The following is a 56,350-nucleotide window of genomic DNA, read 5'->3' on the forward strand; positions in this document are numbered from 1 at the left end:
TTAATTTTTTTTTAAATAATTGAATTCTTGCGAAGATTTTTATTCAAGTTTATAAAAATAATTGAATTCTTGAAAAAAACTGTGTTAAATTTTTTTAAATAATTGAATTTTTGAGACGAATTTTATTCAAGTTTATAAAAATAATTGAATTTCGGTGAAGAATTTTATTATTTATAAAAATAATTGAATTCTTGAAAAGAACTGTGTTAAATTTTTTTAAATAATTGAATTCTTGAGACGAATTTTATTCAGGTTTATGAAATTACATGAATTCTTGAAAAGAACTGTTTTAATTTTTTTTTAAATAATTGAATTCTTGCGAAGATTTTTATTCAAGTTTATAAAAATAATTGAATTCTTGAAAAAAAGTGTGTTAAAGTTTTTTAAATAATTGAATTTTTGAGACGAATTTTATTCAAGTTTATAAAAATAATTGAATTTCGGCGAAGAATTTTATTATTTATAAAAATAATTAAATTCTTGAAAAGAACTGTGTTAAATTTTATTAAATAATTGAATTTTTGAGACGAATTTTATTCAACTTTATAAAAATAATTGAATTTCGGTGAAGAATTTTATTATTTATAAAAATAATTGAATTCTTGAAAAGAACTGTGTTAAATTTTTTTAAATAATTGAATTCTTGAGACGAATTTTATTCAAGTTTATAAAAATAATTGAATTCTTGCGAAGATTTTTATTCAAGTTTATAAAAATAATTGAATTCTTGAAAAAAACTGTGTTAAATTTTTTTAAATAATTGAATTTTTGAGACGAATTTTATTCAAGTTTATAAAAATAATTGAATTTCGGTGAAGAATTTTATTATTTATAAAAATAATTGAATTCTTGAAAAGAACTGTGTTAAATTTTTTTAAATAATTGAATTCTTGAGACGAATTTTATTCAGGTTTATGAAATTACATGAATTCTTGAAAAGAACTGTTTTAATTTTTTTTTAAATAATTGAATTCTTGCGAAGATTTTTATTCAAGTTTATAAAAATAATTGAATTCTTGAAAAAAAGTGTGTTAAAGTTTTTTAAATAATTGAATTTTTGAGACGAATTTTATTCAAGTTTATAAAAATAATTGAATTTCGGCGAAGAATTTTATTATTTATAAAAATAATTAAATTCTTGAAAAGAACTGTGTTAAATTTTATTAAATAATTGAATTTTTGAGACGAATTTTATTCAAGTTTATAAAAATAATTGAATTTCGGTGAAGAATTTTATTATTTATAAAAATAATTGAATTCTTGAAAAGAACTGTGTTAAATTTTTTTAAATAATTGAATTCTTGAGACGAATTTTATTCAAGTTTATAAAAATAATTGAATTCTTGCGAAGATTTTTATTCAAGTTTATAAAAATAATTGAATTCTTGAAAAAAACTGTGTTAAATTTTTTTAAATAATTGAATTTTTGAGACGAATTTTATTCAAGTTTATAAAAATAATTGAATTTCGGTGAAGAATTTTATTATTTATAAAAATAATTGAATTCTTGAAAAGAACTGTGTTAAATTTTTTTAAATAATTGAATTCTTGAGACGAATTTTATTCAGGTTTATGAAATTACATGAATTCTTGAAAAGAACTGTTTTAATTTTTTTTTAAATAATTGAATTCTTGCGAAGATTTTTATTCAAGTTTATAAAAATAATTGAATTCTTGAAAAAAAGTGTGTTAAAGTTTTTTAAATAATTGAATTTTTGAGACGAATTTTATTCAAGTTTATAAAAATAATTGAATTTCGGCGAAGAATTTTATTATTTATAAAAATAATTAAATTCTTGAAAAGAACTGTGTTAAATTTTATTAAATAATTGAATTTTTGAGACGAATTTTATTCAAGTTTATAAAAATAATTGAATTTCGGTGAAGAATTTTATTATTTATAAAAATAATTGAATTCTTGAAAAGAACTGTGTTAAATTTTTTTAAATAATTGAATTCTTGAGACGAATTTTATTCAAGTTTATAAAAATAATTGAATTTCGGTGAAGAATTTTATTATTTATAAAAATAATTGAATTCTTGAAAAGAACTGTGTTAAATTTTTTTAAATAATTGAATTCTTGAGACGAATTTTATTCAAGTTTATAAAAATAATTGAATTTCGGTGAAGAATTTTATTATTTATAAAAATAATTGAATTCTTGAAAAGAACTGTGTTAAATTTTTTTAAATAATTGAATTCTTGAGACGAATTTTATTCAAGTTTATTAAAATAATTGAATTTCGGTGAAGAATTTTATTATTTATGAAAATAATTAAATTCTTGAAAAGAACTTTGTTAAATTTTTTTAAATAATTGAATTTTTGCGACGAATTTAATAAAAATCTTTTAAAATAATTGAATTCCTTTAGAAATTTTATTACTTATGAAAATAATTAAATTATTTCGAAGAAATTTATTAAAAATTTTGTAAATTATTGAATTCCTGTGAAATTTTAACAAGAATTTTATTAAAATTTTTAAAAATATCTGAATTTAGAAGATGGAATTTTATTATTTATAAAGATAATTGAAATTTTGTCGAGAATTTTTTAAAAATATTTGAACATAATTGAATTTCTGCGAAGAATTTTTATAACTTTTGAAAATAATTGAATTTTTGGAATCATTTGTAATTTTTCCAAAATTTAATTTTTTTTATAGTATTTTTAACTGAAATTCTTCTATAAATCTAGTATTTATTAAAATTGTAAAAATTATTCATTAAATAATTTATAAGTCATAATTTTATGATAGTTTTTGAAAAATTAAGTTACTTAAAAAGAAATGATTGTCAGAAATGGAAATAATTGAAGGTTTTGTATTAGAATTCGTAGTAATTTCAAAGTTTAGGAAGCAAACAAAAAAAAACATCAAAATTCAGATTTCTCATGAATTTTCAAAATTCAATTTTTTCCAGTACTTTTACTAAAAATCCCTGACTTTTCCCTGATTTCTCTGACTTCCCTGACTTGTAGCAACCGTGATAATTGTTAATTAATTTTTTTCCGCGCATAATTTCAGAGACATTTGTTTCAAAGTCATATTCTCCAACCGTTTTTTTTTTTTTTTTGTATATATACGGGAAGTGCCTCTCGCAGCTGTCAAAGGGGGATTTAAAACCTCGAGAAGGAGAAAGCAAGATAGCTGTGTTGAAATTCCTTTCATGGAAGAAAGATAGATGTAAAAGGAATGACGTCATATTATTTCCCCGCTCGCCGAGAGTTCCCCACACCCTAAAACTCTCAATCGAGGTAGTATAGCCTTCCAAGTAAAGGAATCTTGGGTGAGGCTCGGGGCTCGGGGCCCGTTGATCTTTTCAAGAAGGCCTTTCAGTTACCGATACACCGTTTGTCGATGCGTTTGGTTGTCGTCAACTTATTATTGCTTACGTGTCCGTCTTTCCAATATGTCGTGGACAGTGAATCCAAATATAATTTAATAAAAAAATGCTTCAATTTAAAAAATACAAATTAGATTAAAAAAAAAGAAAACATTTTTGAAAAATTATTTCAGTGACAGGATTTTGTCCCGAATTTTTCCGCTACAGAATGATTGGTAATTTTGAATATCGTTCTGCGAGTTGTTCTTATCATTATTCTGACCTCGATCGACCTTCTTCAAGAGATGAACTCTTGCAGAGAAAAATTTCCCCAAAAATCTCTTTCAATGGTGATTGATAAATAATAAAAGTTCAGTAAAATATTCGAACTTTGAGAATTAATTTTTGTTTTGGAGAACGGAGAGATAACGGTTTTTTAAGTGAACCGAAAGAAGAGCAGATGTACGCTACTGGGTTATACTTAATGGGCGCAACAAGTGGTCGAAGATTCAAACGATTGGTTGCACATGGAGAGCGAAGACACTGATAATTTTTTTCTCACGCGATCAACCAACAAAATGTGTTTGGCTTTCACCGATGACATCCGAGTTTCCTTGTCCTCTTAACCTATGCAAGATTTCTTTCTTTTTTTTTTTTTTTGAAACAACTGTATATAGAAAACTGATCTGAAAAATGTCTTATCAACTGATCAGATGATTCATTATCAGATAAGGGAGATAAATATACTGCGGAAGGAAAAAGTCGAATACAATTAAAGATAAAGAGAGAAGAATTGTTGACAAAAAAAGAATATGTGTTTCCAGTGGCACTAGCAATTGAATAATTGATCAAGTGACAATGATGAAATTCAAGTCGCTGTTTCGGAGAGGACATCATAGCCATCAGTCTCAGCAGCAAAAACAGCCCCATCGTCACCAACGTAACAACCATAATCAACAATTGCAACAGCAACAAGTGGCGCCGCCGACCCAAGCCTCGTCGAGCGGTTCGCCGCACGAGGATATGTCGAAAAGATCACCGGAGGGTGCAGCCACAAGTGTAACGTGGCTGTCATCGTCGTCGGTGGGTCGTGATTTAGTGCCAACATCTTTAAGTGTCACCGGAAAGAATAACACATCGCGTAATCAGCATCAGAATCAAATGAAGGGAGCGCCCTTGGCAAAGGGCTCCTATGAAAGGATGCAGGAGCTTGAACGTGAAAACAACGGTCTCCGTAAGGAACGTTCTTCGCATTTTGATGGCAATTTACGAAATCCCTCCACTTGTGATCCAAAGAGACTCGATGAGCATCACGCGGAACTTGCGCTACTCAAGGTAAAATAATTATGAAAGTTTGCCGTTATTCCTTGGAAGTAGTTCTTTCCGCTCCATGATGCACGCGATTTAATGACCGCAATATATATGTATATGTACACACATACATTCGAATCGAGTGTTTACATCTTGACTATCAAAATAAAATTAAAATTCCTTCCCGAGTTCCTAAAAATCAATTTTTTGGTTCAATTAAATCAGGGCTCGAACCAGTGAAAGTATTTAAAAATATACGGACTTTACGGACCATTTACGGACCAACTGACAAAAATAAAATCAGGCCGAATCAGATATCAATTCAATTATTATTTTTAAGAATTTTTATCTAAAATTCATCTTTATATCGATTATTTTTAATAATTTTCGAAAAAGTTCTTTGACAATTTTCAAATTCATTTCTTTACAATATTCAATTTCACGAAATTTCAATTATTCGTTAAATTCTTTAATTAAATAAATATTAGAAAATAGAAACTAAAAATAATATTAAAAAAACTCAGTTAAACTTTTTCAAAAAAATTAATTACAAAATTCAATTATTTTGTAAAATTCACGCTATATTGCTTTTAATATTCAATTATTATCCAAAATTTTAACTGAAATTCATTTTTATCAAAAGAAAATCAATTTTTATTAGAAAATTCTACTAGAATTCAATTACATATTTAAATACAAATTTAAATGTAAAAATGCAAATAAATAATTTATTGAATAATTTAACGTTTCTTAAAATTCGATTCCCATAAAAAATCGTTATCAACAAATTTTCAGAATAATTGAATTCTATCAACGAATTTTAATAAAATTTTTAAGAATAATCACATTTTTCGACAAAATTCGATTAAAATTATTGTATTAAAAATAATTGAAATTCTCCATTGAATTTTATTATTTATGAAAATAACTGAATTCTTGCGAAGAATTTTATTAAAATTTTTTTTTTTTTGTTTTTTCGCAAAATAATAAAAATCTTTTAGCAGAAATTTAAACATTTTAAAAAGTTTTGATAAAACTTTTTTTGGTAGAAATTCAATTATTTTTAAGTCAATTTTAAAAAAATGTCTCAATAAAATTCAATTATTTTAAAAATTTGAATGAAATTCTTCGAAAGAATTCGATTATTATAATCTAATATTTTAACTGAAATTTATTTTTAAATCAATGTTTACGAGAAAATTCTATCAGAATTCAATTATTTAAATACAAAAATAAATAATTTATTGAATAATTGAATGTTTCTTGGAATTCAATTCCTATTGAAAATTTTATCAACAAATTTTTAAATAATTTAATTCTTTGGATGAATTTTAATAAAATTTTTAAGAATTTTTTTGAGGAATTCGATTAAAATTCTATTGAAAATAATTGAATTCCTAAAAAGAATTTTATTATTTAGGAAAATAATTGAATCTCGGTAAAAATTTTATTAAATATGAAAATAGTTGAATGATTGCGAAGAAATTTATAAAAAAAATTTGTTATTAACGAAAATTCTTGTGAAATTTTTATAATTTTTTGAAAATAATTAAAAGTTTTTGTAGAATATTATTAAATTTTTTTTTTAATAATTAAATTCTTTTGGTAATTTTTATGAAAATAGTTTATTACTTTTGAAAATAATTGAAATTTTGCAATTATTAAAAATAATTAAATTCTAATAAATAAATTGTAGCAAAGGTTATTAAAATAATTAAATTTCTTTGATAAATTTTAATAAAAATTTTTAAGAATAATTACATTTTTCGAGGAATTCGATTAAAATTATTAAAAATAATTGAAATTCTGCAATTATTAGCTTTATTATTTATCAAAATAATTAAATTCCTAATAAGAATTTTATTATTTGCCAAAAAAAATTAAATACCTGTAAAAATTTTATTATTTATGAAAATAATTGAATATTGCGAAGAAATTTAAAAAATTTGTAACTAATGAAATTCCTGTAAAATTTTTTTATTTTTTGAAAATAATTAAAGGTTTGTGTAGAATTTTATTAGATATTTGTTTTAAATAATTGAATTCTTTTGGAAAAATTTATAAAAATAGTAGATATCGAAAATCATTGAATTGAGGAAAAATTTTGAAAATAATTGAAATTTCTCCAAGAATTTTATTAAAATTTTTGAAAATAATTGATATAATTCGGAGAAGAATTTAATTATTTCTAAAGATAATTGAAATTTTGACGAGAATTTTTAAAAATTTTTGAACAAAATAGAAGAAACCATATTTTTAATATTCTCTTTAAATATTGTATTAATTTTTTTCCTATAAAAATAAGAAACAACTATTTTTCATCGCATATTGATATCATTACGCAAATAAATCCTTGGATTCCTCGCGGCATATTATTATTACGTAAATATTGAAATTGGTATTCAATTCAATTCTAATAATTTAACACCTGAGGCGTAATATGATTTTTTCCATTTTTTTTTTTTTTTTGCAAAGAAACTTATTTCAAAATAGACTGAAAGATGACGAATTACTGTAAGAATAAACAATGGAAATTTGTTTGCTGTTACATAAGCAGAAAAAAGCAAAACAATGATAATTATTGAATAATTTGTAAATTTGTCATCTGTAATTTGTAAATAATATTCTTTATTTTATTAAATTTCAACTCACTTGATGATGATGAATTTTTAACCTCCTGTTTGACAACAAAGTAAAAAGGCGGCAAACGTTTTATTTTGATTTTGTCCAATTTCGTCATTAATTGATAAAACATGTTTAAAAAACTTTGTAAAATTATCAACATTTGTATCTAAATTACAATAATATAAATTGCAGTAATAATAAATGTTGAGCTAAATGTTAAATTTCACACATCAGCAATCATAACGACAACCACGACAACCGTTTCGTTTCCAAATATATATACTGAATTTTAGAGGTTATGTTGGGTACATAATTCGTTTTTTTCGTCGACTGCAGTTGGAAAAATTGCTCTCTGAGAAACTTTTTTTTAGTTTTATAAACTTTATAAAGACCTGTGTGTTAAATTTAGATTAAATGTTGACTGAACGTGTAAATGTAGAGTTAAATAATTAGAACAATTAAAAGGAAAGATGTTAAAAAATAATTTGGATCCATTAACGGTAATGTATATTTACACACATATCGTGTAGGTTAGGTTCTTGCTAAATTTAATTTTTTTTAAAAAGTATCTTTTCTTTACTGTTTGTGAATTTTTTAACAGTGTAAATTGAATCGAAAAGTAATATTATAGTTGGGAATTAGAAAATTTTCATTGCCTTGTTTATAATAGGTCTTAGTATGGATTTTCCAAAGCTTATTAAGTTTACGTTCACGTTATATAATTATATCGTGTTGTACCCTTGAATTTCACATTTTTTCTCCGCAGTCTGCAAAAATTTGCAAGCTGATCATTCAGAGCGCTTCGAATAGCAGAAAATATTGCAAAATTCTTTGGAATTTGATGGTATTTAAGAACGATCTTTCATTAAATATATTTTTGTTTCATAGATAAAAAAAAATGTGATGTTACTTTTTCTTTTTTATTATAGTTATTTGAGTAATAATAATAAATAGTAATTAATAATATAGTGGTAATTAGAATTAGAAATTCGCATTTTAGAGTTGAAAACATTGAGAAGTATTAATTGTATTCTTAATGTTGTGTATATAGGATCAACATAATTCGGAACTAGAGCGCTTAGCCAGAGAAAACGAAGTTCTTCGAGCTCGACTCAGAGACGTTTCTCACTCTCCGTTATCCGATTCGGAGAAACAGCAGTTGTTGGACGCAACTAGACCTCACAATTCAGCCCCTGCCTCCATTGTTATTCATCAAGACGAGAATTGTGCACCTACAAATGTACCTCGAGAAAAGAAGGAAAACACTGGACCCGAGTGGGATAAACGGTCGTCGGTGTCAGAAGTGTCCGTTACCTGTCTACAGGACAGGATTCTACAAATGGAGGAGACCCATTACTCCACTAATGAGGAATTGCAAGCAACTATCCAAGAACTTAGTGATTTACAAGTAAATGTCCAAAATTTTGTTCAAATTGACAGTGTTTTGATTGTTTCGTTAAATTCGCAGTGTTTTACTCTGATTTAAATATTTTTTCTAGGCACAATTGTCTGAACTTCAAGCAGACAATGATAGGTTAAATGAAGAAAAAGGTGTACTACTCGAATCTCTCTGTAGACAAACAGAGAAACTGGAAGACTCTCGTTCCAAAGTTGACACATTACAAGGACTTCTTCTCCGTGAAGAGCAACCGCAAAAGTCCTGGAAGGGATACAACACAGAAAGAGAGCAAAAACTTGTTGATCTTCTCAAGGTATAATTCATTCCAAACTTTGGATTTAATTTCAAAATTCCAATTTCTAAATTTAAATCTTAAATTTAAAACTCGTATAATTTCGAAAATTAGCGTCATACTTAACCAGGGGTACCACCTGTAAACCAGGAAATGTCAGGGAATTTTATAAACTTTGAAAAAACCTGAAAAAGTCTGAATTTTGATCGGAATCCTAGAAAATTATTGTTTTCTGAAGATATTGTGCTTCTAGCTTGAAATCTAATTTTCCTTAAATATTTTTTAATTAAATCAATTTTATAAGAATTGCGTTTACAATTTTCTTAAATAGATAAACTTCAAAAGGTTCTTACGGACATTTTAATGTAGAATATTAAATAATTTCAAAAATTTTTTAGTCAGGGAAAATCAAAAATTAGTCAGGGAAAAGTCAGGGAATTTTGAAAATAAAATTTTGCGGCCACCCTGTTTCAATTTGAAATTTTGTAAAATTTCAATAATAAATGAATTAATTAAATAATAAAAATTTCACAGGAATACTATTATTTACAAATTCTTTATGGTATCCGGACAAGAAGTCCAAAACAAAAAGTCCAAACCAAAAAAATTCAAAGTAAATGAAATCCAAAAAAGTAAAAAATAAATAGTTTCATTCAAAAAGTCAGAAAATTGTTTTCCTGTCAATAAATAGTTTCACTTTGGACTAATTTTTTGGATTTTTTGTCCTGGTCAAATATTCCAAAGAAATTAAAAATCCAATGAAAAAAATTGAGATATAAAAATTTAAATGGTTGTCTTGAATGAAATTGTCCTTTTTTTGAGTTGCTCATTTCGATGACTGAATGAAAAGTAGATAATAACTTAACATTTTAAATTTCTGAAAATAATTAAATTAATCGAGCAATTAAATTGAAATTATATTAAAAAAATAATAGAATTTTTGTAAAGAATTTTATCAAAATTGTTGAAAATAATTGTATACTTATTTCTTGGAATAATTATTTTAAAAATTGTAGGTACAGAATAATTGAAATTTTTTTATTTACGAAAATAATTTAATTTTTGTGAAGATTTTCTTTATTTATGAAAATAATTGAATATTTGTGAAGAATTTTATTATTTATGTTTATAATTGAATTTTTATGAAGAATTTTAATATTTATGTAAATAATTAAAAACCTGCGATTTTAACATTAACATTTTAAATTCTGATTTTATAGCGTGAAAAGTAAAAACGTGGCTTTTTCACATGTTTCATTATTTATTTTGAATTTTTTTACTTTGGATATTTTTATTTTGGATTTTTTGTACTTTTGACTATTTTTCTTGCATTTTTCGGATTGGATTTTTGGTCCTGTCTTTATTAATTTCTTCGCAATAATTCAATTATTTTCATAAAAAATCAAATTTTTTACAGGGATTCAATTTTTTTAGTAAATGATAAAATTCTTTTTATGAATTCAATTATTTTCACAAATAATCAAACTCATCGCAGAATTTAAATTATTTTTAATACAATTTTATTGGAATTTCTCGAAAAATGTAAAATTTTTATTAAAATTCATCAAAGAAATTCAATTATTTTAAAAAGTCTTCCTATAATTTATTTATTAGAATTTAAGTATTATTGTGAAAACATTTTTAATTAAATTTCTCGAAAGAATTAAAATATTTTCAAAAATTTTAAAGAAATTCTTTTTAACAATTCAATTTTTTTCAAAATAATTTTAATAAAAATCTTCGTAGAAATTGAATTTATTTCAATATGACATATTGAAAAATTAGTCTCAAGAATTCAATTATTTTTAAAAGTAATAAAATTCTTTGCAGAAATTCAATTATGGTCAAAAGTTTAGAAAAATTCTCTTCAAAATTTCAATTATCTTTATAAATAATAAAAATTCTCTTCAAAATTTCAATTATCTTTATAAATAATAAAAATTTTCTCCAAAATTCAATTATTTTCAAAAATTTTTAATAAAATTCTTTGCAAAATTTCAATTATTTTCAAAAACTTTTCTCAGTTGAATCAAGTTTTTTTTACAGAGATTCAATTATTTTTAATACAATTTTAATCTAATTTCTCGAAAAATGAAATTATTCTTAAAAATTTTATTGAAATTCGTCAAAAGAATTTTAATTACCAATTTAAAAATATTTCTTTTTGTACACTAGCTCCTCCGACGGCCGCAAGCGGCCGTCTACGGTGCTAGTTTTTATATGTCCATTGTCCAAGTCCATTATTTCATTAATAATAATATTCAAATTTTTTCAGTTAATAATTTGCTTATTTATATTTGAAATGTTGACGTTTTTTTTGACAATGCAAAATAAGATTTATTATTAGTATTTTCTCTTAAAAAAAATAAAATTTATATATTCGCGCTCTTTTTAAATAAAATACGACTGCAGCGCCACCTTCACATGTACAAACAATTTTAAAAACACCCTTCTATTAAGATTTTACATTCTCATTGCCCATTCTTTACTTCGATACTTTTCGATACATTCGACCTTTCCACTCCATGTCTTTTTTAAGAAAGGACATGTCTTTTTTAAGAAAGGATATGGCCACATTTCAGTAAAGTCAGGGAAATGTCAGGAAAAAATTTTTTGGCAGGAAAATTAAGAAAATTGAGACTTTTTTATATTTTTATATAAAAAAAAATTTTGTCAGGGAAAGTAATTTTTATGTCAGTAAATTGTCAGGAAAATGTCAGGGAAATTGATAAACTGAAACTAGTGACCACCCTGATAATTGATTTAAATATGAATTTCAGTTAATATTTTAGATAATTGAATGTTAAACTCTAAATTTGAATTTGTAAAAATGTTTTCTTATTTGAATTAGTGACTGACTTTTTGCTTTTGAATTAGCAGATTTTACTAATAATTAGTCGTTTCTACTAATTTAATAGTAAAATTTACTAATTCAAAAGCAAAATGTCAGTCACTAATTCCAATTAGTAAACATTTCTACTAATTCAAATTTAGAGAAAAAGTATTATAGCTTGAATTTTTAGAAATACCTAGTTGAATTTAAAAAAGGCTTCAAATTATAATCTTTGAATGTTTGAATTTTTATTTTTTTTTTATTTTTTTTATTTCAAATTTAGAAAAAAAAGTATTACAGCTTGCATTTTTAGAAATACCTAGTTGAATTTTAAAAAGGCTTCAAATTATAATCTTTGAATGTTTGAATTTTTCATACTTTTTACTAAAAATTGTGTAGATTTTATTTGTTTGAAAAAGTTTAATTGAATTTGTTTTAAGTTATTTTAAGTTTTTATTTTCTAATATATTTATTTGATTGAAGAATTTCCGAAAAGTCGATGAAATTTCGTAAAAATTGAATTGTAAACAAAAGGATTTGAAAATTTTCAAAGAAATTTTTCAATAATTATTAAAAATAATTAATTTAAAGAAGAATTTTAGTTAAAAATGTTCTGGAAAATAATAATTGAATTGAAGTGATGAAAGTAATTTTGAATAATTTACAGTAACAAAATTCTTATAATATAAAATAATGATTTTATCATTCGGTCATGTTTTATAATAATTTTTTACAAGTTGTTTAATTTCAAAAAAGTTTTAATTAAAAAGTTTTTGAAAATGTTAATTCTTATGGAAAAATTATAATGACTAAATATTTATTTAAAAAAGATAAATATAACAATGTAGAATACAGTATTATATGAAATTTCCATGTATTCGTAAAAATTTATCAGGATTATTTAATTTTGTAAAATATAATGTTTTTTTTGTAAAATATAAATGTATTTTAAAAACCTGAAAAAATTCCGTTTTTTAACCTGTAAAAGTCAGGGAATTTGAAATAACCAAAAACGTGGCAACCCTGTTAACAGAAATTAATAAATAAATACTTAATTTATACAGTCTGTACTCCTACAGTCTAATTGAAATTTCTTTCAGAGTGCTCAAGAAGAACGAGAAAGTCTTCTGGAAAAGCAAGAGGAATTAAATTCGGAATTGAAAAATTTACGAGCGACCGTCGAGACAATAACTTTGGAAGCTGAGAGTTTGACGAAACGTGTTCAATTTCTCGAATCTGCTATCGAGGCTGTAAACGTGGAAAAAAAGGTTTTGGATCTTGAACTAACAGAATCTAAACAAGAGGGCGTGAACAAAGGAATAGAGATTAATAGGTTAGCGACACTTTTGGAGAATGCGAGAGCAAAAATCGAGGAACTCGAACAATCAAGACAATTGGAAAACAAAAGCGAAGCTGACGAATTATTGGACGCTGCTCGAAAAGAAAAAGACACTCTAGAAACACAGGCGGCAGCTCTTCAGGAACAATTAGCCCGATCATATTGCGAACACGATCGACTGAAAGATCAATTTTCACAGCTTCAAGAGGAGTTCAAGGTCTTTTTTCTCTCTTCTTCCCCTTTTTTTCTTTCTTTCCTCTCTTTTTTTCCTTCTTTCGTTTTGTTTAATAAATAAATAATTGTCAAATTTTTCCTTCTTCAGGTGGCGCGTAATAATTCGAAATCAGTTGTCGAGGACTTGGAATACCGATTGAATCAAGTAAAAGACGAGCGATTATCTGTTAACGCTGAATTGCAATTGGTGAGAGATTCTCTCGCCGAGCTTCAAGCACAATGTCAACGACATTTAGAAGATAAACGTGAATTGAAAGCGGCTTTAAGTGAATTACAGCGACGTGAACGTGACGCACAGAATCGTCAATTTGAATTGGAACGTGCATTAGCAGAAGAGAGAAAATTACGACAGGAGGAAAACACCGAGTGGGAACAATTTCAAACTGACCTCCTGATGACAGTTCGAGTCGCGAACGATTTTAAAACCGAAGCCCAAACCGAATTGGAACGCGTTGTCATGGAGAATAAAGCCCAAAGGGATAAATTGCGAGCCTTGGAGGCGCAATTGGATAAACTCAACGATTCTGGTGAGAGTTCCCTTTCTCATCAAAATTAGAATTTCTCTTAATTAAAATTAATTTCTCTTACTAAACATCTATTTCTATTAATGAAAATTAATTTCTCTTATTGGAAATTAATTTCTCTTATTGAATATTAATTTCTCTTGGTTAAAATTATTTTCTCTTGGTTAAAATCATTTTCTCTTACTTAAAATTAATTTTAACGAGTTATTTATTTGAATTATAATTAATAGCAAATCAGAAGAATACCGTCGCTCCGAATTCGAGGTTTCAAACAACACCGACCGAAACGCAACAGTGCGTTTTAACGAATGTACAACAGGAGATTGCAAGAAGTCGAAAGGCGAATATATCACGACAAGACTCGAGACTCTCGGTGAAATGTCTAATAGAAAGTATAGAAAACGCAACCAAACAGGCGAAAGCTGGTAAAAATTCATTTTCATTTCACTTGCTATTTATTTCGAGCATCAACAAAGCAATTGTCGAATTTACAATGTAATTTACAGGACCAGGAAGTAGGAGTAGCTCTACCTCATCTCTTAATTCAATAGGAACCAATGATGTGATATCTTTGAAGGCTCCTCTTCGTGATCAACAACAAATGTCCAATCTTATTTGTCCAACGAATTCTACTAATAATAATAACAAGAATCAATCTCCAAATGGAAAAAAGTCATACACAGGTAAAGATCATCTTTAATTTCACTTTTAGATTAAAACAGGGTCCGAATTAGGACCGTAAATCCCGTAAAAGACTGTAAATTTGTTTCAAGTCCGTAAAAGTCAGTTTTTTTTAAAAAAAGGTCCGTAATTTGATAGAAAAAGGACGAATGTTCGTAAATTGTACGATATAATTTGGAGAATTTCAGAGAAATTACAAATTATTTCAGAAATTCAATTATTTTCATAAATAATAAAATTCTTCGCATAAATTCAATTATGTTCAAAATTTTTTTAAATTTCTCGTCAAAATTTCAATCATTTTCAAAAATTTTAATAAAATTCTCTGTCAAAATTTCAATTATTTTTATATATTTTTCTCAATTCAATGATTTTTAATATCTACTATTTAAATACAATATTTTACAAAAGAATTCAATTATTTAAAAAAAATATTAATGAAATTCTACGCAAACATTTAATTATTTTCATAAAATAATCAAAATTTCACAGGAATTCAATTATTTACAAACTTTTTGAAAATTTCTAAATAGTTCAATTATTTTCATAAATAATAAAACTCATTGCTGAATTAAAATTATTTTTAATATAATTTTAATTAAATTCCTCGAAAAGTGTAATTATTCTAAAGACTTTTATTAAAATTTGTCAAAAGAATTCAATTATTCAAAAAATTATTTTTTTTATGTAAATAATTGAATTCTAGTAGAATTTAATTAAGATATAATTAAATATTAAAAGCATTATAGCTTGAGTTTTTAGAAATAATTGAATTTTGAAAAGGTTTCATATTAAAATCTTTGAAAACTGTAATTTTTTATACTTTTAACTAACAATTCTGTAGGAGAATTAATTTCTTTGAAAAAGTTTATTTCAATTTTACTTGAAATTATTTTTTTGGTGTTTTTTATTTTCTAATAGGTATAGGTATATTTAATTGAAAAATTTCCGAATTATTGAAATTTTGGAAAATTGCATTGTAAAGAAATTAATTTGAAAATTCTCAAAGAATTTTTTCAAAAATGATTAAAAATAATGGATTTATAGAAGAATTTTAGTTAAAAACACGCAAAAAAATTTAATTTTTGGAGAAATTACAAATTATTATTGCGAAAATTCAATTATTTTCAAGAGTAATAAAATTTTTCGCAGAAATTTAATTATGAACAAAAATTATTAAATATGTTTTTAGGAATTCAATTATTTTTATAAATAATATTAACACAATTTTAAACAAATTTCTCGAAAATGTAATTATTAGGAAAAATTTTATTAAAATTCGTCAAATGAATTCAATTATTTAAAAATTTGTTGATAAAATTCTTTATGAGAATTCAATTATTCAACAAATTGTTTATTTTTAATTTAATTAATTGAATTCTAGTAGAATTTTCTAATAAAAATTGATTTAAAAACTAATTTCACTGAAAATTTTAGATTATAATTGAATATTAAAAGCATTATAGCTTGAGTTTTTAGAAATAATTGAATTTTGAAAAGGTTTCATGTTAAAATCTTTGAAAACTTTAATTTTTCATACTTTTAACTAACAATTCTGTAAAAGAATGAATTTCATTGAAAAAGTTTATTTCAATTTTACTTGAAATTATTTTTTTGGAGTTTTTATTTTTTAACAAGTATATTATATTTAATTGAAAAATTTCCGAATAATTGAAATTTGGTAAATTTTAATTATAAACAAATGAATTTGAAAATTATCAATAAACTTTTTCAAATATTATTGAAAATAATGTATTTATAAAAGAATTTTAGTTAAAAACACGAAAAAAAAATTTAAATTTGGAGAAATCACAAATTATTGCAGAAATTCAATTATTTTCAAGATTAATAAAATTCTTCGCAGAAATTTAATTATGTTAAAAAATAATAAAATTCTTTTGAGGAATTCAAATATTTTCATAAACAATGAAATTCATCGAAGAATTTCAATAATTTTTAACACAATTTTAAACAAATTTCTCGAAAAGTGTAATTATTCTTAAAAATTTTATTAAAATTCGTCAAAAGAATTCAATTATTTAAAAATTTGTTGATAAAATTCTTTATGAGAGTTCAATTTTAAGAAACATTCAATTATTCAATAAATTATTTATTTTTGTAGTTAAATAATTGAATTCTAGTAGAATTTTCTAATAAAAATTGATTTTCATTTCATAAAAATGAATTTCAGTTAAAATTTTAGATAATAATTAAGTAATATAATCATGAAAAATTTAATTTATAGTTTTAAGTAAAATGTTCTCTTATTTGACTCGGACTGGTTACATTTTATCAGTAATTGGTCCGTAAATCCGTATTTTTAAATACTTCCACTGATTCGAGCCTTGTTAAAAGAAAAATCGTCATTTGAATAAAAATTACAATTTAATTAATCTTTTTTTTTCCTTAAAATAAAAAGAGACTAGAGATTAATTTTTTGTTTTGATTGTCAGATTCAAAGCAATCGGGACCAGTGGTTTTAAGTCCAAGTCAGTTGCTCGACACGGCAGCTATCAATGCCAAAACAATAGACTTTGTACGAAGGAATAGTGTCACGGATTTGTCCGATCGGAAGGATCCGCTTTGTGGCCTCGTGAAAAACGGCGGCTCAAGAAGAAATGCTCTGCTCAAATGGTGTCAGAACAAAACAATAGGATATCGCAATATTGATATAACAAATTTCAGTAGCTCTTGGAATGATGGACTTGCTCTCTGTGCAATTTTGCACACATATCTACCCGATAAAGTTCCCTACGATTCCTTAACTCCCACTGAGAAGAAGAGAAATTTCTCCATTGCCTTCACAGCTGCTGAAAGCGTCGGAATACCAACCACACTGGTAGTTTTTCTATTATTTTAATTTTAATTAAATGTAATTTCAAAAAAAATACTAAATAGTTTTTTCTTCTCTTTTTTCCGGCAGAATATTGGGGACATGTGCCAATTGGAACGTCCCGACTGGCAGCAGGTTATGACCTACGTGACCAGTATTTACAAGTATTTTGAGACGTGACTTTCCAAAAAAGAAGAAACAAAAATGAAAATGAAAAGAAAAACAGGGCATTGCCCTTCGACGCTTCCTAGAACATGAAAATATACGAGGAAGATACGTAAAGTCATCTAGTCAACTCATCGCGCGAACAACTTCCTCGTGTAACGGAGGTTGAATCTTGATCATTTTATATATACACATATACACGTCAGTCGTAGAAAAAGACTGCGTTTCACATAAATGTCTCTCTCGCATCGTTGGACTATGACTGACAGTGGTTTTTCATACGGTATATATATATATATAAGTCGCAGACTAAAATTCTTAGAGTACAAAGTCTGAAAGTTCTTTAAAAAAAAGACGATCGAATCTGCATCCTGAATCTCATCAAAGACTTTCTCAGGACTTGATTCATGAGATTTCTATCCTATATACAAAAACAAATTCAATGTTGTGAATTTTTTAATAGCTTCTCCCGCGTGCTTTTTTTTAACAAAAAAAAAGGATACATTGTTCATATTTACGCCACACGCTGAAGCTTTTTTTAAGATTTAAAAACATCCGGAGGTATTTTTTTCAAAATAAAGACTACATTTTTTATAGAAAAAAAAGAGGCTTGATAATTTTATATACCTTGTGATTTTAAAATAATTTTCTATTGAATATTTTTCAAATATTTTCAAAGAACGAGCGAAAGAATATTTTATGATAACAATATTTAGAAATTGGTATAATAGCTTTTTAATGTAGGAAAAAAAATAAAGATATTAATTGAAATAATTTGTGAGCAGCTGTTTCTTTATTTTTTTGCATAATCAACAAATATGAATTTTAAAAACCTATTCATGAAGACTTTGCCAATTCTATAATCGATTTTATATACAGTGTGTTAAATTCTTAATAGAATCTTAAAAAAAAATGTGTACATTTTTTTTATTTAAAAAAAAAACAAACAATTGATACACTTAAGAGAAACAGAACAATACAGTCTTTTTTTTTTAATAATAATTGAACAGTCTGTAACTATATTTTGATTATAAAAAATCTATTTGATAAAAACTATTATAATTTTTTTTTTCGAAGAAATTATTTGCTAGGCACGAAGTACAAAGAAAATTTGAGCTCTTTATTTTTATCAACGCCATTCAATAATAATAATTTAAGACACAAAAGTGACAAGCAGAAAAATCAATTAACAACTTGAGGCCATATTTCTATTTTAATCACACGTACAATATGATACGAAATATGATTCGTAATTTAAGTACGTTGCTCAAATTTATTGTTTCTTTTCTTTTACGTTGTTTTACACAAATGCACAAGTGCTTCACTTTTTTTTTTAATAATTTCAAAAACAAATACATTTTTCACAAACACTTGAACAAATTTTACTTGAAAAACATTTTTGGAATGTAAATTTCTCTTAGCCAATATCATTTTTTTCTATTTTGTAAAAATTGGAACTAATTGATTGAACTTGAAATTGAACATTAGTAAAAGAAAGGAATTTAAGCAAAAATTAATTTCTGCATTATTTTATTCAAAACAATTTTTAAATAGTTTTGTAAAAATTGTGCATACCTCATTGAGAATAATCGAAAATTTAAAAATTAATAATTATCGTACGAAATTCAAAAAAAGTATTTTTCTTTGCACTCAACATTATAAAGAAATCGCATTCTTTTTCCTTCAAACTTGCTAACAAAATGCTTAGAAGACTTTTCGAAAATCTTGATTTCATAAATCAATAATTTCCTTTAAAAATCTACCTAATTTTTCTATTATAAATAGAATACCAGTTTTTATTAACTTTACACTCAACTTTATTTTTTTTGTTTTAACAAATATTTTATAGTTCAAGTGTATTATTAATTAAAAGTTGATTCAATTCCAATTGATTTATTTTGAAATCAGAAAAATTTGATTTTCATTTATATTTAATAAAGATTATATTAATATTAATAAAGATTATATTAATAAATATTATTAATATTAAAATATTAATTAACATTTCCTTAATATTAACTAATATAAACTAATATAAACTAATATAATTAGTAATAATTATATTAGTTATTAATTAATAACTAATATAATTAGTTTAATTAATATAATATAATTAAATTAATATAATATAATTAATATAATTAGTAATTAATTAATTTAATATTTAATTAAATATTTTGAAAAATCAAAAAAGAAATTAATGTAAAAAAAATTTGATTATCGGTAAATTAATAAAATCACAATAAATAGGAAATATCTGTAAATACTCCGAAATATTCACATTTAGGCAACTCTTTCTCTACAATTTTGATATTCTAACATGTTATTACTTTTCTTTCTAATATTTGGCAAAAAATTCTACACCGAATATTTTTGCGATTGAGAAAATATTTCATATTATAAAACACTCAATTTAAACGATTTTCGTAAATGATAATAAAACATCTAAAATTCATTCTAATTTAACAAAATTCACTTTCAGTTCTGTATGCTGTCATATTTTGTATATAGCAAGATTCCGTTCTTACTTTTTTTGGAAATAACAGTTACCTACACCATTTAATAAAATTAGGAATTTTACTATAAATTTAATAAAAATAATTTAAAAACGGATTTTTTCTTAAAAGTGCGTTAGAATTAAACGAGTGGCTTTTTTTTTTATTTTTCGTCTCTAAAAGCTGGAAGCGCTCGGAGAGTATATAATAAAAAAATTGAATACTTTTGTGCGAAATTACTTAAAAACTAAAATGAAATAGATTAGAATATTAATAAATTTATACTCTAATGAAAAACTCTTCTAGAAAAAAAAAGTTTTCATTCGTAAAATGAGTATTTTTACCGCCTTCTCTTTTGACTTTGTAAAAAATTGCAAAAACTACATTCTTACGTCCCGCAATAGAAAAACTTGAACGAATAAATTGAAAAATGAAAAATGCTATCTATTAAACTCTCAATTCAAGAACTGAAATTTTGGCATTTTTTTTTTTTTATCCAAATTCGCAGCCATAAGGTAGCCTACTTTTTAATTTTTCTTTCTTTTTGAAATTAGTACCTATTTTCATTTTAAACTCGTTCTATCGCATCATTTGCCTCACCATTGGCAGCTATTTTATATTTCCTTTGAGGTTGATTAAACATCGTCTGCAATGGTACGTGTAACAGTTCAACAACTTGAATGAAATTCGGCTCTGAAGAATGAAAAATTGTAAATTTTTAGGAGATAATTATTTTGGAAAAATATTATTTGCTAAAAAAAAATATCTCACCATTTTCCGATGTTATAAATCCGTGTCTAATCATAAAGTCCAAAGCAACTGGAACCGAAGTTGTTTTAAATTTCGGCGAGAGAACAAGTTCGAGGCATTCTTGAACTGGTAATAATTCAAATGTTTCAACTTCGCCGTCACCATTTTTTGGCTTAAAATCAAGTGGCAATTCCAAATCGTAAATAAATTCTGTATTGGGAAATAATCCTCGTTCACATTCAAAAAATACAGAAACACATCCGGCACTCTTGAGTTTGGAAATTAAATTTTTTGGAATTCCCGCTTCCTCGCCAGCCTCCTTCACAGCAGTCTCGTGAATTCCAAAACCAACACTTAAACCACCGCTGACAAAATTATCCCAATAACTTGGCCACGTTTGTTTAGTTGAGCTTCGTTTTTGTACCCAAATTGAAAGTCCTTTCACTGGATCCATCACGTATCCATTGATGTCTACGCCGTATTTTCGAATTCCAAATAAACCTGTGACGAAAAAAGTATAGCAAATAAATATTGTCAGAAATAGAAAAAAAATCTTTCTCTTATCAAAAATAGAAAAAGAAACAAATGGACAAAAAATATTGTCGAGACAAAAATGGAAATTTTCTTTTTGCAGAATAGATAAAATTGTCTGAACTTACAAGTTGCTGATCGATCCATTTTAAATAAAGGCGGAGTGTTAAATTGAGTTCGAACATCGTAGTATTCTTCCCGCCAACCTCGTAGAGTGACGAATTTTCCTCCTTCCTTCCATTTCCTTAAAACTTGATCAACCCTTTCACTTCGTTCTGTATAATCTCTAAAGGCAGGATTCAGTTGAACGTATTCTGGTTGAACTTGAAACACCTGGTAATTAGAGTTAATGACATTTAATGACAACAAGAATACATTGTCTTCGAATTGCACGTTTTTTTCCCTCCTTTTTTCTCCGCTTTATTACCTGGGGATATTTTAAAAGTTCTTTCATCACATCCGGCCTCACAAGTCCCACTTGTTGTCCATCGACGACAAATGCTCTGCATTCACCTGAATGGAATCCTAAAAACATTTTGCAATTTTACTTTCCTTCACATTAAACCAACGTCATTTACAAATAACAATAATAATAAAATATTAATAAATCTTTTATTATAATATTATAAATAATAAAAAAATTAACAATAAAAATAATAATTATATTATAATTATTGTCTCATTATTATTATTATATAATTAAATAAAATTGTAATATTATTTAAATAATAATAAAATTGAATTTCTTATATTGACGATAAAAAATAAAATAAAAATGTAAATAATTGTAATAAAGAGAAAGAAATAAAACTGAAAATAATTTTTACAATAGTGATATTAGTAGTAAATTTTATTTTGCATTTTTCAACATAAAAGTGTTACTCTATATCAGTATGCGTCATGTAGAATTTATTTCTTTCACGTGATTACGAAATATGATATAAAAAACTTGTGTTTCGGTAAAGAAAAAAAAAGATACTACATACTAAAATAAAATATTTTAATACAAATTTTGCATTTTCTCGCTAATTCCAGAGAACAAAAATTAATAAATAAACAATAGAAAGTAGGTATATAATTTAAAAGTTCAATTTCATATCTTATCTATCTTTGAAAAAGACAGTTACAAGATAATAAGTAACAAAGCGCCTATTTCAATATAGGAAAAAGGTGACTAAAATAATTTTTTTAAAACAAAAAAAGATAATAATAAACTATCACATTTCTAATATTTTCAATATTCTAAATATTCATTAAATTCGAATATAGTACACAATCTTAATGATGGTTATTATACATCGAAAAGCGATGAAATGGCTAAAAAGTAGAAATGTTTACAAAAAAAAAGTACGCGACGTGTCTAAAGAGAATTTTAAAAATGTTAAAAATTATTTTTATATACAAAATAATGTACACGAAATATACAAATTTAAATTGAGCATCTGCCATTTGACAGATGCACTCCTCCCCTCCTCTTTTGATTACAAAACTACAAAAGAAAATAGCACGAAATAATTATTGGATTGAAAGGATTAAAAATAAATTAAAAAGATTAAGCAAAGTAGGTGAATGAAAATTAATTTAATAAACAATAATCAACGAATATTTTACTTTTAAAAAACATTTTTGTATTATAATTTTTCGCATATAATAATTGAAAAAATTTGATTTAAAGAAAAATATTTGAATTTTCTAATTAACACTCTAAAATGTAAATAATAAATGACACGTCATTGTTTGAAATCGATGGTGAGCTACACAGAAAAGTCAGGGGTTTTTTCTTGTTTGTAGCTTTATTACAAAAAAAGATGCATGGCGAAGGAGTTTGCGATCGATATCCTCCCTTGCGGGATATGAGCGTTTTGTCTTACCTGACAAGTAGAAGCAATTGCATTTTTTAGCTAATGATAATAAACGCGATGTCGATTCAGCAACAGTACCGGTCATGATGCTTTACTTTTGTCAACTGATTCTAACAACAAAAGTTAAGAAAATACAAAGTACACAGCGTGTTAATCCGGCTGAATGCACAATAAAGACTTTTTAGCAGCCGACATAACAAGAACATGACAAGAACCATGAACAAGAACCTAGCGACAACAAAAATATATGAAAGCGCTCATGTGTTAGCTTGAAGTACTAATAAAGAAGAGCGGTAATTTTGTTTTAAAAACAACAAATTTTGTTTTGTTTCTACTTTCTTCTAATTTACAAAGTTTTACGATTGTTGATTTATTCATAATTTATTTAGATTGATTTTACTTTTAGTAATATATGTATTAAATCTCCATTACTATTATGATATTATTAATGGTGCATTATTGTAGAATCACTGTAGCAGGTCTGGTTTTCTGTATAAAACATCAAAATGGTTTCAAAATAATTTTTTTTCTATTACTTACTCATCCTAGGACCAAGAACGAGAATATTGTAATGTGCGCGCTCTAAGTCGTGCTCCGTATTTATATGCAGGTCTCTGTAGTGCCCAAGTGCTGCAACAGCCAATCAGAGCGCGCATTGGTGAAAAGTGGGGGAAGCTCAGAGCTCCCTCTGGCTCCCACTATAAATACTGCGTAACCTACGGGACCTTCAGTTGATAACTGTTCTTTGAGGTGATTGTTGCTAGGCTTAAAATTTAAATTCGCTAATTTGTTCCTTAAATTGTGAAATTGTGTTTATTATAATATCTCAAAGTGGAAAATAGACAAGTACTTATCTCGATCGGAGTGATCGGAGCTTTAGACCGGAAATCAATTTATACTTTAATAATCACCCTTCAAGAAAGTTTTCATTAAATATAAAAATATTCTGATATTTTAGTAATAATTCTTCAGTGAATTGGAGTTTATTGTGTTTCGTATTGTCAATCGGTTGAAATTAGCCGACAGAAGAAAGTGCAAGTGTTGGAAATATTTTTCTTTCTCGGTCGGTAAAAATTTATCGAAGAAGAAATAGTGAATGTGTTTGGAATATTTGTGTTGTTTTTTCAATTTAATCCGTCGTGTTAATTGTTTGATAAAGATTAACAAGATGTTTTTTCTGGACAGTGATAATTCGGGATTGTTCAATAAGCGATTAGAACATTGTTGTATAAAGCAAGATGGCGCCGCTACAAGTGTCATTGGTCAGTTTTGCAATTCTAAATTTGTGTTTCGAAAGTTTTAAACAATATTAGTGATTAGTGGTGTTAATTATGTGATATAATTGTAATGAAAATTAAATGTCTATACATATAAGTGAAGTTTCCTGAAAGGATAAAATGAAGAAATAGGAAGAAAAGAAGTTATATATCTACTACTTTACTGACGGAGTAGCTCTGTATTGGAGGATAATGTACCAGCTAAGTTTATTGTAAGTCTAATTACCATTTCTATGTGTCAATTTCAAATGTTAGTAATATATGAAACAATTTAATATAATTATTATTTTCTTTTATTTTTCAGCATTTCAAAATCCAACATTCTTCGTTCGGTGAGTCTTTATTATGTTTTGACTATAATTTACAGTGACAAGACATTATTGCATTTATTATAAGTTGTCACTATTTTCGTTATTTGTACATGGACGGTATGTGAGAGAACCGTCAAAATGAGTGTCGCTGATGCAAAAAGAAAAAGAAAATAGTATACAAACAATAGGTATTAGGCGAAAATGCATTGCGAATTTGGCTGAATTTTAATTAAATAACAATACAATAGTTTTTACGACTTTTGCTTATATAAACTTGAAACAAAATTAATTCGAATAAATAGAAACATAATTTTAAATCTAATATATTTATTTTTTATTCTCCAAATGGCTACAGTTTAAAGTACAAATATTTTATTTTTGACAATCAAAATTTTTGAATTTTTTAAAAAATAACTAGTCGTTAAAATATGAAAAAAGAAAACTTTAGATAATATATATTTGAACAATGAATAGTATCGATTTAACATTCCACAAAAAAGGAATATATAAAAATATTGCATTCCAAAAGTAAAGGAAAACTGATTTTTTTTACTTTCGATATGTATAAAGTATTTTAAACTCTTAAAGTTAACATTTATTATAACAGAGATTTAATTAATTTTCCTATTAAATTGTAATAAAAATTTCTTTTCTGAATTTTTAAATAATCTTGAAATTAAAAAAAAGGGGACGAACAATTCGAACGTGTCATTAAGGCCTATTTTAATATTATTAGTACCTATTTTATATTACAGATTTGCAATCACTCTAAATTCTTGAATTTCATCTACCGTTGATCTTAATTGTTTTCACATTTTTTTGCTTTGCAATCTTATTAATTTATTTCTCGTTCTTTTTCTATTTTCATAAAATAATTCTCAATTTTACACTTTTCTTTTAAATAAACGTTGTATATTTTCACACGTTGATAAAATTAATTTTCTCCAGATATAAATTTAAACTGCAGCCAAAACAATAGTAATTATCTATTATTTTTTTACTTGCAGATATTTTTCTTGTCAATTGCTCCACTTTAGTCAATTTTTATCAATTTATTCAAAAATTAAAAATAGTTTTTTTTCCTACTATTATTTTGTTCGATTTTTCGTTTTGTTTTGTTTTCTTAAATCGGATATTTTGTTTATCTATTAAATTATTAGTTTTCAAACAAATGAAAAGAAGTGACTAAAGTTAAACTATGGAATAAACTTTAGAAAAAATTCTATCGAATTCTCTTAATAGAAAAAATGTATTTACTCAAAAGGCTTTGCTAAAGTTTCTTTTTATTTCCATATTCGGATAATTCTTGATCAAATATAAGTTAAATATGTATAATGCAAGTGAAATTTGTTTGAAAGTAAAATTTTTCGGTGTTAAATTGTTTTGCAAATATTTGAATAATAATCCGAAAATGGAGTAAAAAAAAATTTTTCTTTCCTGAAGCTATATAGCAGCAAACAAAATTTTTCTTTACAATTATAAATCAATTGTTATTATACATATACAATACTTACATACAATGCAAAAACGATTTTTTTTTCTTTGCTAGTTAATATAAAACTACTGGTGTTAAAATATATAACAGATTTTATTAAAAACTATCAATTATCTCCTGGTTGTATTCAATTACAGCTATGTAGTAACGATGCTTTTCCTTTTTTTTTTTTTTTTTGGTTTCCAATAAAAGTTGTTTTACTCCAAAAGAATATTTTTTCAACACGTTAAATATAACCTACAAAAATTACACTGATTCCGTAGCAAAGCGATTAATTTTCTCAGCGAGCGACTAATTTACAAGCATCTTAAATATTCAAACACTCTACCAAAAATGACGTTTCATCGTCATTAATTATTATTAATCTTTATTAACGTTTCCATTTTTTTTATAGTCGTATAATTTATTTTTTTTATAATTATTTTATTCATCTTTAAAATTACTCTGTATTTATATGTGTACATCGACGTCATCTTATGATATTATCAGCCATTTAAATTATAGTACAGCCTGAGACTTAATAATATTAATGTAAATTTTCGATGCAAATTAGTTGTTCCGCCCAGTAATTAATTAGCTAAAGCTAATATGTGCATTACATTTGAAACTGATGACTCTCTCCGAATATCTACTTTACGTAGACTATTCATGAGCAACAGAAATTATATGCTCATAAGTAATTGATACAATCAGATTCGTTTTGCAATAATAATAATAATAATAAAAGTAATAATAATATATGTATATATATTAGCAAATGTATACTTATGGACAGGAAATGTTTATAATATTTTGTACAAAGCTCCGAGGCTTCCCTAATTAATTAAAGTGGAAGCTCGTGTGCTTTGAACTTGGCGACGTGATTTTTGAGTTTAACTCAAAAATTCAGTCGATATTAATTTTTCTCTTATATACAAGTCATCTAGTTTAAAAGCCTAATCACCCTCGCTTTTGCTTCTAATTATTATGAATTTTAATTACAAGTGTTCACACGGATCTTTTACAAAGCACATTTTGAGATTCAATCTCAGAGCGATTTGCACGGAAGTTCTTTTGTTTTTTAAAAATAAAACTAAAATACATGTATGAATAAAATGCGAACGATCAACTCTTTCGGACGACTATACAGTAGTGAAAATACTGCCATAGTCGTGCGAAAATTAGTGAATCTTTGATAAAGTCATTCGTTTTGTGCTTGAATAATTCGATACCGTGGAAATATACATAAACTTCCTTTAATCATCAAATTGAAACTTTTATATTTTTAATCTAAATAATCAACCTGTTAATGATTTTGTTTTGATTTAGTAGCGAGTACTTTTTTTTTTTAGTTGAGAATTTTGCTATCCGATTAAACAAGTTGATGAGATAAAACTTAAAATATATTTGGACATCGTGACCAGTCTTGCTTATTTTTACACTCCCAGTATTCTCCAGTGTACATATGGCAAAGGCTGTCTGTAAATGGATCTTCTTGTTTTTTGAACCAAAGTGGTTCGTAACTCTCGTATGGCATACCTAAAATATTGGAAAAATTGTCTTCTGAGATTGTTTCGTAATCGATCTTAAAAAATGTCTATTTTTATTTATTAAACGCAGGCCTCGGATATGACTTTTATAAAACTATTTTCAAAAAATGCGAATATTTTTATTTAAATGAACACTGACGTGTTTGGTTAATTCAAATAAAAATATTCAATTGAAAAGTATTTTTCAAAAAAAATTTTTGTTTCAATAAAAAGAACTCGGTTTTTATGGTTTTTTAAACTTTTTTCGACTTATTTTCAAAAATTGCGCCTTTTTCGTCTTTTCTTCCAAATATCGCAACAAAATACCACATTTTTAGCATAAAATACAACTTATTTCGATTTTTATTTAGTGTCAAAAATAACTCAAGGACAAATCTTTCAAAAATTATTTTTGAATCATTTTTCTAATTAAATTTTCAAAATACAAAATTAAAAATATTTTGAATAATTGAAATTTTGTAAAATTTAATTGCAAATAATTGATTTTTTTCAAGTACTATGTTTCAATTCGTAAAAATCAACTTTTGAAGAATTTTAATTGCAAATTTTGAAAATAATTGAATTCTCAAGAATTTTAATGAAAAATCTTCAAATATAAATTCTGAAATGAAAATTAATTATTAGCTTCTAAAAATTATATTGAATTTTTTTAATATTTCTGAACAAAGTAATTATTAAAATTTTTCAATTCTAATTTTTGAAATTCAATTATTTTCAATCACATATTTCCGAAAATTCAAATACATACAAATTTTCTATAGAATTATTTTTAACATTTCGAAGAAAACAATCATTTTTAAAATTTCTAATTAAAATTCTTCCTATAATTAATTAGTACTTTTTTAAAATTATACAAAAATTCTTTTAAGAAATTAAATTATTTTCGAAAAATTACGTTACGATATTGTTTAAAAAAATAATAATTTTGCAAAAAGTCAATTATTTTCAATAAAATTTTAATAAAATTTCACGAAAGAATTCAATTATTTCTTTAAATACTAGAATCTTTGCAAAGATTCATTATTTTGAATAAAATTTCAGGAAAGAATTCAATTTTTTTTCTTAATTTGCTTTAAAACTTTCCAAAAGAATTCAATTATTTTCTAAAATTATAATAAATCCTTTGAAATAATTCAATTTTTTAAAAATTTTTAATACAATTTTTCGAAAGAATCCAATTATTTTCTAAAATTTTAATAAATCCTTCTAAACAATTTCATTATTTTTATAGCGAGTAAAATTCATGTCAAGAATTAAATTATTTTTTATAAATAATAAATATCTTCTCAGGAATTAAATTATTTTTAATACAATTTTAATAAACTTTAATAATTAAATATTTAATTTCAATTATTAAGAAACACGATTATTTTAAAAACTTAACAAAAATTCTTCATAAAATTTAATTACTTTAAAAATTTCCAATAAAAATTATTAATAAAATTATATTATTTAAAAAAATTCAAAGAAATTCATAAAAAGAATTGATTTAGGATTTTCAGAAATTTTACTAAAATTCTTCGATGAAATTCAATTATTCTCAAATTTGTTTGATAAAATTCTTTGAAGAAATTCAATTATTTTCAAATTTTTTGGTAAAATTCTTTGCAACAAGTTTTGAACGTTCAAATGAAAGAAATAATTTTTTTTAAAAATATGTTCTTAAATATTATTAAATACAAAATATTAAATAGATACAAAAACAGTAGTTTTGCAATAAAAATTAAAAACGCAGATTTTAAATTCAGAAACTACAGAATTAATTTTTTTTTGAAGTGGCGCAAAATTATTGCAATAAAAATTTAATTTCAATAAGAAATAATTAAATATCGTTCATTTGAACGTTCAAAATTTTAGGATCATTAAAATTCTTAAAAAATTTGATTATTTTTTTTATATTCTTCAAAAATTCATTGATTTTTAAAAGATTTTAAGTTACAGTTGTAATTTATAGAAATTATTGAATTAAATAACTTTTTCGACATTGTTTTGTATTTTTAATCGACTTCAACGACTTTTTTTGCGCTTTAAAGTCGATTCGAGGCCTGTAAATATTTAAAGACAAAAATAAACTTTGATGATTAACTCACCTTGATCAGTAGCCTTTTCTGCTTCGTTTTCGCGCGCTCTTCTCACAGCTCGTTGTTTTTCCTCCAGTCGAAGTTTTTCAGTGTTTGCCTCCTCCCAGAGTCCATCTTCCATTAATCGTTGATCAGGCCTTAGACGTGAATCAGTAGGAGCAATACCTTCTTCCGGTTCGTTAAGTTGGCAGGCTAACTCCGTGAAGTTGTAAAACTTTTCGCTATCTGGCCTAAAAAGAAGAAAACAATTATTGATGATTGACAATTGTTTCGTGAAAAATTCAAAAAAAATTATTATCATCGCGAAAATTGTTTAGAAAAAAATAATAATAATTCTTACGGTGGCATGTGACGTTTCCAGGCAAGAATATAGGGACCAGTCTTGTACACTGGATTGTCTGGTGTTCCTGTAGTGTTGGTGACTTGAGCTATTTCAATTTTCGTGTCCCACGTACCCTGAACGACCCATTTCACTTCCTTGGTGTTTGTATTCATCACAACGCCTTTAACCTTTCGTTGACTGTCTCTCGAAAAATATGAATATGGAGTGTACTTGAGATGGCACTTTATTCCATCGGTGTGATTAATGATATCCATGTCTCCACTTTGATCGACCCATAATTTTCCTACTATTATATTATGAACTGTTGTCGTCACTTTTCGCCAGGTATAGTGTTGTGAGTTTGAGTTAAATTCCAGGTGGGCTGTGCCGAGTGGTATTACCTGTAAATTATCATTTTTTACACTATTTTTCTCTAGAAAACTTTCTACTTTTGATGATTCGAAAGTTACAAACGTTCGAATGAATGTTTATTTGCCTTCTTCAAATTAAATTGCGTCACTATCAAAATTAATTAAAATTTCATTTTTTAATTTTTATTCATTGGGGCAAATTGTTAATTAATTAATTAAAATTAATCAGTAATTTATAAAAAAAAATATTATAGAAATATATGAATAAAATTAAATGCATAAAAAATAAATTTAAATATGAACTTTAGTTAAAAACACTAAAATAATTAAACTTTTTGAGAAAAGTTACAAACGATAGCAGAAATTCAATTATTTCCAAAAATAGTAAAATTCTTCGCAAAAATTCAATTATGTTAAAAAATTTTTTAAAACTCTCATCAAAATTTTAATTACATTCATAAATAATAAAATTCTTTTCCGAAATTCAATTATTTTCAAAAATTTTAATAAAATTCTTTATGGGAATTCAATTATTTTCATTTCAATATGAATAAAACTCATTGCAGAATTTCAATTATTTTTAGTACAATTTTAAAATACATTAAATTATATTCAATAAATTATTTATTTTTATAGGTATTTAAATAATTGGATTGTTGAATTTTTTAATAAAAATTAATTTAAAAATGACATTCAGTTCAAATTTTAAATAATAATTATTATAAATTTCTCAAAAATGCAATTCTGCAATTCAATTCAATTATTTTCTAAATTTTTAATATAATTCTAGTCAAAAATTCAATAATCTTCTTAAATAACTAAATTCTTTTTAAGAATTCAATTATTTTCATATAAATAAAACTCATCACAAAATTTCAATTATTTTTAATACAATTTTAATCCAATTTCTTCGAAAAATGTAAATATTCTTAAAAAATTTATTTGATATCGTCAAAAGAATTTAATTATTTAAAAATTTGTATATAACATTTTTGAATAAATACTAATCATTATTATTTTTTCATAGAAATTAAGACTTTCAAAAATTTGAAATTCAATAACATATAAGAATATTATTATAAAACATGAAGATATCGATCACTCCGAGTTTTCGACTCGGATTTAATTAATAATAATTAAAACTTGCTATTCTGTTACTGTAACTTCTTCAAAAATAATATTCATCATTACGATTATACATTTCTAGAATTTTCAACTAAAATTCTTCTTCAAATCAATTTTTGAAAAATAATTTTTGAAAAAGTTCATTGAGAATTTTGTAATTCTTTTGTTTACAATTTAATTTTACGAAATTTTGTTTATTCTGACATTTTTTAATTAAATATATTAGAAAAATAATTCAAATAATTAAAAAAAATTCATTAAACTTTTTGAAAAAAATTAATTCTACAGAATTGTTAATTAAAAGTATGAAAAGTTCAAATTTTCAAAGATTTTAATTTAAAACCTTTTGAAAATTTAATTATTTCTAAAAATCCACGTTATGTTTTCTATAATTAATTATAATCTAAAATTTTAACTGAAATTCATTTTTAAATCAATATTTATTAGAAAAATCTACGAGAATTCAATTCTTTAACTACAAAAATAAATATTTTGTTAAATAATTAAATGTTTCTTAAAATTGAATTTTCACAAAGAATGTTATCAAAAAATTTTTAAATAATTAAATTCTCTTGACAAATTTTAATAAAATTTTTAAGAATAATTTCATTGTTCGAAAATTCGGATGGAAATTGTATTAAAATTAATTTAAGTTCTGCAATGATTTTTATTATGTATTTATGAAAATAATTGAATCCCTCTAAAAATGTTATTATTTATGAAAATAATTGAATAATAATTTATGAAAATAATTTGTAAATAATTGAATTCCTGTGGAATTTTTTTTTATGAAAACAATTAAATGTTTGCGTAGAATTAAAAAAAATTTTTTTTAACTAATTGAATTCTTTTGGGAATTTTTATTAAAATCACTAAATTGAGGAAAGTTTTGAAAATAATTGTACTTCTGAGAAGAATTTTACTTTTGAAAATAATTGAATTTCTGCAATCATTTGTAATTTTGCTTTAAAAATTCAATTTTTTTTTAGTGTTTTTAACTGAAATTCTTCTGTAAATCTATTATTTTTAATAATCAATTAAATATATATTAAAAAATTTAACTAATTACAGAAGAATTTTAGTTATCAAAATTTTTTTAAATTTGTAATTAAATTCATTTAAAATTGACATTTTACAAAATTTCAAATCAAAATCTTTTGAAGTTCATCTACTTATGAAAATTGTAAACGCAACTCTTTTAAAATTGAATTAATTTTGAAATATTTAATTAAAATAATAGATTACAAGAATAAAGACATTTTTTCAAATGAAAAAAAAGCGTGGCAACCATGAAATATGTTCATAGTGTTTTTTTGTGAAAAAAAGTAAACAAAATAGTGTTCTTTCTTTTTAGGGAAAATGAAAAATTACCTGAAGGTATTTGCCACGAAATTTGGAAGCCATTGTAAATTCTTGCCAGCAACGCCATTTTCGCCCCTCGCAATATTGCGCTACCATTGGAGGATGATGGGAAACTTGTTCAGAAATCGATCTCCAGCCGAGATCGTCAGTTCTATCACATTCGTACGTTTCTCCTAATAAAGGATTAAAGGGTTTACCTGTCCTATTTGCTGTCGTTGAATAACTTGATACGGTGAAAGCGGCGATATACGCCATTTGCTCATATTTATCTGTACATTCTGCTGCCCTGAAAAAGAAATACAAACACAAATTAAAATTTAGAATTTTTCGTAAAATGTAAAGAAAATTTTCTTAAAATCCAAATTAGTAGAATTAGTAGAGAATTACAAAATTGCAAGAAATTTATACACACCTGTCGAGAATATGAGCATACTCGTAATCTTCCGCTAACCTTTGGAGCATACTAAGTGGTTCGGAGAAATTAACTGGCATTGGTATTTTCGATAATTCTTTCCCAATGGAGTTTTTCATTATACTCCATAAATTTAGGGGATAATTTGGTTTATCAGGAACTCGGGTTCTTCGTTTTCGTTTCGGCATTGTGGTTGTTATCCCGGCGCTGCTACTACCATTATTTGCTCGCCAAGGCGTCTGTAACAATTAAATAAATAATTTTTTTTTTTTAACTATAAACCATTGCAATAAATTTGCATTAATCCAAAGACAAAGTTAACCTTCAGTATAAGGCTTCGATATAAAACTTATACTTTTTCGTAAAACTCGTTAACCTTTAGATCTTTTATTGGCGATAATTGTATTAGGCGAATGATTACATAAATTCTCTTACTTGACAAATACGGGAAACATTAAGTGTTGTTTTATTTATAAACAATTCAGACTTTTGTATCTTGATTTAGAGTTTAATTATTTTCCTAAATTTCTGGGAACGTTCGAATAAACGAAATTCTTTCTTTTCTTAAATATTTTTGAATGCTAAATTTAAAAGTCTAATACAAAAAATAATAATACTAATAATAATATTCTAATGTTATAATAATAATAATATTACATAATATTTAATAAAATATTTAATTAAAGTTAAATATTTACTTAGTGAAGCACTAATTTTTTTTCACAAAAAAATAACATTTTTTACTTCTTTTAAAGAAAAAAAAATATCGTCGTTTATTTGAACGTTCGAATTTAGTTGAACTTTGAAATAATTGAAATTTATTTATTTCTTTTTCAAATTAGAAATTTACTACAATAATTTTGAGTCACAAATTAAAAAAATTAACTATAAAGTCTCTAAATTTTAATTTTTATCTCAAAACATTGTTCTCGCTTAGTTAATTTTTTTCACAATAGATTTCAGAAAAGGAAGAAATAGAATTTATTTTTTTAAAAAAATGTTACTGATAAATTTTTTATTCGTGTTCGGACATTTCGAAAACAATGTTTATTTATTTACAAAGAAAAAGAAAAAAAACACTAATTTACATATATATAAAACAATAGTAAAATTGAAAAAAAAAATCGTTAAGATGCAAGTTATACAAAACGGAGAATAAATATTAATCATAGTAAATGATAAAATCTTGAATCATTTATAACAAAAACGTAAGCTTTTAAAAATACTAATAATCGTCTACAATTACAATTTTAATCGTTTTTTATCCAAGAGCTGACAAAGTACTTGTACAATATTTCTAAGCCCCTTATTAGGAAGTGTTTCTTTACTTTCCTAAGTTTTCTCTATTTGAAAATATAATATCTTATTCATGAAGTCTAGAGGTTTGTCGATAAACGAAATGTGCCAACTTTCATTGTTTTATTAATCATTTTTTAAATTCCTTATTCTTCATTTTTGCATTTTCTATTCAATTATCTTTTTTAATATTGTAATTTCATCTTATTATAAAGAACGAAGAATTTATTTCTTTTTTACAAATTGATTTTTCCATTTTGAAAATAGAATAGACATAATTATTTTCCTTTCGTGCGGGAATATTTACATTTGTTTTGAAAATAGAATGTTCTGTAAAAATTTTCAACTTTTGAATTACGAAAAATTGTTTCGAAATTTAAATATTTTTATGAATTGCTCACTGAGATAAAAATGAAAAATAAGAATTAAAAATTTTTAAACTTCATAAATTATTTTTTAATTTTTATTTATTTTTTATCAAGAACGAATCTTTTTTCAAGTAAAATTTATCTTCTATTTATTTTCATGTGCGTTAATTTTTGAAGAAATTGATTGTTACTAAATAAACTTTCAATTAGATTTTCAAAAATTTCAAATTCAAACTTTTTTAAAATTAAAAAACTTATAAAAAATTGTTATAAAACAAGAAGATATCGATCACTCCGAGTCTTCGACTCGGAGTGATCGATTCCTTCATGTTTTTTAATAATTAAAGATGATCGAGTGATAAAATCATTATTTTATATTATAATAAAAAAATATTGTTACTCTGACTTCTTTAAAATTATTTTCATTATTTCAATTCAATTATTATTTTCTATTTTTAAATAAAATTCTTTTTTAAATCAATTTCAAATAATTTTAAATAAAATTCAATTAAACTTTTTCAAAAAAATTAATTGTCAGTTAAAAGTACGAAAAATAATAATTGAATTCTTCGAGAATTCAATTATTTAAATACAAAAGTAAATATTTTCTTTAATAATTGAAAACATGTTGAGGAACTTTATTAAAACTTTTTAAAATAATTTAATTCATGAGAAGAATTTAAATAATAATTCTTGAAAATAATTGAATTTATGCGAAGAATTTTATTAAATTTTGTTTAAATAATTGAAATTTTGCCAAGAATTTCATTACTTTTCAAAAGAATTGAATTTTTGTGATGAATTTTGATGTTTATCAAAATAATTGAATTTTGAAAACATTTTTTATTAAAATCCCTTAAAATAATTCATTTTATGGGAAGAATTTTGTTGTTTATTATTTTATTGAATAATTGAATGTTTCTTAAAATTGAATTCCTTTGTCAAGTTTTAATAAAATTTTTAAGAATAATTACATTTTTCAAGGAATTTATTTAAAATTGTATTACTTTTCAAAATAATTGAATTCTTGTGATGAATATTGTTATTTATAAAAATAATTGAATTTTGCAAAGAATTTTATTGAAATTCCTTTAAATTCTTGTTCACAAATTACATCACAAATTCTTGTGATGAATATTGTTATTTATAAAAATAATTGAATTTTGCAAAGAATTTTTATTGAAATTCCTTAAAATAATTGAATTTTTGTGAAGAATTTTGTTACAATTCTTGAAAATAATTAAATTTTTTTTTAAATTTTATCAAAATTCTTGAAAATAATTGAAATCATAAAAAGAATTTTATTATGTTCTAAAATAATTGAATCCCTGTAAAAATTTTATTATTTAAATGACAATTATTGAACTATTGCGAAGAAATTTATAAAAAAAATTTGTAAATACAGTCAGGTCTCGCTAAGTGTCGTCACTGGGAATTTTTTGAGACCGTCTGTCTCAGTAAGTGTCAGTGGCCTAAGCCACGCCCCTTTAATAAAAGTGGCCATTTCATTGGTTTATGTTGCAAACCGGTTTGGGGAAGTCCATTTTTAGCATTGGAGAGGGTAAAAAAAAGTGGGAAAAGTGACACTTGTTGGGTCTTGAACGATGACACTTTGTGAGTCATGACACTTACTGAAAACGACACTTGGCGAGACCTGACTGTAATTCAAATTTTTGTGAAGGATTTTATTAAAATCCTTAAAAATAATATAATTGATTTTTTGCAAAGGATTTTATTATTTATAAAAATAATTGAATTTTTGTGAAGAATTTTATTATTTATAAAAATAATTGAATTTTGTTGAAGAATTTTACTATTCATTGATAAAGATATTTAAAATGTTGATGACGAATTTTTTTTTAGATTTTTTTGAAAATAATTGAATTCCTGTGTTGATTATTGTTATTTATGAAAACAATTGAATTTTGCAATGAATTTTATTAAAAGTCCTGAATATAATTGAATTTCGGCGAAGAATTCTGCTATTTATAAAGTTAATTGAAATGTTGACGAGAATTTAAAAAAAAAAATTTTGAAAATAAATGATTTTCTGTAAATAATTTTGATATTTATTAAGGTAGTTGAATTTTTTCAAAGAATTGCGTTAAAACTTTTAAAATTAAAACAAGTTTCAACAGAATTGAAATTGAAATTTTTCAAAAAAAAGCACTTTATTAAATGATTTATAAGTAATAACTATATGGCAGTTCTTTGTAATTTTATGAGGCAAACAAAAAAGACACCAAAAATTCAGAATTGTCTTATGAATTTTAAAAGTTAAATTTTTTTCAGTACTTTTATTAAAAAATTTCTGACTTTTCCCTGATTTTCCTGACTTTTGGCAACTCTGATTAAAGAATTAATTGAAAAAAAAATTGTTTAGAGTAAAACTCACCTTATCCAGTTCGAGGGCTTTTAAACGTGAATTTGGCAGTGATTCGTAGTCGGTCACGATGAGAAAATTGTCATTTCTTGTACGATCAGCAGTGACTGTTGGATCACATTCTGAACTAGAACCATCGTCACTTCCTTGGGAATCAGTTCGATCACGTCCACGTGAGAGAGAATTGAGAATTGCTAACGATACAGGATCTGTCTCTTGTGCATCATAGAAAACTGCGTTATCTTCGTCGTCATCTGATTGCGGCAACAATTTTCTTATTCTCACCTGCTTTTCTCCTACGAATTTCAGTGAAAAATTAAAATTTTAAAAATACAGATATACACCAAGCGTATTTGTTCTTATCTTTTCGCAGATAAGAGTTAAAATTTATTTAAATATAGCATATAGTACGACTCGATACTTATTTTTTTTTAAATGACAAAATTCTTGCAAATTCTAAAAAAGTTTGTTTTTTTATTCTAAGACAATTTTTTCTGGCTTTTTAGATAAAGAAAAGTAGAGAAAGATAAAAATTTAGGTTAAATGAATTTATATGAATTATTATTTTAATTAATTCTAAACTTTTAGTGCAAAAGAAAAAAAATGGTTTATTTAATTTATTAGATATTTATCATTTTTTATTATTATTATTTATCAATTATATTTTATTTTCAATAATTGTAAGCAATAAATATCCAATTTTACTTATTTGAAATAGTTTCAAAGTTCAAAAATTTCTAATCGGCATTGTAAATGATAAAACTACTCTAAAATTCTTAGAAACTGGTTTAATCAAGATGTAGATTATATCTACAAACATTTTCACAATAACTGTAATTTAAAAATTCCTCCAAAAATAGGAAAAAAATTTTTCACGAAAATTTCGATTGACTCATCCACAAAAAAGTAAAGTAGGTTAGAATTCTTTTGTCAATAAGATTTATATTTATCATTTTAACACCAGCGAATTTATGAAAAAATTAAGTCCACTGAATTTTTACTTTAATAAAAAATATTCTCTTTCAACGTTTAAATCCAGATAGGAAATGATTCATCATATTTGCTCGCGAGTAAAAGCATAAATCGGTTGTTAATAAAATTATTTTAATCCAATATCTTCATAAATACCACTGATAATTGGGGAAATTTCATTTCCAATTCTTTTTTGATTGATGAGTTTATTATTTTAAGGAAAAATATGCAACTTCTGATTCACGAATGTAATTTGAGGGATAAAAGAGACGTTAAATCTTTTGGCAGAGTCTATAAGCAAAAGAGATTTTATGCGAACATGAACTTGTGATAGTGACACATCCTGTTTGTCAATTATATCATATGATGCTGACGTTTAGAATATTCTATTGAACGAGAAGTGTTGCATGAAGCAAATTTAATAAAAGTCAAAAGGGCAGAAACCTTTAGAAAATTGTAAATAAATTTATAAACCTTTTTTTCAAGATGCTGCTGAATGTTCCTCCTGACAATCAATAGCCAAACTTCTGTTTGCTCCGTTTCTTTTTAATTTCTTTTTCCCGAAATTCTGACCGTATAATTTATTAGCGATCACTTAGAAATTTGGAAATAACTATTGTATATATAGTCAAAAAAAGATATTGTTGAGCGTATTAAGCGAAAGACATTTGTGGTGGCGATTCGCAAGGCCACCTGTGCATAGAACGACAAACAGCTCCGAGCTCGTGACAAAGCGAACACGCACAACACGTATACTTAAAGAAATTTCTACACTGATTGGGTGATTATATTCCACTGAATCGAATATCAGTTTGTACATACATACACACCAAAGCACATTGAGAAAAGTATTCCCCTGCCATCTGGTATCTTACAATTCAACAAAAGTCGCTGACACATTCGCGAGAGATAATCAATATTTTCTACAAAATTTCCTCAAGGACTTTCTAATTTATACTTCTCTTTTGATCCTTAAAATAACAATTTTTTCAACAAACTACTTTAATAGATGGAAAATTGTTTTCTTTGGAAAATTGTTTTCTTTATCTAAACACTTGCAAATTACAATAATTGTCAAGTGTACAAATAATGTAAATTATTTCAATTTATTTATTTTTGCGAAATAAATTAAAAATAATTAACTTTTTGAAATTTTTAACAAAAAAAAATTGTCTATTTTATAATGAATTATTTTTATTCACGCTCATGATAGCGATAAATTTATAATATACTTACCATACTAAAAATATAAATTATTCTTTTTATCTATCATTTTATTTTCATGAAAAAAGCTTATCAAATTTCGTTTCAAACTTTAAATAATTTGTTTCTTGTAGTGATAAACGAATAATCTTATATCACTTACCTTTTTTTTGAGAAATTAAACTAAGATTTTAATACCTACTTATTTAAATAAAAAATAATAATTCTACTATTCAAATTAAAGAATTATATAAATTTCTCTGAGTAAATTAAAAATATGAAGCTGAAGTCTTTTTTTTAAACGAAAAATTAAAAAAGAAATTTTTCATTTTCCTCAAATTTTAAAGTTTAAATGTATATTTTTATGTGTTCAAATATTTTTCAAAAATTACTGGACTAAAATGAAAAATATAAAAATTGAATATTTATTTAGTCAAAAATTATTTTTTCAATTTTAAAAACAATATTTTTGCAAAGAAAAATGAAATTAAAAAAAGTAATAAAAATATTTAGACAAATTATTTTTTCAATTGTAAAAAAAATAATATTTTATAAAGAAAATTGAAATTAAAATAAGTAATAAAAATATTAGGCAACAATTTTTTTTTTTAATTGTAAAAAACAATATTTTTGTACAGAAAAGTGAAATTTAAAGACGTAATATAAAAATTAGTTCAAAAATTATTTTTTCAATTGCAAACCACAATAGTTTTGTAAAAAAAATTGAAATTTAAAGAAATAATAAAAATATTAGTCAATACTAATTTTTTCAATTCTAAAAAACAATATTTTTGTAAAGAAAATTGAAATTTAATGAAGAAAATAAAAATATTAAACAAAAATTATTTTTTCAAATGTAAAAAAACAATATTTTTCTACAGAAAATTGAAATTAAAAGAATTAATAAAAATATTTTCCAAAAATTATTTTCTCAATTGCAAAAAACAATATTTTTGTACAGAAAATTAAAATTTAAAGAAGTAATAAAAATATTGGTCAAAAATTATTTTCTCAATTGTAAAATAATAATATTTTGTAAAGAAAATAGAAATTAAAAGAATTAATAAAAAATTAGTTCAATAATGATTTTCTCAATTGCAAAAAACAATATTTTTTTAAAGAAAATTAAAATTAAAAAAATTAATGAAAATATTGTGATTAATTTGAACGTTCAAAACTTTAGGGAAAATAAATTGTCGCATTTTTTTTGCACTACCTATTTTTTTTTGTTTTCATAAACGTTGAGGTCTTCAGCCTCATACTTAAAATTTGGATTTTAGCTAAAAATTGAAAATCTCACGAAAACAGTGGAAAAAAATTATTTTATTCAAATTGATTTCTTGACTATAATAGGGTGTCTACTAACCAGGAATTCCGGGAAAACCGGGAATTTTATTTGACCGGGAATTAGCCGGGAATTTTATACCAAACCGGGAATTTTTTTACCAAAATTAAAAAAGTTTTATTATTTTAATTTCTTTTTAAAAAATCACTTTTTATTTCAATTTTTATAGGTATTTATACTGTTCTCTAAATTTAAGTTAGTTAAAAATAATTAATTTGATAGTAAAAAATCAATTCGACTGAAAATATGTAATTAAATTTGTTAAAGAATTTCATTAGAAACTTTTTAGCAAATAGAATTTCCAAAGTATTTTAATTTAATAATTGATTAATAATTGAATATTATAAAGAGTTAAATTCTAATGTATTCATGTTTCTTACTGCGAAGATTAATAATTAAAATTTTTATTAGTTAATTTAAAAAAATATACATACCTACTTAAAATTCTTTAATAAAATTAAACTTTCGCAAATTTTTTTTTTAATTCTGAAAAATAAGATTGTTGTAATTTTTTAATTCTATTGTTTCAAGATAATTGAATTTTTCTAAACAAATAATTGAAATTTTTTTAAATAATTGAAATTTGTTTACATTTTTTGAAAAATAATTGAATTCTTTTAAAGAATTTTATTTAAATTTTTCGTAAATAATCAAGGGAAGTTAGTGACCGTAATTATAATTTAATTTTTAAAATTTAAGGTCCCTCTTACAGTTTTAAATCAATTTTTTGCTTCTAAAAATATTATTAAACTTCTCTTAAATTTTTATAATTTTAAATTTCTGATTAAATGTTTATTACACTTATTAAGTAAATAATTAATTATTATTAATGATTATTATTTTCAAAAATTTTAATAAAATTCTTCACAAGAATTAAATTATTTTCATAAATAATAGCATTCTTTGGAAGGATTCAATTGTTTTTATAAATAGTGAAATTTTTTTGCAGAAATTCAATTATTATCAATATAATTTTAATAAAATTAAAATATCAAATTTTCAATTATAATTATAAAGAGACAAGATTATTTTTGAAAAATTAAAAAAATTTAAAGATTTATTTATTTTCGAAATGAGAAAAAAAAACCGGGAAAAAATTTGGACATAACCGGGAAAATCCGGGAAATAACCGGGAATTTTGTTGAACGAAAATACTAGACACCCTGTATAATCACTATAATCGAATAAATATTTAATTATTTTTTATATTTACTATTTGTAAAAATTATTGCCTCCTCTTTTATCTTCTATCTTATTTTTTTATCTGCTTTTTCAAATAAAATAGATAATCCTCTATTAAATTATAGAAATACCTAAAATTATATATTTCTCCTCTTTTCAAAAATTGCTTTTTCCGTAAATTAATATTTTTTTCCTAATAGAAAAATCCCTTTTCTTACCTAATATTAAATAAATTAAATGATAAAAAAAACTTGTGAACTTGATAACCAATTGCACTGGTTTTTAGAAAAGAAACAAATTTGTATGAAATAATTTTCTTTTTCAATGTTGCCTTTTAGATATTGGTTGAAATTTGATTTGAAAAAATTGAAAAGTAAATTGATAATAAATTTTGATATTAGGTAGTTCAAAAATATTACCTTCCATCTGATGCTCAATTAATGAGTCTGGTAAGGCGTGTTGTGCCGCTTCTTCTAAATGAGAATGTTGTCTAGCTAGTTGTTCAACCATTTTTTCGATTCTTTCTTTTTGGTCTCGTTCGTGCTGTACCATTTTTCTCCATTTTGGTTCTTGCTGTTGCGCCAATTGTAAATAATCGCTGCTTGCCTGAAAATATTAAAAACTGGTGAATGAATTAAAACATAAGTTATTAGAAACATTCATAATTTTGAATATTATTAATTCTTAATTTAATTGTTAAATTGATAATTACAATGTATAGTGCTTTGTATTTTTTTAGTTAAATCTTAAATGTTCCTTAAATTTTTATCGTTTAAATGAACGTCGATATTTTGTTACTATTTTTTTTAGTATTTTAACAAAATTTATTTGCTTGAAGGAAAATCATTTGAAGCCAAAAAATTATTTTTTATTAAAAAGATAAACTTTCAACTGTGAGTAAATGTTAAATTTATATTAATTTTCAATTTAGTATAGTAATTTTTAAACGTGGGTGAATTTCACAACGATTGGAGGAAAAAAAATACTATTTTTACCCAGAAAACAATATTTTTTGTTTACAAACTATTTTTGAATTGTTGATAATATCCAACAATCTAAATATCAAAATATAAGAAGAATTGATTGTTACTAAATGTTTGTTAGCCAAAAATTTGAGTTGAAAAATATTTTTTCTATTATATTGTCGATTTTATAAACGTTGTAAATTTCACCAAAGGTTTTTTGAAAATACAGAATAAATAGTTAAAAAATAATTAATAAATTAATTAATTAATAATTAATAATAATAATTCACAGAATAAATAGTTTCGTTCATTTGAAGGTTCAAAATTTTGTAGTGAAATTGAATGTAATGATTGTGTATAAAATTATTATTTTTTGTTGCCTTTCACGAAAATTTTCCAGATAATAGTAGAATAATCTTACGCTAATCATCGCAGTGGCAGCCACACGAAAAAGTGTGGCTCGTTCGGTAAGGCTTTTTACTTTTGTAGATAATTCATGGGAAACAGGTTCCTGAGTCTCTAAATCAGTTATGCATTTTTGAAGATTTGATCCTTTTTTCACTAGTAGTTCATAGCATGATTGCAAGTGTTCCAATCTTTCGGATAAGTCTTTTAATGTTGAAACTTGTTCCATCTTCTGATTGGCATTGCCTTGGTATTCCTCCTCCTCCTCTTCTGAAATAATAATTCGACATTATAATTGAAAATAAATTCATGTCTAATTAATTTTCAAATAATCCTTCCAAATAACAATGCAATAGCAGGGCTCGAAATAGGTCCGTAAATCCCGTAAAAGTCCGTTTTTTTTTGGAAAATGGTCCGTAAAGTCCGTAATTTGATTGAGAAAAAACGAAAAGTTCGTAAATTGTACGATATAATTTGAATAATTTTAGAGAAATTACAAATGATAAATAATAATAATAATAATAATAATAATAATAATAATAATAATAATAATAATAATAATAATAATAATAATAATAATAATAAAATTCTTCGCAGAAATTCAATTATGTTCAAAAATTTTTAAAAATTCTCATCAAAATTTCAATTATTTTTAAAAATAATTAAATTGTTCTCTGAAATTCAATTACTTTCAAAAATTTTCCTCAATTCGCAATGATTTTCGATATTTACTATTTTTATAAAATTTTCCAAAAGAATTCAATTATTTAAAAAAAAATAATAATAAAATTTTACACAAACTTTTAATTATTTTCAAAAAATAATAAAAATTTTACAGGAATTTCATTATTAAAAATTTTTTTTTAAATTTCTTCGCAACCGTTCAATTATTTTTATAAATAATAAAATTTTTACCGGAATTCAATTATTTTCGTAAATAATAAAATTCTTTTTAGGAATTCAATTATTGTCATAAATAATAAAACTCATTGTAGAATTTCAATTATTTTTAATACAATTTTAATGGAATTCCTCGAAAAAATTCTTAAAAATTTTATTAAAATTTGTCAAAAGAATTCAGTTATTTATAAATTTATAGATAAAATTCTTTATGAGAATTCAATTTTAAGAAACATGCAATTATTCAATAAATTTTTTTTGTATTTAAATAATTAAATTCTAGTTGAATTTTCTAATAAAAATTAATTTAAAAATGGATTTCAGTTAAAATTTTAGATTATAATTGAATGTTAAAAGCATTAGAGCATAAATTTTTAGAAATAATTGAATTTTGAAAAGATTTCAGATTAAAATCTTTGAAAAAGTTGAATTTTTCATATTTTTAACTAATAATTCTGTGTAATTATTTTTTTTTTTTTTAAATCTTTAATTGCGGATGTTTTTAATATTATTTTAAGTTAATTTATATTTAATTGAAGAATTTACAAATAATTGAAATTTTGTGAAAATGAATTTGAAAATTCTTAAAGAAGTTTTTCAAAAATTATTAAAAATATTGGATTTATAGAAGATGTTTAGTTAAAAATACGAAAAAAAAATTAAATTTTGTAAAAGTTACAAATTATTGCAAAAATTTAATTTTTTTACAGGTAATAAAATTCTTCGCAAAAATTAAATATTGTTCAAAATTAATAAAATGCTTCTTAGGGATTCAAATTCTTGAAAAATTTAATTATTCTTAAAAATTTTATTATTCTTAAAAATTTTATTAAAATTTGTTGATAGAATTCAATTATTTGAAAATTTGTTGATAACGATTCTTTATGGGAATTGTATTTTAAGAAACATTCAATTATTCAATAAATTATTTATTTGCATTTTATTTGTATTTAAATAATTGAATTCTAGTAGAATTTTCTAATAAAAATTGATTTAAAAATTAATTTCAGTTAAAATTTTAGATAATAATTGAATATTAAAAGCAATATAGCGTGAATTTTTAAAAATAATTGAATTTTGAAATTAATTTTTTTAAAAAAGTTTAATTGAATTTTTTAAATATTATTTTAGGTTTTTATTTTTTAATATTTATTTAATTAAAGAATTTACAAATAATTGAAATTTCGTAAAATTTGAAAATTTAATAAAATTTAATAATTTTCAAAGAACTTTTTCGAAAATTATTAAAAAATAATTGATTTAAAGAAGAATTTTAGTTAAAAATTCTTGTAAATTATAATTGAATTGTAAATGATTTTATAACTCGGTCATCTTTAATTATTACATATTATAAAACATGAAGAAATCGATGATTCCGAGTCGAAGACTCGGAGTTATCGACATCTTCATGTTTTATAGTTATGAAAAATTTAATTTTTAGTTTTAAGTAAAATGTTCTCTTATTTGACTCGGACTGTTTATTTTTTTTTTTGTCAGTATTTGGTAATTTTTCATTTTTGGTCTGTAAAGTTTGTATTTTTAAATACTTTCACTGGTTCGAGCCCTGCAATAGATATTAAGGAATAAAAAGAAGAGTTTAATATTCTTTTGTTTAAAAAAAAAAAAAAATGTATACCTGACTCCAAGGCTTGAATGGCTTTTGCTTTTGCCAATTCGAGTGCAGTGACCCATTGTTGTCGTTCAACTTCGGTAGATGCTTTGATGTGAAAAGTTTGAGTAGCACCATTGCTCACGATAAATGTACAAGCGTCCACTACGTGAATTAAGGCCCCGTGTAAAGATATTGATCCTCGACATGTGTGTGAAATTTCGGCAGGATGTCTAAACAGAGAAAAATAAACAAATTCTTCCTATGCTAAACAGTTAGATAATCGCATAACTCATTGAGATTGAGTTTCAAGATATTTATCATCATTAGATAAAGCTCTTTAATGTCAATCCGAATAAAGCAAATTCCTTGTTTAGTTGTCTATATTAGAGTTGATACTAATTTTTTTAATAGTTTTGAAAATCAATTTTTGTAAAGAATTTTTTTTTCTGCATTTATTATTAAATCAATTTTTACTGCAACAGGGTTGCCACAGGTCAGGGAATTCATGGACAAGTCGGGGATTTTTTATTAAAAATACTGGAAAAATTAAATTTTTTAAATTCATAAAATTTTTGAAAAAGTTACAAATGATTGGAGAAATTTAATTATTTTCAAAAGTAATAAAATTCTTCGCAGAAATTCAATTATTATGTCAAAAATTTAAAAAAATACTCGTCAAAATTTCAATTATCTTTATAAAATTAATAAAATTCTTCTCCGAAATTCAATTATTTACAAAAATTTTCCTCAATTCAATGATTTTCAATATCTAGTATTTTAATACATTTTTCCAAAAGAATTTAATTATTTAAACAAAATTTTGATAAAATTCTATACGCAATATATTCAATTTTTTTCATAAATAATAGAAATTTTACAGGAATTCAATTATTTTCATAAATATAATAAAAACACATCACAGAAATTCAATTATTTTTAATATACAATTTAAATAAAAAATTTCTCATCGAAAAATGTAAATTTTTATAAATTTTTATTAATTTTCGTCGAAGGAATTTAATTATTTTTTCTGTGCTCAAATGTTTTTGAAAATTACTGGAGTGAAATGAAAAATATAAAAATTGAATATTTATTTAGTCAAAAATTATTTTTTCATTTGTAAAAACAATATTTTTGCAAAGAAAAATAAAATTAAAAGAAGTAATAAAAAGATAAGAAAAAAATTATTTTTTCAATTATAAAAAATAATATTTTATAAAGAAAATTGAAATTAAAAGAAGTATGTAATAAAAAATGAGTTCAAAAATTATTTTTTCAATTGCAAAAAACAATAGTTTTGTAAAAAAAATTGAAAAAATTTGAAATTGCAATTTGAAATTTGAAATTTAACAAAAATTTATTTATTTACAAATTTTTTATAAATTTCTTCGCAATAATTTCATTATTTTCATAAATAATAAAATTTTTAAAAAGTTTTCAATTCATTACAGTAATTTTTACTAATTTATTAGTAAAATTTAAGAATTCAAAAGCAAATTTTTACTAATAAATAAATTATAGTAGAAATTACTAAATTATTAATAAAATTTGCTAATTCAAAAGCAAAAATACGTTTTTTTGAATATTTTTGAAGTAATATAAGTATTTCAATTTTCAATTAAAACTATATTAAAATTAATTGAATTATTATAAAAAATAAAATATTTTATTAAAATTTTGGAAAATAATTAAATACTTTAGAATAATTTTATTAAAAATTCTAGAAATAATTCAATTCTTCAAAGAAAGTACCTATAGGTATTAAAATTGCATTTGAAAATAATGAAATTTCTGCGAAGAAATTTATTATTTATAAAAATAATTGAATTCTTTCAAAGAATTTTTATTAATATTTACGAAAATAATTGAATTGTTTTAAAGAATTTTAGTGAAATATTTTTTAAATAAATGAATTTAATTATATTACAATTAAATTAAAAATAGTTGAATTCGTGCAAAGAATTTTGTAATTTATTAAAATAATTAAATTCTTTAGAGGAATTCAATTCAAATTAAATATTGGGAATAATTTAATTCATTTATTTTAAAAATATTTCACTAAAATTCTTTAAAACAATTCAATTATTTTCGCAAATATTAATAAAAATTCCTTGAAAGAATTCAATAATTATTTTTATAACTATTAAATTTCTTCGTAGAAATTTTATTATTTTCAAATGCAATTTTAAATTATACTTTCTTTGAAGAATTAAATTATTTCTAGAATTTTTAATAAAATTCTTCTTAAAGTATTTAATTATTTACAAAAATTTTTTATAATAATTCAATTATTTTTAATATAGTTTTAATTGTGAATTGAATTACTTATATATTACTTCAAAAATATTTTTAAAAAAACGTATTTTTGCTCTTGAATTACCAAATTTTACTAATAAATAGAAATTTCTACTATAATTTATTTATTAGTTTAATTTAATTTAATTTGATTTATTTATAATTTAAAATAATGATTTTATCACTCGATCTGGTCATGTTTTATAATAATATTCTTTCAAGTTATTGAATTTCAAAAGGTTCGAATTTGAAATTTTTTTTTTATGAAAAAATAATAATTATTAATAAAAGTAATTAAAGTAATAAAATTATGTTAAAAATAATTATTGTTGTTTCGAACAATTTTACAATTACGGAAATTCGTAAATAAATATGATAGAGCATTTTTTTTTTTTGAGTATCTAATAATTTTTAGAGTGAATCAGAATATTCTTTAGGGTCAGAGAAAAAGTTAAAATAATTTTGACTGGAAATCAGGGAAAAGTCAGGGAAAAAGAAAATTAAATTTTTGTGGTAACCCTGTGTAAAGAAAATTTTCAAATTAGACTAAATGTATTAATTTAGAACCAATTTTAGGAATTGAAGTAAAAAAAATGAAGCTTTATTACCTAAACGGTTATTCTAAACGGTTTTGATTCAAAACCCCCTTTGTTCTAATTTGACAACTTTTTTCTAAAAAGAAATAATGGGTTTATAAATTTTTGTTTTTTATGATAAAAAATGCTTTATATTGTTCGTTTAATATAGTGACACGCTTTGAAGAGAGATGTCTAAGAAGCAAATTTGTTTTAAGCTTCCTATACTATTTTTGCCTTTTAAATGTTTCTGTTTGATTTAAAAGTAAAATTTGCTTTTCTAAATTGTTTTCGATGAAGACAAACATTAATATAGTTTATATTTAGAGGATTTTGTGTATTTTCGGTATTTTTATTGCAAAAGTTATCTAAAATTTTTGCTGCTTAGATACCATTCTTCGGAGCGCAAATTCTAAGTATTTGTACCAGAAAAATTATACAAATACTTGATATAAAATTTAATAACATGCATTAAAATGTTGCATGCAATTTAGAATTTGCATTATTAAATAATCTAAGTTGAAATATAAAATAAATCGTTTTACCCTAAGGAGGCTTTTTAGTCATAACAGAAATAATGGTTTCAAGCCCTTGTGTTTTTGTATTATTTTTTTTAACAAAGCGATAAGTGTTAGTTGAATTTTATTACAAAAAGAGGAGTCAATTATTCGAATTTTAAAAATACATGTTTTACAAATTACAATAATAAATTAAATCACATTTTACAATATTGTCGAATAATTATTTTTTGTAAAATCTTTTTCTAAAGAGAATAAGAATAAGAAGAAGAAGAAGAAGAAGAAGAAGAAGAAGAAGAAGAAGAAGAAGCCTGTGAAATATTATGAATGAATATTAAAAGAAGCGTAAAAATTTATCTTCTGTGTGTGTGAAAAATGAGTAGAGAAGCAATATATGTCTCATGTTTTCATTGTGTCGAGATTCTTTTCCTCCATACGAATTGTTTTGATATCGCACAAGATGAAGAATTTGATTGTAAAGCATAAAGAATTCGAAACCTTGATCCCCAATGCAATTGTCAACAATATTTCAAATATTACGTTATATAACTACATGACTTTAATAGAAATGCAGGTGCAAAGTGGTGTATTACGTAACAGATTTGAAAGTAATTATACCGTTTCTGCATTACATGACAAATGGAGTTTTTAAGAATGATATGGAATGGAAAAAGAGAGACAGAGAGACAGAGAGTGAGAGAGAAAAGTAATGATAGATTATGTCTTGGACAAGAAACACAAACAAAAAAGTTTTTTTGGACACAAAATCTTGAAGGCAGACAATTTTATTATTATACATCATCACAAAACTAAAAGAAAAAAAAAGAGGACTTAATCGCCGGAAAAAATTAATTATACCGTAAACAAATGGAAGGATTAAAAATGTTTGGACGAAACAATTGAATATAATTCTTTTTCTTTTGTTAGAAGACTTTAATATATTTAAAGGAGGGTCAGGATTTCGGCGATTGAATTTTTTTTTGTTTTTACTTACTCGGAGGCTCTGCCAGCCCTCCGCTTGCGTCGCGTAGATATCTTTGGCCCCCCTGTTGGTTCAGCCCTAAACAGTCCATAAAACAAATAGGCCCTTTTTCACATATTGTGCACAATTTATTGCAAAAAGAAAGGAGAAACAAATTTTTTTCTTTTTTTGCCAAAAATGTAAATTTTTTCTAATTTTGCAATATGTCTAAATTATATTAATTATATCAAAGAATAAATGGGTTTAATATTATATACTGAAGTAATGTGTTTCTTCTCGATTGTATAAAAGTGTTTCTGTTTCATTGTCTCTAAATTTAAATCAGTGAAATATTATTCATTCTTAAAGACTCATTAATTATTCATCATCTTCATCATCTACTTTGCTTTCTTTTCTTCATTTGACGTACTTGGAAAAATTTTTATTTTTTTTTATTTTTATAAATTTTGGTGATATTGAAAATAAATTAAAGATTACAGGGATCACAGTCCCCTGTTTTACTTAATCCCATTTTTTTTAATCCCTTTTTATCCCTTAAAATACCTAAAATCATACATTTTCTTCCCTTTTTTCTTTATTTAACAACAAAACGAATAAAAATTGTTTGAAAGATTTTTGGTTATACTCGAAGAAAAGAATTTTTACTTTTTGCAAACTTTGAAAAAATTATAGTTTTTTAAAACTTACGAATTTTTTTATACAACTTTTGCTATTTATGAATTAAATTCCCAAACTATTTAAAAATTTCTGTAAAATCCTACTATTTTCAGAATAAATTTTACTCAATTTAAAGTATTTTTTTTACTAATTGTCAATAGAATTTACTACTATTATAAAATTGACTCAATATTTACTCTGGAAAAAATGATTTTTAATAACAAAATTTACTATTTTCAATGTTAATTTTTTTACAAAAGTTATTCCAATTTTTCTTGAATATGATGCAATTAAGTAGCTACCAAAATTTCTTATTTTTAGAGTAAATTTTACTATTTCTGAAGTAAATTTTTCTAATCTTTATAAAAAAAAATTGTCTTCGAAAATAGTAAAATTTATTCTAAAAATAACAATTTTTAATATTAAATTTTACTATTCTTGGAGGAAATTTTACCACAAGTTCGAAATAAATTTCACTAATTTTTTACTGCAATTCATTTCGGATATATAGTAAAATTTATGGAATTTTAAAACAAAAATTGCATTATAATAAAAATTTTGATTAAAAATTTAAAAAATTACAGACAATAGAAAAGATGAAAATAATTATACCTATCAATTAATTACTTCGGTTAAGTTCACAACGTTAATGTTCAACGATTGAACGAAAAAAAAATATTTTTTCTGACAAAAATAACAAAATGTTTTATTTACAAATTTTTCTTTTTCAAATTAATAAACAAAAAATTATGCAAATAATTTTTTATATAAAAATATAAAGAGAAAAATACTTTTTCTTCTAAATCGTTGACTATAAATGTTATAAACTTCACCAACGTAATTAATTAAAAGAAAAAAATTTAACAAATTAAGAAATTTATTAAATTAAAATAAATTAAAATTAAATTTAATTAAATAATAATGATTTCAAAAAGCTGTAACTAATAGAAAAGTAAAAAAAAATTTTAAAATAAATTGTTTACGCTATAATACATTTTTTTTACTCAATTTGAAAATTCCCCCTTTTTAAACTTTTTTTAAAACCTTTTTTCAAAATCACTATTTTTGAAAATTAATATCCCCCTTTTTTCTTATATTTCATGAAAAAATCACTGCGATCCCTGAAAGAAGAAGATTATTTTCGTGTTGTAAAATTAAATTTATTATAATTAATTAATTAAACTAATTATTTTCAATTAAAATGAATAATACTTCTGTATTTAAAATTTAGAAAGAGTGTGAGAAATTTGTGTCTGACAGTTGAAAAATGCAGATAAAATTCTTTAAAATAAGAATAAATAATAAATAACAAACAAAATAGAAAAACAGACGTTTTAATAAAACAGTTTAAAAAAAAGAAATAATAAATATAAAGGTAAAATAAAAAATAAAAATAAATTGACCTGTATTTTTTGAAAGTTATTAAATGATTTGTAAAAATTATATAGTATTTGATACAATTTTTTTTTTGCACAAAATAAAACATTCTTTTCAATTATTAAAATTTTTGAAATTAAAAAATTAAATTATATTAAAAATGAAATTTGCAATTCATTTATAAATAATAGTTTTAGAGTACTCTGGCCTTCAAGAATCTGAAAATAGTACATTTATTAGACGTACACATTAATAGGAAATATTACTTATAAAAATATGAAACGAACTTGAAAAAAATGATTTAAATGAAGTTTGTTTGAGTTTATTGTGCTAATGTAAGTGTCGAAAAAATGTTTTTAGACTGTTTTAATGAAATTTTTTATTTATGATAATTAATTTTAATTTTGTCTTTTTGAATAATTGTACAATCATAAGTAGATAACTCATGTTTTATTAAATTAACAACTTTTTGATAATTAGATGAATATTTGCTATTTTCGCTATTTTTTAACGCAATTAAATTATTTTCATTTATTTATTTACTTATATTTACTGAATAAATAAATTTTTATTTAAATACATTCAAACTATACGATTTTTTAATATCTACTGTTTCTTACTATTTATCATTAAAATTTTATTCTACTTTTTTTTAAAAACAAATGTCAGGCCTTTCAAAAAAAAGTTAAATTTAGAAGTTAACAAGAGCTTTGAATTATATATATATATGAAAGTCAATTATGACATATTTACATAATGACTTAGTCTTTTAGGAAAATCTCTGACAATTAACTATATAGTGTAGTAAGTTCTTTAGAAAAAATAAAAAAATTATTTTGAAATAAAAAAAAAAAAATTGGCGAACAATTATTTTTACTTATGCTTCAAATTATTTGAGACTGTTAACAAAGAAGGATATTTCAAGATTTTACAATATATTTATTTGTTCAGGTCATATATTGACCATCTTATGTTAATTAAAGATGTGAATTTGCAACTTTCGTAACTATAACTCATTAGCTGGCAAACTAAAGTCATCATTAACGCCAGATAGCGTGTTTAATTTTAGAAAATATCTGCTAAACAATATTTCAAAAAACAAAGGCAATAAATCGTTTGTAAAGTTGAATCTTGATTTTTTGAACAAAAATGTAACGTTGTCTTGACAAAGATGAGTGCACTGACTTAGGCTTTGACCTAATTTTACATACTTAACAATGTATTCTTTGATGTTTGTATATATTTTATAACATTTACTTTTTTTTATCAAGGGCCTTAAAAATGAAAAATTTGCATCATTATAATGAAGTGATAATTGTTTAAAAATACTGTCAGTGTCAAATTTCTTATTAAGAGCAGAGACAATATGAATGAATCATTGATTGTAATCGAATGATAAAAGACAGAAGAGAAACAAAATATTAAAACTTGATTTTAATGAAATAATTGACAATATTAAAATGCACAATTTTTGACAAATCTGTGCCAATCCATCGCCTCCAAATGTGGAGCTGGATTATTATTTTTCTTTTTTTTTACATGTTATAAAAGGATCTTAATAAAGAGGGGGGGAGGACTATAGAGAGGCAGGATCGCAGAATATATTATTTTTTTATAAAAAGAAAATGGATTTGCTAAGAAAATTGCTGGAACAATATTTCGAAACAAAGGGCTGCGATCAAAAAGTGTTAGTTTTTATTGACTTTAATCATATCACGTCCGAAAATACCTGTAGTATGACAGATGGCCATTTGACAGGACAAACCATCTGCGCTGATAACCTTTTAAATAGTTAGTCCATTTGAATAGCCAACCCTTCAAATCGCCTGAGCCATGTTGTATTTTAGGATCACTCATCTTTATATTAAACAACAATGCACTATTTCTTTAATGAGATTTTAAACACCGCAATAATCACCGTTCACATGATCATACGTATTGAACAAGACACCATTTTGAAATTGTGTTTTGAAATTATTCCGTAATACACCGCGGAATGAATACGTGGCAAGATCGGCAACAACCGATTTGTAAATATATATTCCCGTCGCTAGGTGGCTAGATAGTCAAATTTTCTGTCCCGAAAATTTAAAATAAATTAGAGAAATTTTCAAATGTCAATAGTACTAAAAATTTTTGTTGTTGTGGAAATGAATTTTACGTCCTAATGTGTCAAACTTTTTTTTGTTTGTTTTTAAACAATTTTGGTATTAATTGTGTACTTGATGATTGTCTATTTAACGTACGATAATTTTACATGTTAATTCTATTAATTATTAACGAGAATTTATTTTTTAAAAATAAGATTAGATAATGAAATAACAAAATTTTAAGTTTGAGACAATTTAGCCCCTGTTTGTAGACAATCTCTTACACTCATGTTTGACTAGCAGATCTAAGTCTTATCTTATTTCCTAATCATAATTTCTTCTGCCTTTTTGGTGCATGTAAAGCCCTAAAATGACTTTTATTTAAAATTTAGTAAATGATAATCTACTACCAAAATTAGGTAGTTAAAAATTTTTTAATACAATTAAATTGATAAAATTAAAATTTTAGAAATAAATTAATATAATAAATAAATACCTAAACGAATGAAATAAAAATAATAAATAATTATTTAAATTAATACAAGAGTAAACAATACAATAAATGTTTAATAATTTATTTATTAATTAATTATTTATTAGAATAATCTAATTATTATTATTATAAAATTATAAATTGTTATAAAATTAATTATAACCCTAAAAATATAATGAATTAATTATTAATTTATTTCATAATTATTATTATTTTTATCTCAATCTTTAATAATATATTATTTTATTATAAATAACAATAATGAGTAAAATAATTTAAATTGATATACATATTACAATTAAAGTTCATTAATAATTAAAATTACTAAAATAATTAAAATAATGATCTTTTAATTGCATAGTTTCAAGTTCAATTTTATTTTTAGTATTTATTTATAAACTGCACTTTGGAAAAAAAATTTTTTGTTTATATTAATATATAATGTATTTTTATATGAAAAATACATTTTTGTCTTTGAAGATGAATATTATAATTCGAATTTAAGATGCAAAGGTCGCAATTTTTCGAATAACATTGATGCGACCTTAACATAATTTTCCATAAGTAGAAATGATTTTATAAGAGTAATATATAAACTTTTGAAGACAAATCCTTTTGCAATTATGTGATAAAATACAGCGTGATATTTTTATTTTCTTAAAAAAATTATCTTTTTTCTAAATTAAATTTTCAAAATTAAAATAGAATTAAAAAATTAAATTGTTCGATATTGAATAATATTATTGAATTGAATTAAAATTAAATTAATAAATTAAAAAAATGAATTATGAATTAAAATAATTAATTAAAAAAAGAATTAAAAAATTGAATTAAAAAAAGTTAGTTTTTGAATTCATGAAAAAAATTCACTTTTTTTTAATTCAAGGTAAATAATACAAATTTATTTGATTTTTTGCTTTCTCATAGATGAGGAAGGATGTATTTTTAAATTCAATTAATTTTTCTCGAATAACAATATTTTTTAACGCGAGATAAAAAAAAATGTTCTAACAAGTTTTGTACATAGTATTGTAAATTTAAATGAATTTAAAAGATTGGAAACTTGATTCGATCAACATTAAAAAACACTCTAATGATTATACAAATTAACAAACACAGGAGGATAAAAATAATAGTAAAATATTTTTCCCAGTTTGTGCAATAAGAAGGAAAATTTTATTTATTGAGGGAATTCCATGCAGTAACCTTTTTTTCTTCTTCTTCTTACTAATTAATGTTCATTTGAATAT

General features: G+C 23.4%; 3 protein-coding genes and 1 long non-coding RNA gene across 6 annotated transcripts; 2 read left to right on the forward strand and 2 right to left on the reverse strand.

The window, feature by feature from the left end:
• Positions 1–3,341: 3,341 nt before the first annotated feature.
• On the forward strand, positions 3,342–17,599 carry LOC122511247 (cytospin-A). 2 transcript variants are annotated; one of them, XM_043626380.1, is made up of 9 exons: positions 3,342–4,658; positions 8,311–8,667; positions 8,759–8,971; positions 12,884–13,339; positions 13,445–13,883; positions 14,111–14,305; positions 14,387–14,563; positions 17,015–17,400; positions 17,485–17,599. In XM_043626380.1, the coding sequence occupies exons 1-9, from the start codon at positions 4,182–4,184 to the stop codon at positions 17,572–17,574; spliced, it is 2,790 nt and encodes a 929-aa protein (XP_043482315.1). In that variant the 5' UTR covers positions 3,342–4,181; the 3' UTR covers positions 17,575–17,599. The 2 variants fall into 2 exon arrangements, with proteins under 2 accessions (XP_043482315.1, XP_043482316.1); XM_043626381.1 differs by lacking the exon at positions 3,342–4,658 and adding an exon at positions 7,589–7,759.
• A 2,157-nt stretch (positions 17,600–19,756) lies between these two features.
• LOC122511250 (uncharacterized protein YJR142W) lies at positions 19,757–23,417 on the reverse strand. Its single transcript, XM_043626384.1, has 5 exons — positions 23,207–23,417; positions 21,763–21,860; positions 21,464–21,668; positions 20,826–21,305; positions 19,757–20,747 (listed from the first exon to the last, which is right to left on the reverse strand). The coding sequence occupies exons 1-5, from the start codon at positions 23,280–23,282 to the stop codon at positions 20,623–20,625; spliced, it is 984 nt and encodes a 327-aa protein (XP_043482319.1). The 5' UTR covers positions 23,283–23,417; the 3' UTR covers positions 19,757–20,622.
• Positions 23,418–23,874: 457 nt separating this feature from the next.
• LOC122511331 lies at positions 23,875–24,945 on the forward strand. Its single transcript, XR_006302503.1, has 2 exons — positions 23,875–24,686; positions 24,779–24,945. It is a non-coding gene; the product is annotated as an uncharacterized LOC122511331 (long non-coding RNA).
• A 1,381-nt stretch (positions 24,946–26,326) lies between these two features.
• Positions 26,327–54,489, reverse strand: LOC122511330 (oxysterol-binding protein 1). Of its 2 annotated transcripts, XM_043626489.1 has the most exons (11): positions 54,247–54,489; positions 50,496–50,561; positions 46,138–46,343; positions 43,618–43,871; positions 42,651–42,837; positions 37,542–37,825; positions 33,483–33,721; positions 33,080–33,356; positions 30,231–30,613; positions 29,900–30,120; positions 26,327–27,798 (listed from the first exon to the last, which is right to left on the reverse strand). In XM_043626489.1, exons 1-11 carry the CDS (start codon positions 54,372–54,374, stop codon positions 27,656–27,658), a joined length of 2,388 nt encoding a protein of 795 aa, XP_043482424.1. In that variant the 5' UTR covers positions 54,375–54,489; the 3' UTR covers positions 26,327–27,655. The 2 variants fall into 2 exon arrangements, with proteins under 2 accessions (XP_043482424.1, XP_043482425.1); XM_043626490.1 differs by lacking the exon at positions 50,496–50,561 and having other exon boundaries at positions 54,247–54,488.
• Between the last annotated feature and the right edge of the window lie 1,861 nt (positions 54,490–56,350).

Source organism: Leptopilina heterotoma, unplaced genomic scaffold (assembly GCF_015476425.1).
Source record: "Leptopilina heterotoma isolate Lh14 unplaced genomic scaffold, ASM1547642v1 Lhet_81, whole genome shotgun sequence".
NCBI lineage: Eukaryota > Metazoa > Arthropoda > Insecta > Hymenoptera > Figitidae > Leptopilina > Leptopilina heterotoma.

Bases quoted from the DNA above. Each gene is read 5' to 3' on its own strand.
- LOC122511330 (XM_043626489.1), bottom strand. From the start codon at position 54,374: ATGAGTGATCCTAAAATACAACATGGCTCAGGCGATTTGAAGGGTTGG. The intron at 43,872-46,137 runs GTATACATTTTT...TTATTATTTCAG, and splicing joins CATTCAAGCCTTGGAGTCAG to AAGAGGAGGAGGAGGAATAC. The intron at 27,799-29,899 runs GTGAGTTAATCA...CCAATATTTTAG, and splicing joins AGAAAAGGCTACTGATCAAG to GTATGCCATACGAGAGTTAC.
- LOC122511250 (XM_043626384.1), bottom strand. From the start codon at position 23,282: ATGACCGGTACTGTTGCTGAATCGACATCGCGTTTATTATCATTAGCT. The intron at 21,669-21,762 runs GTAATAAAGCGG...TCTAATTACCAG, and splicing joins AACTTTTAAAATATCCCCAG to GTGTTTCAAGTTCAACCAGA. The intron at 21,306-21,463 runs GTAAGTTCAGAC...TTTTCGTCACAG, and splicing joins AATGGATCGATCAGCAACTT to GTTTATTTGGAATTCGAAAA.
- LOC122511247 (XM_043626380.1), top strand. From the start codon at position 4,182: ATGATGAAATTCAAGTCGCTGTTTCGGAGAGGACATCATAGCCATCAG. The intron at 4,659-8,310 runs GTAAAATAATTA...TTGTGTATATAG, and splicing joins CGGAACTTGCGCTACTCAAG to GATCAACATAATTCGGAACT. The intron at 13,884-14,110 runs GTGAGAGTTCCC...TATAATTAATAG, and splicing joins GGATAAACTCAACGATTCTG to CAAATCAGAAGAATACCGTC.